This window comes from Vidua macroura, chromosome 4 (genome assembly GCF_024509145.1).
Source record: "Vidua macroura isolate BioBank_ID:100142 chromosome 4, ASM2450914v1, whole genome shotgun sequence".
Classification (NCBI taxonomy): domain Eukaryota; kingdom Metazoa; phylum Chordata; class Aves; order Passeriformes; family Viduidae; genus Vidua; species Vidua macroura.
The window spans coordinates 27,868,276-27,940,364 of NC_071574.1; positions in this window are offsets into that span (position 1 = coordinate 27,868,276).

Here is a 72,089-nt window from a genome sequence, read left to right on the forward strand (position 1 = left end):
AGTCACCAAGGGCAATACCTCATTATTGTTCGTGACTAAATCCCAGAGGTTGATCCAGCTTGTCCTAGTGGCCATGAGGTTACTTCCAGGTAAATGAATAAATGAACATCATTTCTTTTACATCCCTGGATTAACCTCCTTATATTTTGCTACTCTTATTATTTTGGTGCTAAGATCCAATGGATAGTTAGGAAAGTTGAAGGTGTTGGTAATTTTCCTACCTTGTGATCTTGAAGTATGGGCAGAGCTGTCTTGGTGATAAAATGGGTGACAAAAAGGGGTGTCTTCATATTTTCTATCTCCTTCATTTCAGCCTTCAGGAAAAGATTTTTGGCTCTGACTTATCCAGGGAATGACCTACAGTTTCATAAGTCCGCTTTATGTTGTCAGAGCTCGTGGCAAGCTAATGGCCTCAGGACTAAAAGCCCAAGAGAAATAAAACACCAATCGTTTTGAGTTAAGAGGTTCTCTTATAGGCTTGAATGCTTTCTTTATACTTATAAGAATATGTGTAAATTTTAAGAATTATGAGTGGACTGTGAGACTAAAGTAATTCATTTTTTTTAAAAAAACATAGCTAGGGTTCCTGTATGTTTCACTAGAGAAACTGAGCATCCAGCCAAGTAACCAAACTAATTGATGTATGTCTGGAGAAAGAAAGTCTGGCCTTGGACATGACTAGTATTTTGATACATACACTGCATCACTGTATTGGTTATTTATATTGCAGGAGTTTAGAAAACCCACCAAAAAAATCATTGCCTTAAAGCAAGCAAAACTGAAATAGTTACAGCCTCAAAAAAAAAAAAAAAAAAAAAAAAAAAAGTTATTTTTTGTACAACTTCTGATTCTCTGATAAATTTGGAATACTGAAAAATTGTTGGTACAATGAATATATTGTTCCGTTACATGCTGTGCACAGATTTTCTTTCATACTCAGGACATTAAGGATGTCACATTCAGTATATTTTTAAAATTCATGTAAAACGTCTGCTGAAAAAGTTGGAAGAAATTTTTCTTTGTGCATTAAGTGTCACAAAATCACCAGCACAAAAGCACAGATGTGCTGTGGCTGACACAGGCTTGGGAGCGCTTGTTGCTGCATCAAGATATTGTCTAACTAGATAAAACAGCTAAACTTTTTTTTCTGTCAGAGATCTAAAGAGATGAATGACAGGTCTTATAATAATGGTAAATATGCTTGGGGCAATGCAGAGGCCAAAGAACGTGACCCTGCATTTGTAGAACACTGTTTTCTGGGAGAATCTTAAGAATTTTTAGAAGACAAACATGCATGGGAACATTTGGGATGGTCTCAGTTTTTTCTTTTTTTATCTCTTTGGAATAACTTATAAATATTTAAGAATGCCCTTGTGACATGTCTGGTCCTGTGTGAAAAAACTTAAAGGAATATATTTTAGAATTGTATCCCAAGTGTTTTTAAGGACCAGGTTAAGGTTGTAAGGTTAGAAATTCCCCCAAAGCATTAATTTATAACTGTACTGGAATTCTTATATGTAACTAACAAGGAAAATCCTGCTTTACAGGTAAAAGTTAATTTGCATGTCTCAGAGGATGAAATAGGTGGGATAAAATAACCAAAAGAATCACAGAATTGTTTAAGTAGGAAAAGACTTAAAGATTGTTGAATCAATAACCCAGCACTGACAAGTCCACCATTAAACCATGCCCCTAGGTGCCACCTCTACATTTCTTTTAAACACCTGCAGGAATGGTGACTCTGCAACTTCCTCATGCAGACTGTTCTAATGCTTAATTACTCTGCTTAATGTGAAGACTTTTTTTCTAATATCCAACATAAACCTGCCCTAGTAAAGCTTGGGGCTGTTTCCTCTTGTCCTATTGCTTGTTGAAGAGACAAAACCTTGCTGAAAGGTCCTTTCAGGTAGCTGTAGAGAGTGATAAGCTCTTCCCTGAGCCTCATTTTGTCCAGGCTAAACAACCCTAGATTCCTCAGATGCTCCTCACAAGACTTGGGCTCCAGAGGCTATCTCCACTGCCCTTCTCTGGATGCGATCCTGCTCCTTTAATGTCCTTCTTGTAGTGAAGGGCGCAGAACTTGACGCAGCATTTGAAGTGTGGCCTCACCAGTTCCATGTACAGGGAGGCTAATCACTGCCTTGGTCCTGCTGGACACCCTGTTTCTGATACAGGCCAGGATGTTATCGGTGGTCTTGGCCACTTGGGAAAATGCTGCTCATGCTCAGCTGCTGTCAGCCAGCACTCCCAGATAATTTTTTGCAGGGCAGTTTTCCAGCCACTCTGCCTCAAGGCTGAAGTGTTTGTTGCATGGGACTGTTGTGATCCAGGGCAGGACCCTTGCTTAACCCTTCACCTTGTTGAACCTCATCCAAATGGCTTTGGATGATGGATACAACCTGCTCAGGTCCCTCTGCAGAGCTTTACTACCCTCCAGCAGATCAACACTCTCATCCAAATGAGTGTCATCTGCCAACTGACTGGTGGTGTATTTGATCCCCTTGTCCCAGTCATTGATAAAGATTTTAAGCAGGGCTGACTCCAATACTGAGGCCTGGGGAACCGCACTAGTCATTATCTGTCAGCTGGAGGTAAATCCATTCACCAACACCCCATGGACCCTGTCACCCGGCCAGTTTTTTCACCCAGTGAACAGTGCACCCAACCAAGCCATGAGCATCCAGTTTCTCCAGGAAAATGCTGTGGTAATCTGTGACAAAGGCTTTAGTAAATTTCAGGTAAACAACTTCTGCATCTTTCCTCTTTCTAGACAGGACTGCTGCTAAAGATGGGAAGCGATTTGGTGAGAATTTCCACCAGGTCCCTCAGCACCCTTGGGTGGATCCTATCAGCTCCATAGGCTTGAGTGTGTCTAAGATGTGTATCAGGTTTCTGACCTTTCCTCCTTTGGACTATGGGGTCTTCATTCTGCTCCATGTCTTCCAGCTCAGGGGGCTGGGTACCCACAGAACAAGTGTTAGTTTTTATTAAAGACTGAGGCAAATAAGATATGAAGTACCTCAGCCTTTTTCTCAGGCTTTGCCACTCCTAATCCAGTAAAGGATGGAGGTTCTTAAGCTCTCTTTTTTGTTGCTGATATATCTATAGAAACACCTTTTATTTTCTTTTATGGCAACAGATGCAGTAATGAAGAGCAATAGGAGCTGTCTTGTAGGGCAGATTGAAGTTTCAGTGCAGAACCAAGTGGCACAGCAGGAAAAGAACACTGAGGCAAACACATGTGTGATGAAGAAAATAAATATAAATGAAGTGACACGGACACTTCTCACTGAAGGTATGTTAGTGTTTAGATGGCTCCTGCAGTTTCCTTGAATGTTTGGAGCAGAACGGTGTCTGCACCAGCAGACTCAAAGCTGAGCTGCAGTTTAACACAAGCAAGCTGTCAGCTACTTTAGTCACATCATCAGTGCTCATATAAATACCTCAAAATGACCAAATTGTTCAGTGTCTGAAAAGTATAATGTAGGGGCATTTATCCCCCTACAAGGAGATGGGAGTGAGCTCGCAGTAATCAGATTGTTTGATGTGCTGCTTAATGATATTATAAATTTGGTTATTGGAAAGGGGACTTGTTGAAATCCTGGATGCTGAAAATTTTAAACTTTCTGTGCTTAAAGGCACAGACCCACAAGAGAACACTGCATTTGACCTGAGGTTGTGGAACAGGCTTTTAAAATTGATTAATAGCACTGGGATTATGGGTATGTAGTTGGTTAGAATTGTGTAATATCACAGGGTGGAAAACTTAGAGTTTGGGATTTTAGAATATAGAAATAAATATGAAGCAAGATGGAGGTTTTAGGGTGGAGACAGGTTCTTCTTTACCTTCTTCCTTCTTCATGGATTTGGGTGATGTTTTGTGATTGGACAGAAAAGTCCGCATTGCAGACGTCGAGGGATCAGTTATTGAGTTAAAAGGGAAACTAATCTAGGTGTCATTTCTTAATTGGGTAGTTTAGTTTTAAAAGACCTTGTAACAAGAGTTAGCCATTTTGTGCTTTACTAATGAAAAAACTGCCGAACTCACAGTAGTGAGACTGTAACATAGATAAGAAATAATAAACACCTGAGTCAGAACATGAAATACTGTCTCAAGTGCCTTCAATCCCAACCTCAAGAAACCAATGGAGACTCGCCAACAAAAAGATTGTGTTCATGCATGAACTGGAGTGAATTCGATTACATGCAGCATAGGAAAAAAACACTATGAAAGCATGAGATTGTTGGGTTTTTTATTAGATGCCTTTCTAGCTTAATTATGAAATTCTAAAGGACCTCTAGATCTTCATGAAAAATATTTTTTTTCACCAGTTGACCTTTATTTCCAGCTATTTACTTACAATAACTATAGAATGACACTGATAATTTCACTTCATAGCATTCTCTGACCCCCAAGTAAATCTTTCTAACAGTATGCAAGTCCTTAAGGGTTTATTTTACAACATACTCACACATATGGATATCTCCGTACTGTCTCAAGGGTCACAGAAATCAACTGAATTCCTTCTACTGATATCACTGAACATCAACTGAAAGCTTAGAATACTAAAGGGGACTAGATTGTCTCATTGTAGTTCCTACAAAGTATTACAGGAATGTAATAAAATACAGGCAAAGTGTGGAATTGTGTTGAGTATACCAATTTCCAAAATCTGTGACTGGAATAATAAGATGAGGTTTTGTGTTTGGGTGTAGGGTTTTGTTTCGTTTGGTTTTGTTTTGTTTTTCAGTTGGTTGGTTTTTTGTTTTAAATATGGCATACCTTTTCATTTTGCAGGAAATATATTTGGAACTTTTGGAATGAATTAAAAAAGCACTCATTCTTTTATACCTTCAGGTGTATCTTTTGTTTAGGTGTATACATCTTGACAAATGTTTTAGCTTCTGAGGTAATGCACTCATTTATCTACTGCTATTTATTAATATAGCACTAGAACACTTTAGTCATAATATCATGACACCTAGTGTCCCTTTTTGTATTTTGTTTGTGAGCAAGGCAGTGCTATAATCTCACATTTAGACAGTTTTAGGTCTGTCTTGTTTTGGTCATGTCCAAAAATGAGCCCTACAAGAGAGATGGTCATCCAACATATGTCAATTATCTTTTTCAAAGACTTCAGCACTTGTTTCCTTGTTTGTAAGGAATAACAGGCCATAGAAAGCAGAAGGAAGATCTTACTCAAGTTTCCTTTACTCAAAGCTTTCATAATCCCCCTTGAAAGCAAACAGTCCTGTTCATCCTGTGCTGAGGGAGCAATGGAACTGCAGAAGGCTGCTCTGTCTGCTGTGAATAGAGACGTGGTCTCTTGGTAAGGGATTGTAGATGTGTGTCTCAAGGGGCCAAGGGTCTGCAAGTGTCCTGTCAAGGCTGTCTACAATGATAGAGTGATGGCTTGCAACACCTGAGGACAAACCAGACGGGTTCCAGGCCTGGTGACAATTATCATGTTCACTCCCTTTCACAATTAAACTTGTAGGCTGAGGAGTAGGACAGCTTTTATAAAAGCCCAAATGCTGGCCATACTTCAGCTGAACAGATTACACACATCAGTTGCAATCTTGCATTTGAATATTTCTACTTAACTTTTTTTCAGGTAAGCTGCCTGTTTAATCAGCTCTCAAACTTTTTGGGTAAATAATGGACTGGAGTTGCTTGACACTAGTACTGCTATTGTATTTTCTTACTCCAAGAACTGTCAGATTGGACTGGACTCAGCCATGTTTGCTGTTGGAGTTCCCAATGTTTGTTTAAAAAAGGAATATTCTGAGAGCACAAGAGGTCTGTTATCATTTTCATCTGCATACATAACTTTCAATGACTGTAATGGGAAATAGGGAGAGGGAACAGATTGCCTAAGAATGTCTGTCTTTTAAGCAATTAGTTTGATAAATGATCTGACTTGCCTGGTCAGAAAGACAACAGAAGAGAGACTTATCTATGAAGAGGTACCAAACCACAGTGGCCATTCAGGACTCCTCTGCATTGAAAAACATAAAGCTTTTTGTCTCTACAGTGCTTTATTTTTTTCTGGTACTAAGCTATGCATTGACAGCTTTGAAGCAGTTGCTGTTATTCTCTGCTTTTAAAGCTAAGGGAAATGGAGGCAGGAAGCTTCAGGGGTTCTCCAGATAGAGAAGTCTTAGGGTCTTATCTGAGAAATTTCTGGGGGTTCTTCCATTCAGTCACTGCTGGATAATTGGTTACTGGGCTGAGTGGGGTGAGCAGCACCCCAAGTTACATGTAGATTATGCAGATGCAACAAGTTCTGAGAGCATTCAGCTTGGAAATCCTTCAGCTACTGTGGCTGAAGCCCACGCTGTGATGCAAATGTCACATCAGATGCCTCATGTCGCTATCAGCTGTTGCTTCCATAGAAAACAATTGAAAATTAGTGATTTTAATGAGATTTTACACAAATAGGTCTGTGTTATCTGCTGCACAAAACTTAAAGGAATGCTGGGAATGAAGTCCTGTTTTCTGGTTTTCCCCCACTGGTTTCTCAAGAGGTCTTCAGATGCTCGGGAAAGACAAGTACTGTAAACAGTTAAGCATATAAATGACAACATACACTTTAGTTTCTAACATCAATAAATAATTAAAAAGATATTTTAGTTTACATTTTCGTATTTTCAGGGTTCCTACCAACAAAGCTGGTGTGTTTTTTTTTTTTTTTTCTTTCCTGTCTGTGAAAGAACAGCTGGTTGTATGAGATTGGTGCAATTCTTTGGTGAAATATTTTTCCATTGATGTACGGTGTTTAATAAAGAGCTGTTTTTCAACAAAAAAAATGTGCTCATCCCCTTAGAATTTTTCAGGGAAAAAGTACCAAACACACAAATCTGTAACCATGGTTATTAAAATGGAAAGTACAGCTTAATTTCAGCATTTTGATATTATAACCTCAGATTTCAAAATTAAAAAAAAAAAATACTTTAAATTTTTTAACTTTAAAGTTGCTGGGAATGATTTTCAATGTGTTTTCCTTTCTATTTTGGACAAATTTCAGGATGTTCAGGTTTTCTCTGGAGGATAAATCCTGAACCTAAACTAACAGAGGACAGTTTTATCTCAAACATTCAAGTTTGTAATCAAGGAAATGCTTGCTTTATACAAAATTGTTCAAGAAATGTTACAGGTCTGTGTGCAGCTCTTAGTTTTGTGAACCTCTAAGAATATCTCGACTTCAATTTAAGTCAGTGATAAGAGTTTTGAAGTATGACATTTTTTCATTCAACAACACAGGGAAATGCAAGGGGAAGAGAGGTATAGGAAGACCCGTAATATTGGGTAGTAAGCTGAATACTACATTTTTTAAAAGCCAGATTCTCAAGTCTTATCCCTATTCTTCTTTTACCCCTTCCTCTTTGCTGTGGCACCACTTAGATGAGGCTTTCAAGCAATTCCAGCAACAAATGCAAATTTATTAATACATTGAAAGAGGATTTTTCAAGAGAGATTTTGGTTCCTGAGTTCCTCACTTTTCTCTTGAATATGTCGCATACTTTGGTTCTTCCTCCTTGGTTTTGCCTATTCTAAATTTAGCCCATGATAACCTCTCACAACTAGAGAAACCTGAGTGGTAAATTGTAAGGTCCCAGGAGGTTGCAAAAATCTGTTCACCAGGATCTCATGACATAACATGGCCTTTACAGTATAATGAGTTTAGATGCAAAATCTTTGTCAGCCAAACGAGATGGGGGACTTACACATTGCAGGTTTTGAGTATTTGGACAAAAAATGTGTAAATGAACACAATTCTCTTTCCAAAAGAGTTATGGCTCATTGCAGGGTCAATGCGCTCTCTGTGTTTCTTACTGAATCAACATACAGCCATGGCATTTCCTTACTAGATTTGCATTTGCAAGCTGAAACATGATTTAAAACTGAATACCACATCTATATGACAAGTTCTTTTGCTTCTGCCTGTGACACCATAGATCGTGACCTGTTGGTGGTTTTTTTGGTGTTTTTTTTGGTTTTTTTTTTTTGAAAGCAGAGAGAAATGCTCATCAGTAGAGATCCAGTACAACTTTATACCAAACAACCGAAGATTTTTTCTCTCTCGTATGATGCTTGTTATTCTGTGGACGGTCCAATTATTTTCTCTTCTTTAGTTTGGGCCTTACCTCCTTTTGGCTTGTTTGTTTTCTTCTTCTCAGCAAAACTGTTACATTAATTAAGTTGCAACTAACATCATGAAATGCATGTCTAGATCCCCAAACCTCCTTACATCTGGAGTGTATTCACTGTTTTTTTTTTTTTTTTTTTTTTTTTTTTACATAAGCTTATCTCTGGTCATCAACATGATGTCTATTTATGGGTACAGGCTGGCCCCTTTCTGAGTCAATATGAGTTTTGCTATTGTCTCCAGTGGAAGTTAGGGTTGTGCACTTGAACATAAAAAGTTTGATGGAGTCTTTAATTAAGTTTGTGAAAATCATTAAAGGATGATAACCTTTCATCCCTCCTGACCTCTGCTGGATTTTGAACTGGCTACCTAAAGGTTAAAAATTCTGTATTCCTTTCGCAATGCTTTGATCCAGGAAGCCCATTTTATTTTCAAATCCTTTAAATTTCCCGTTTTCTGGCTTCATTTTAAATGGTGGTGGGTAGTTCTTCTGCTTTAATTTCCTGCTCGTCATTCTTCCCTATTCATCCCCTCTAAACAAGGTTGCTTGTAAGATTCAGTCTGGTTATTAGGCAGCCTTGCTGTAACACTCCTTTTGAGGCTTTGTCTGCTCTAGAGTAGACAAGAGAAGATCTTTGTGTAGAAGAAGTCTTGGATAATGCAGTTTTGTGTGTTGAGAAACACTTGAATAAATCCCATACCTTGGGCTTTAGCACAGTTTGGAATCTGGTAAAAATGTCCATTCAGAAATTAGGAAAATGGGAGTTAAACTGACTTCAGATGAAGGCAAGGAAACATGAGCTAAGTCTTTCTGTCATTTAAAAAGTTTCTCCCAAATCTTGTGAAAACAGGTTTATTGATACTTCAACAATTCTCAATCCTGCTATGCAGTCTATTACCTGATATCAAGGTGTCTGTATATGTTTTATGCATCAGAGATTTGGTCTGAAGTTTGGTTGTTCTGAAATAAGGGCCAAATTTCTCATTTCTTTCCACAGAGTTAGGAAAAGAGACTTTCTGGTCCACACAGTTGAGCTGCCTGTTCTGGGATAAAAGCCTTCTTGTTAGATTGCAAGGGTTTTAAAAAAAATGAACTCTGCTTTGAATCTGAGCTGCAAACCTTTTTTGGGGTCAAACTTGCTGTATTTATTTTGAATTCCAGATTAAGATGGGAAACAGCAGTGAAAGGTACTCAGTCTTTCCAGGATTCCCACCTGCCTTTAGTGTGGATTAAAGTTTGGGTAAATTGTTAATTTTCCTGCATGGTTTTGCTTATCCTGTTGTAGAACCAGAACAATGTATATTGGATCAACAGATTTTGACTGATTTCTAGCCTTAAAGTGTCCTGAACTCAAACCCCAGATGCTAACAATAGCAAAGTCTCAAAAACTTGAATACACATTTGTATTCAAAGCCAAGAGTTGTGACTTGTATTAATTTTAAAATATACTAGCTAAGCCTATTCTTCCTTCTCCAACACTCCCTAATTTCATTAGGAAAAACACCTACTTAAACTTGTTGATGAAAAATTGAAGTTAATTAAATGTTATGACACTTTTTTTTCTTTCTTCTCTGTTGTCGATTCTTCTCTGGTGTGTCTGTTGTTGGAAATAAAGTGCTTTTTTTCTAGTATTCTGTCCTCACAACTGCAAAATCCTATCTGATATTTCTTAACAAATATCAGTTGATCACTCCATTAACAGTTTTAAGCTATGCATTTGACTCTTAAGTGTTCAAGTAAATCCTGGAAACAAAGGCTGACTCCATTTATCTATCATCGATCCTTTAATGCATTCGATCACCATTATACTGGGAAATACAAGGGGTTGGGGTTACTATCAGTAAGCCACCAGTTCTAATGCCTTTTCTAGCCATGAAAGATTCTTATATCTTTTAAACATCTTCTTGCTACTACAATACTGATCTTTTTAACCTTTCCACTAATTGTTTCTAAAATCTTGAAGGCAGATTCAGATAAATCCTCTTTCATCAAGGTAGCCTTCTTGTGGTGACTACAGCAGTCTACTGGAGCTATGAATGGTAGCAATGCAGTTTCTTGGCTATAGACTGAGACGCTAAAGGGTAATGATTCTGCAGCTGGCAAAAAATTGGAAATTCTGGTAAATTATTTTCATCTTAATTCTTTTATTAAAAAGAAAAAGGAAAATTGAAAAAATATTTATAAACATAAAGAAATGCTTGTTCTTTGTACTGTCATTTTTGCAAACCATTAACCTAAATCAACTATCTTCATGTTGACCTAAAGCTGAAGAGAAAACATAAATATTCCAGATATTATTTGCTCTTGAATAGGAAGCATTGAAGGGGTGTGATTTTTTTTTTCCCTTGTTTTGCTTTTCATTTAGTAGCCAACCAAATCTAATGAACTTTAGTATTGTCTGAACTTTCATTCGTGCAAGTAAACTGTCTCATTCAATGCAATAGGAAATCCTTTACAAAAGTGCAGCCAAGTTTCACTCCTTAATCAGACTTAAACAGGACACCAAAGGCAGTAATGTAATCTTACATCCCAGGAATACACTGAATGGGATGGGTGGGATTTCTTTGAAGTATCACAGTATCTACTTCTTCAGTTAGTCACATTCCCATTAATAACATTGCTTGAACAAAACCAAGGCCAGGTGATTTATATAGTGGAATGCTGCTTAGCCTGTCTCTGGTTCAGTAAATGTTTCACTGCACAGTAAAGTTACTGTGGCAGTACCCTGTAGCACTTTTTAAGTACAATTTTGCATGCTGCTGCTATGTGAAGGTAGGGTGCTTACTGTTAATAAGGGTGGGGGAACTGACGCAGGAAAATCCCTCTTAAATTATTTACCAAAATGTTTCCTTTGTTTTAACTGCCTTTCAAGAGTTGCTACTCAAACTAAAGTCTGTTTTAATGGTAACTCCTCCAAAAGCATTTTATATCAAAACATAGTTTTAGGAATTTAAAATGTTCTTTTATAATTTTTCTGTAGATCTAATCAGTAAGTAACAAATTGAAAAAAGAGGCAAAGGAGCCATCTTTGATTCTAGAAGGATTTTTAGAAATGAAGACAAGATATTAAAAATTCTAGGTGTAAACATGACAGTTTTAGAACTTGCATAAGGAAGAAGAAACAGGAGAAATAAGAAACATTTGCATCTTTTTACTTAGCACTTTAATTTCTGTATGGTTGTTTGCACCCCATCTAATTTCTGAAGGTTTTGCAGGCTGTCACTTGATACATTCATCAATCCTGTCCATAGCTGCTAATGTTTTTTTAACTGAAATTTTAAAGGTCTCTAGTCAGTCAACAGCTCTGCCTCAAACTGTCTCAAGTTTGGATTTCTTGGAATTTAAAGGTGCAATACAGGCAACTTCAAAAGCCTAGAGATTTCTTTTGTTTGACAGACTTCACAATATTGGAGGCAAGTCACAGAAAATCCCCTTTATATAATATCAGACATAATTCATGGAAGAATCAAGGCAATAAACCTGCCATAGAAAGAGAGGCAGCTTCTCTGCTGTGTTCCATCCCCTTCTGCATTGACCTGGGAGAACAGGAGTGATTAGTTTTGTGAACATAAACTTACACAATTGATATCATTTTGGGACATAAGTCATTGCTGGTACACAAGCCCTTTGTTTTGAGGCAAATAAAAATATGATATTGAAAAATATATATGTTAGAGGATTTACACAACTACAGCCCTTTTGAACCTAATGCTTTACAGGAAAGGATAAGGCTCAACCCAAATTGCGCTTCAGTCTCTTCTGTGTATATGTCAAGTATCTGCTAATGTCTGCTGAGGGCTGATTCATTCCTGTTTTCATATGTACCTCTTCTATCATAAAAATGCAGGACTTCTCAAACACATTGCTAGCTAGGGATTCAGCTGTGGCCTTTCCCCATGGACTTGAGATTTTATGGTTTTGTACTTTCAAGGAGGATGAAAGAAAATTTGCACCTTTTTTGTCATGTTGCACAAAATAGAACTATTTTAAGCCAATAAATTGAACATAGGTATTATAAAATTGTCCCTTGTAAAATAAGGGGATGGGTCAGGGTGTCCAGTCAAACTTCTTGAAGTTTCCCAATGTTTTGGTATATCTAACAAAATCCTACACATTGCATAAAGCAGGAAAGGTATCACAGGAACCAGTAATGTTAAGAAAATAAAACAATTATAAATGAAGTGCAAATTTAAACAGGTGATGAAGATAGTATAAAATACTTAACTACACAGTGTACTGCATTGCTTAAGATTACTTTAGGGGAAGAAGAATTACAGTCACCTCTGCCTTTAAAAATCAGGTAATTGGGATCTTTCACCATGATAACTGAGTGCCCAGAAAAGAAGACCATAATGGTAGTGCATGTGGAGTTCAAGTCCTGCTAAAAGGCACTGGGGTTAAACTTTGGGTATACTGCCCACTGTTTAAATATGAACTACTCAAAAGAAAGATACAGAAGTTTAAAATAACAGCATGCAGGTTTCTTTATAGAATTTAAAGAATGAAAAACACTTGAAAAAATATCAGCAGGCAGGGGCAGGAAGAACAAACGGTAACCAAATTGGTTCCTGTGACAAACCATAACATTTACTTTAAAGCATCAGCGTGCTAGTCAGTAAAAGTCAAGCTACTACTCTTTTAATAGATCCCAGGCCTTCTTAAACTCACTGGTCTGCAAGTATTACCCAGGTCAAGAGCAGGTCAAAAAGTGAAAACCCATGTGAAAGTAAACTTTAAATATCTGCTTTTGAAGAGCTATAGCAGAATGTCTCTGCTATGGTAAATATATTTCCTCTGTTTATATGGTATTATACAGTATACTGAGCTTACAAAATTGATCCTTTCCGCATTGTTTGTTCACTTAAGAATTAAGAATCTCCCTCATTAGAGTTTTGCATAAGCCAAATTTATTTTACTCATAAAGTTGTGGGGATTTAATTTTAATTGTCATGGCATTTGACTAGATTTCTTTTACAGACAATATCACCATTACTTACAGTAACTTCCATTCGATTTACTAGACCACGTCCCTCAGTTAAAGACTTCTTGTTTAACTACGTGTACAAGTGCACTTAGGCAAGCTGGATTTCTAGCCTTGCAGCCTGATGATAATACAACGTCAAGATCCAGGGAGCTGAAAATAAAATCCTGGGCTTAATTCCAAAATTTCAGACAATACTGCAGTGATACAAGGTATCTTTTAAAAATCCCTCTTCCCTATTTTACATTACTGGAATACCATGGGTTTTGTTTTGGTGTGTTTGATTTTTTGTTTTCCTTAAAGATTTAAAAATATCAGTGTTGTATGTTGGTGCTTTCAATTTGTGGTCTGATTCCTGTTCAGAATTGATGTCTTCTTTGAGCTCCACAGAGTGAGGAGAATGTGACTCCCTGTTTTGAATTTATTTGCCTAGTAGAATGTGTATTAATTTGGTCTGCAATACACTTGCTTCAGCTTTTGCTGGAGTGAAAGGTCATAGTCTGAAGCTGGTTTTCATTTTGTTTTATATGTGTTAATGTAATACCTTATGATTTACCCTGGATTTTTTTTCTGACAGCTAAAAAGCATAATCATTTTTCCTTCCAGGAGGACGGAAAGAAAAGCAATAATTCCTATTTGGGAGATGATTTAAATTGTTTTCCCTCATTTTTTACTCCTTCATATATAAGTAGTGAGTGAGATTCTGGTTCTGTTTAAGTTGGTGGCAAGGCTCCCATGGATTTCCATTGGGCTGGGATATCGCTAACTGTTACTGTAGTTCTCAGGACTGTTATGCTTGCACATGAGACTTTTGCCAGCTCAGTAAAATAGCACAGATCTGAAACAAGCTGAGCTGTTGCTTTGCTGTTCCACAAGGGCCCATTCTGCTGTTGTTATGGAAGTAGAAGTCCCAGTAAAGGGACTTTCTAGTTTTTCAAGGATGATGAGGCTTAAGAGGAGAAAAAATAATGTAAACTCTGTCTTTCATGCAGTTGTCTTCAAGTTTGATGCAAATTTGTGCTAAACATGTGCCTGATATGGGACAACAAAATGTGGAATTGTAAGTGATGGGGCAGATACAACCTGCATTTGAGATTTTTGTTTTGCCTCTAGCTCTCTTAGTATTCAGCAAATGATATGTGTTTTGTTTATTGGTTGGGCAGAAGAGGATTGGATGGATACTTAGGGAAGTAGAGATTATGCCAGAAAATGTATTATTTTGTCTTGCTTGTTGCTGTTTTTGAAAGCTGTGATGTTTCAGAAGTTTAAAATAAGAACCTGTGCACTTGCAAATTAAATTTCCAGAAACTAGAGTGGAAACTGAAGTTTAGACAGAAATTTGGGTCAGGGTAAATGAACTGTTCTCTGTGTTCAGAAGAATAGAGTAAAGATCCAGAACCAGACACAAGTGGATGAATCCAGACTGCTGCACAAGGTGCTTCTATTACAAGTTACACTTGCCTGCCTTCAGTGCGTTTTGGGGAAAAACTCCACCATTAATTTTGCTTCTCCAAATGCAGAATGAAGTGCAGAATGGAAGTTCCCATGTAAATGATGGGAACTTGATGAAGAAGAATGTCTTTCTTGGGGATAAGTATAATTTGTATAATAAGGTCAATTAGTTTTGTACCTTTTCACTACTAACCTTCATCCCCATTGAGATGGTTGGCATTTCATTATTTTTTCCAGTGAAGCTAGATCTTCTCTTTAATGTCTGTATTGCATTCAGTTTTTACCATTTCGTTAATAGAGAACAAATTTCAAAAATATATGTAAGATTCATATCAATATGTAGGTGCTGCATGTGGGCTTTTCTGAAGGAAAGGACTAATAAAATGCTATCTGGGACTCAGGAAATTGTTTCATCTCCTTGCTCCATCACAGATATTAAAGTGAATTTAGATACTGCTCAGGTCAGCATTGCAGAACCTAAGTGATATAGGAACTGAAATATCTCAGGAGAAAAGCGCAGCAGTATCTAAAGTGAGAGCTGGAATCTGAGCTCTTGAATCAAGCACCATGTCTGCAATCCCTACAGAATGGCTGCTGCACCATGAGTGCTTACAGACCCCCTGGCAACTGGGTGACCTTAAACTGCCCAAGTGTTTGCACCTATCCAAGAATGCACTTTCACAACAAAGGCAGTAGTGCAGGCTATGCTTGGGTGAGACAAATCCAGTCTTCAGTTGTGCAGGGATGCTCAGTGGGCTCTGACACAAGCAGGCTCTATCTAAACTGCAAGGGGAACACCACCTTTCCCTCAAATTTCAGTCAAGAGGGGACAGAGCTGCTGACAGCAGTGTGCAGAGTGACTCCTTGCACCATGGATAGCTGGTCAGAGCCCCTTCCTCCCTCTGTGGAAATTTAGCAGTGATTCTTCTTGAATTTGGAGAAAAGTCATGAAGATAAATAAAGGAAAGTTTATGAGGATTGAGAGTCATCTTAGTCATACAGCATTCCAGCAGTGTCCAACATCTAGGTGCCTTTGGACAGCTGACCAGAGTAACCTTTAGAAATCATCTGATTTCAGAGAACACATCAACCAGGTGTGGATAGCAGCACAGAAATGAAAACAGATGGAATCGTTAATTGTCTGTGAAAGCTGGTAATTTTTAAGTCCCTGTGTACATGTGTGCATGCATGTGCTGACCAGCTGCACTACCTGTGTTACACTGCAGAGTCCCAAAGCAGGTAGCCAAGTACAGCACCTGTCCTCATAAAAGACCTCACTCTCTGGTAATATAGTTGTCTCCTAAAGTTTTTTCTTGGGGGGAGTGGGGGTTGTGTTTTTTCCCCCTATTCTTTTTTTTTTATTTTTCCTAAATCTGGCCTTGCTTACACTTCACTGGGCTAGCAACATGGGTTATATCCCACTAATTAAATAATAGGGGTGTATGGCTTTTCTGGCTAAATGGTGCTCTCTGTTGCTTTATGTCCCAACCACCAATTAAGCCAGAGATATCTGTTATGTTGCACTTGGTCAGTAGTGCTGTTTCTACCATAAGGATTCCTGCTGGTGTGGATCAGCTAGCCACAGGCTGGGCTTCAAAATGCTTTATACCACTCTGCCCCTCTATCTGTCTATACACATACATGATTTACATATCAGTGCTGAACTGGAGACAGTGTGCTCACATGAATCCATCCAGGTACTTGTTTTTCTTTTCTGCAAAAAACTCTGCTTAAAGTGAACTTTATATGCTATCTTTTCAAAATTTTGTCAGTGATTACAGCTTTAAAAATAGAAACATTTAAGTAAAGTTACATATTTTAAGACTTTTTTTGTCCAGATTTCCCAGAGTGGCTGTTGGAAGTGAAGGTTTGTTTCTCTGAAATATCCCTTTTGCCCATGAAGTTCAAAATCCAAGTGTCCTCTTTAGTTTTCTTTCTTTTTTCTCTTCTTTTCCTACCTGTTTTTCATTCTTACAACACTAACATTAGTGTAAAATCAGGCAACGAGGAGTGAATTGTATATCCTTTTGCCTATCACCCCGCCTCTGTGATCATCTAGTTCATACGTGTTTTCAATTACCTTGCTGTTTGTTTTGCCTTGTGATCTTGCCCAGTCAGTATTTAGAAAGTGATGCAATGTATGTACAATCCCTGCAGGTATTTAACAATACCTCTTTGCACTTTGTCAAGCTTCTTCCCCCAAATGTGCCTTGAATACTGTTGCAGCAGAGAAGGCAGATTAATTTCAAGAAACTACAATAATAAATTTTAGACATCTGTACTTTCAGGTTCACAGTTAAAAAAAAAAAAAAAAAAAAAAGGCACAAACCTCCCCTTACAAACAAACAGCTCAAACATAAAAAAAGCTCCAAGCTAACAGATGTACTTTATAGCTTATAGGTATGTTTTACCTCAGCTGGCTAATAGTTTCTGTGTGGGAAATTGGAGTGTGGGCTGTTTGTTTACAGGGATCTAAACGTGTATATTTTTATAACTCCTCTGCTGTCATAATGAATTACCAGCCATAAGCTGTCCTTTGTTGGTTTTCAAGAAAATCAAATGAAACCCAGCAGGAGCTCCCAGAGTGCATTGTCCAAGAGTGTAAAAATGCTGGGTTGATGACAGATCATACTGTTTTTATTAAAGCTAAGAACACTGACTTTACTTTGCTTCTTGACCCTAGTGCTTTACTGTCAAGGTGATTTTATTTCTACAAATTTTCCTTCTGCAGGCCTCATCAACGATTCACCATAAAACATTAGACAAATTCCCATCATCTGTATATGATTAGAGCAGGTTCTGTTGTGCTGCTTGCCACAACTTAAGGCGATGTTTTTCAGCTTTTTCTGAAAAGGAGCCAATTTACCAGCCTTCATTCATAACACAATGTCTCCTTGTTTTCATATCAGTTTTCTTTGGTTCTTTTTAAGCTGATAAGAACATAATTGAAGGAATTTAAATGCACTGTTTGCTAAAGACTGCAACCAATTTTTCAAGTCTACTGTCTAAAAAATTTTACCTTAAAAAATGGTTTTGTACAAATGCCCTGACAGATGAGCAGGATGCACATATGACAGTCTGCTCTGAGAATAGTATGAGATAATTGAAATTCTGTTGAGAAAAATATTCCCAGATTAAACACACGATGACATTGCAAGATTTTGCATAGACAATTTCAGGTTCTTTTCTATAAGAATTTCAAATAAATAATAATCTAATCTTACATTAAACCCAGCCTCATGCCAGTGTCAGAGTAATTAATTCTACTGCTATAAATTTTCCACATCTCTATTTACCCAAACAATTAATTTAATACAATATATGTGTATTAAAACGATATTTTTATTATTTTAAAGTAGAAATACTTTAAGAATGGAAAATAGTTTTTTACAGAACCCTATATATTGAGTATTTTTTCAGCAATAAGTTTAGAAAAACTTCCATGGATTGTAGTTATGAGATAGAAGAAGAAGAGCAGGAAGTCTTGTTTTTATTTTTTTATATCAATGCACACAATCTAGTCTTGCATGTTACAGAAATGTACTTGACACAGGCTTATATACAATTCCTAGCAATGTCTGTCTGTGGTTTAGGATTAACCTTCCTTTTCTTGGAAGAGAGAGAAAGAAAGACTGGCACAGTGAATCTGTCCTGGTGACCTGGACGTTCATCTAGTATTGGCTTCTTGGATTGGAGATTTCTTTTCTGGTCTTCAAGGAACCCAGAAAATTCAGACTCACAATGCTGGACCAGGTATTTATTTTATCACTCTTGATGCCTTTTGATTTAAGCATTTCATGGCCAAAGAAGTACTCAAGTGCTCTTATGCATCTCCTCACATACACACATGCAACTCTATTTGGCATCTGATATAAAATTTGAATTATTTAATTTTATTTGTTTCATTAGCTTACTGAGTACTAGTACCGTCATCATCTGTGTCAAAGTGTCAAAATATATCTGCTTATTGACTGCTTTACAAAATCACTTCTTCTCTTGAATTAATACTTTCTACAATACTGTAGACTTCAGATTTTTAGTAAAATTTTTTCTCTCCATATTGCCAGTTGTGGTACAAGACAAGATACTAGTGATCTGCTTTAGAAGACTTCCAGCACCCCTGATTTATGTGCAGCTTTACTCCAGCGTAACATTACTGATGATGACTTTTCTCTGTCAGCCTTGTCTGATACATTTTTCCTCATTGCACCTCTTATTTTCACCATGATGAGTGAGGCCAAATCTTAAAAACCAGGGACAAACTAGCCGTAGGAAGAATTTCTTCTTAAAGTTATTAGCAAAATTTAGCAAATACATGAGAAAGCACACATTATACACATCAATATAATTTTATAGAGATGATTTGGCACTGAAATCCCCAAAAATGCTTCATGGCAAACTTTGCAGAGCAGCCGTATGCAGTAAATTAATGTGTGGTATGATCTCATTTCTACAGTCCTAATTCAAGATTGTTGGCTTCTCTCACTTGGAAGACTCTCACTGGTAAACACAGTTAAATGGTCACTAATACGGTGAAGATCTTCAGAAAATTTGCATTTTGGCAACTAAAACAAAAATGCTGATGTACTGAGGTAAATGTTTAATAAGAGATCGATTGTACAACATCAGGCTGAATCTCTGCTTGTATTAGGAAAACTGCTCGTGTCAAAAATCAATGCAAGTTTCAGATGCCAAACAACTTGAATTGAGGCTGTTTTCCTCTGCATTACTCAGTCTGTGAGTTATGTCAACAGGAAAGCCAAGCGTTTTGCACATTTTAAATTGCTGGTGAAATCACAGGATTTCAGCAGGAATCACAGAAATTCAGCAGGAAACACAGTGAGACCAACCATGTTCTCAAAAAAATATGTAGAAGTAATTTTTAGACTGGAAAAATCAATTGTTTTGAGAAGTGCTAGGTCTTTGGTTTGGCTTGTTCTCAAGGCCAGGCTGGTGCCTTGAACCCCTTGGATTCAACCAGTAGCACTTATGCTGCAAAGGGCATTTAGAGGTATGATTTTTTTTTGCAGTGGGGAAAGACTGATTTTTACTGGTCATTGGTGACAAATATCTTTTGGATCAGCATAGACAGGAGCTGTTTTTCCAAATATGGTGTCTGTTGCTCAGTCTCATGAAGTTCGCCTGCGGTTTTGAGGATCCACAGAGGCAAAAGACAGTGACCAAAACTGGAACTGGAAATAAGCTACCCCAGGAAATCTGGGGGTAGTAGGATTTTTTAAGAACTTCCATTTAGATATTCATTATGCTGTGCAGTCAGCTGGGGAGGTGCTATGAGGTCTGGAGGTAAGGATGAACATGGGAGAGAAAGGCTGGAATTTATGTAGCTGGATGGGCAGCCCATGCCTGTCATCCCCTTTATCTTTTAGCACTGGGGGCCCTTCATCTGGATGTAGGATTTCTTTGTCTGAGGTCCCCCTTATAGAAGAGCATCCAGTGCCCACTTCCTCCTGCTCTCAGTCAGCTGGCTGCGGCTTCCAACTCAGCAGCTGAGCCAAAAGCTCAAAGCCTCCCCTCTGTTCTAAAACCTACCCACTGGAGAAGCATAGTAATTCTGTTATTAACCTTTTAATTTGGCCTTCTCCCTGGGAGGAAAGAATCTGCCTTGGAACAGATGTACTGTTCAGTTTTCCTCTGTTTTCATTTAGTTTGCTTTTTTTTTACTAACTAGAAAATCTGTGATATAGTAATTCATTGCACAAATGAGGGTGCTGCTGTGCTGTATTCCTTTTTTCCCTGAGTTGGAAGCTGAAGTTCATCCATCAAAACCCAGTGATGGCCAGGAGTCACTGCTTCCTGAGAGTACTGACTGTGTCTTGCCCCTTGAATCCACTTTTACTCAAGTAGTTCTCAGCTCTGACTACATCTGTGTCTTGGGGAGCCATTGGGGATGTTTCCCAACAGTGATTCCCACAAGGTTCTCCACTGCAGTGGTATAACTGTGTTTAATCTGTCTGCTAATAAGAAGTTAGTCAGAAAAATTCAAACTGCTCGTTTTATATTTCAGTGCAAAAATTTCAAGGATCTTTGAAGACTGACTTCCTAATCTTATTACAGTGTGTTTGTAAATATGTATACTTGGAAACACAGGACCTCATGTGCAAATTTACACTTGCTGAATATTAAATATGAAACAATCATGTAAATGTGAGGTAAACCTGTTAAGTAGCAGCTGTGGGCCCACAATGCTGTGTTTAGGCAACCCAGCAGTCATTCCAGCAGTACATGAGGTTTGTGCTGCAGAGTTCAGGAGAATGTCTTCATATCTCTTATTTCTGCTCTGATTCTCTCTGACAGACTGATAAAATTAGCAAGTGATGCAGAGGCTTTTGACTGTAAATGCGTATTTTCTAGAATATTTTTCACTGCTGATCGCAGTAGGACCCACAGTCATGGAACAGCTTGTATGAGTGTGCCCATGATAGTGTGACTCACTCAAAATACTTTGATTTAGGATCCCTAGTCCTGCAATTAGGGCTGTGGAATTGGTCTTCTGCAAAAGCACCTTATCTCAGTAATCTTCTAATCCCATACATCTGTGTGTTAACACAGCTGCATTCCAGGAGAACTAGGCTGGATATGCATATGTATCACAGCGGCAGTTACTTCTTTGAGTATGGTATAGTACAGCTTGGTCATAGCTGTGCCTCTTTGTGAAACGAGCAGCTTCTAAAATGAACCTAAAAATAATCTTTTGGGGGAAGGCATCTGAAGTTAATGCACAACTAGTAGTTTTGGTTTTTTTTTTTAATTCCATGTGCTTTCAGTTCCCAATTTTGTCTTTCTTGTTCTTTGATAATCTCTATTTTGTAAATAAAGGAAATATTATTTTCTTTCATAAAAAATCATCATATGGTCCTGGGGTATTTAACAATGAATAGAATTGAAATAATTTTATTATGCTCTTTGACATTAATGCAGTATGTTCATTATATAGGTTATGTCTCTGTATATTTAGGTATGTATGAATCACTCCTTTCATCTCACTTGCAGAAAAAAAAAGATGATTCAGACCAAAGTGGACAAGCGTGACATTTTGGGATCTCTGGCTCAGTGGTGGGTTGCCCTTGGCTGGCTGCCAGATGCCCACCCAGCTGCTCTATGTCTCTTTCTCAGTGGCACTGTGTTGGAAAAAAGATAGAAAATCTCATGGGTCAGGTAAGACAAGAAGGTCACTCAATTACCATCATGAGCAAAACAGGCTTGAAGTGGGAAAATTTAATTTATTGCCAGTTAAAATAGAGCTAGATACAGAGTTGAACAATGAGATTCAAAGATGCCTTCCCCCTGTACTGGAATCACCGATGTCCAGCTCAGGGTAGCCTCTGGCCTCCTCTCACATTTCCTAGTCCCTGGTGGGCTCTCAAGGTGAGGGCAGGGGTCAAGCAGTGGCAGGGGTAAGAAAGGGGAGCTGTGGACAAGCTCCAGCTTCCACAGGTCACTCTCCATGGCCTAAATTAGAGGAGCATCAGGCAAGTTATCAGCTGACGCTGAGAACCCTCAGTGAGTTTCTCAGTGCTGCTTCCTTGTGCATGCACTAGCCTCAGCTAAGGCTGGCTGCAGAAATACCTGTTTGACCTTGGCAAATCTGCTGGCTTTCTGTAGCCTCCTGTATGGCATCTGTCTGTATGTGACTTTGTTGCAGTAGAAAAAGCAGAAGTTATAAACTCCTATCCACCCCTAATGGCTCAGATCCTCTGGTGTTTCTTGGCTTGTTCTAGGAATGGCACAGAGCATGTCCAGGGTCCTGTAAGCAATCTGTCTGAGAGGTTTTACCACTCACACAATCATAGTGTCCCCTGGACAGGTTCAGTGAAGCACATGAGTACATGTTTAATTTTAAGCACATGTTTAAATCCTGTTAGTATTTATGGGAATACAGTGTGGGCTTATATTTAGGTACTTGCTTAAAAATGATTTATTGAGGAGAGATAAAATTAAGCCTACACTTAAGAGCTTTGCTCATTGAGAGTGGAATATTTACATTTGCTCTAAACACATGTTCGAGTCATTAGGACTTGTGATATATAAGTGTGATTTGCTACGTTTTTGTTGTCTTGCAGTTGGTTAAGGAGACACCAAGGTGCACAAGTGTGATGCTTTTTTGGTGGATTCTCCTTAAAAACAGTTAATTAAAAAATATAAGGAAAGTGGTTTCTTATACAACAGCCTGGATAAAAGCAGATGGGTTTTACTTTCATTCCTCTGTCTCTTTAAATGTGGATATTGGGTCCAGGTTCACAGCTGGTCCAGAGAGAGCAGGGTGCTGGGCTCTCTGCCTCAGGGAAGCCTCCACTGTGATTGCTGTCTTGGAGCTTGCAGGTACTGTAACTTTTTAAGGTTTCGTGGCTTTTGACTTGCCTTTTTTTTTTCCACCCTTCTATTTTTTCTGAATTTATGTGCACAGAAATGCTAGCGATGAGTTATGGCTCTGAGTGTGTGTGCAGAAAAGCTGTGGCACACAGTTGCCTAATGGGAAACAGTTGGGTTTGCTCTGCTGTGTTGCAGAGCACTTCCTGGAAGAAGTAAATACTTTGGCAATTAGAGTTTGTGTGCTTTCTTATTGGGAGAAGTGGAGTTTCTTAGCACATTTTGAGTAGCTGGAAAAGTTTTATTGCAGGCTTCAGGAGAGTTCTATGTTCTTCAGTGCCTCTCTGCTGCTAGTTCACAGTTTTATTGAAAATTTAAGCTGTTTCATAGGTTTTTGGGATTTTTTTCAGGAAAAGCCCAGCTCTTGGAGGCAAGTAGCAAGGGTTGAGTCACAGCTTTCATTGTGTAAAATAGGCATGTGCCAGAGCTTAGTATTTCAGAAAAAAACCCAGTTAAAATGTGAGTTAATGAATTTTTTCAAAACTAGGCCTTCAAAAGTTACTCTAAAAGAGACCAAGTTATGCTCCTACCTTGTGATTTCTTTAAAGGTCTCTTTCATGATCTGAGGTTCCCACTCATGATTTATCCTGAATACTTGGGGTTTGGCACTACCCTTGCTGCATAGGACCAGAGGCATTTGATATACTATTTGCTTCTGTTGATTCTGAGAAGTTTAAAATATATGTTCAGTTTTATGGTGCAAGAAGCTATTGGCTTTCTGGAAGGCTTCCACAGCAAACTGGGTCTCTGAATGTGCACATGTGCCCCCAAAGCCTCCTCACACAGCCCTGATCTGTGAGAGTAATGCATGCGGGAACTCTGGGCTGCCAGAAGAGCAGATATTCACAAGCATTACCATAAACCATATTTGCATATCAATGATTCATACTTGAAAGCAGGGGTTAGTAACCCTTTCTTTCTGAGCTGGCATGTTCCACTGTGTGTTCTGCCACTATGGCTTTGATCTGTAGAAAAGCATGTTTACTTTTTAACAACAAAACAGTACTTTTCTTTTGATTGGGATGTGTAGCTCTGCTACAGGGCAACAAAACAAGTGAAAAACATTTGAAATGAAGACTTAATATTTTCAGATTAGGGTTGTCTTTTATTATGAAGAAAAAAATGTGCTCTTCAAAGATGCAGGCTAGTTAATATCTAGATGGGTCCACTTAATCTCAGGTGTGGTTTTTTTTTCTTAATCTGCAAAATCAAAAAATCTGAACTCATTGCTTGGAAGCATTAGGACCATACAGAGCAGAGTTGATAAACATGTGCAGATCTGCCTCATTTTGTCTGCCAATTTTGTTTCCCATCTGGGAAAGATGGCACTGCTTCCTGAAAAAAACTTGTACATTTTATTTTGCTTGTGGCCTCTCTAAGAGCTTTACAAGGCTTTGCAGGCCAGTTATGTAATCGACTTTTGCTCAGGAAACCTGTAGCTACTGAAACTGAGGACACCATAAGCAGGCAGTGTTGTTCATGGCATAAGGGCTTGTGATCCAGGGATATGCCAGGTACTCCAAACTCCTATCTCTGTGAGCATAGGCACATGTCCTGACCTCTGCTTGTCTCATTTGCCTAGCTGTAAAATTGGGTAAAGCAGGAGCTCTTAGAAAACTAGGTGATGTACCCCAGCTGAATTTTCCTGGTTAAAAGAGGGAATTCTTAAGTTTTTTTCTTAACTTGTGTTTGGTGTGCAAGTGTATTTGGGCAGCTTCTCCTGTTCATTTGAGACGAAAGGTAACGCAGAAGAATGAAGTCATCATATGAAAATCACGTACCACAGCCTCTCCACAAGTTTGCAAGGGAAAATCTGAGGAAGGCCTGATTTAGTGTGGTAGATGATGGGTGTTTTAGTAAAGAAAATCAAAGAGAAGAATCCAGCACAAGCCCATAGTGAGCTGATCTGTATTTTTAGTGAATTTGTCTGGGTTATGTTTACACCCCACACTTTTTTTTCTTACTTTTTGCTTGTGGGCATGAACAGTCCCATAAACAGGAAGCCCTGTGTGTCTCTTGGAGACAGACCTCAGAAAGGGAATTTTCAAATTTCTTGCATGAGGCCACATTGCATCAGCTTAGAGTTTCCTTTCAGACTTGCATATGAAATTGTTTGTGTGTGTGTTTCTAAAATAAAGAATGGGATTAAATAAAAGTTTAATCAAGTCTCACAAATGTCATCACCATCACAGCTTGAATGCGGTTAGCTAGATATAGGCACAGATGTTACCATCTCTCAGTACTCTCTCAGTTTTCTTCCAGTGGAAGCAATGAATTGTCTTGTAAGTTTAGTACTCAGTAATTGAAAAAATTGCTTAGCAAATAGCCCTCACTGCTGGGCACACCCCAGCAAGAATGTTTGTTGCAGCTGTGAAATGCATAGGGAAACTCGATTGAAATTTCTCAACTCATTTGGTTTGGTTTCAGCATCTTCTGTGCTGTTGGGAAGTGTATGGTATGTCTTTCCTGACATAACACTGCATTGTTCCTTTGGTTTCAATGTATTTCAGTGTTATGAAAGTGATGCTCAGAATGTATGTTTCTGTTTTTTCATTAGTACAGAAATAAAAGATTTAAAGATCATTAATTAGTAACCAAGTTCAGCCATGAGTTTTGGAATTAGTATTGATTGTACTAAAGTAATACAACACTGTAAGCAAAAAACATGTATTTCTGGATGAGAGCGAAAAGGCTCTGCCCCAAAAGAAATAAAGAAGCCACAAAAAGACCCCAGATTCCCACAGTGGATCCTCCTGCAAAGGACTCAAGGTGCTTATAGTCTGACTCATAGGGTGAGGCTTCTGTTCTACACAATGGTCTTGTTTTTACTTTCACCTGTTTAATTTCACATGTTGCAGGTCAGACAAATCCCTTAGTTTGGCACCTGCTTTCTGGTTTAAGGGCAATTATATCCCTGCTGCTGGACATATGGGCTCCATAGCAGTAGGACCACCCTGCCCAATGATGGTTGCCTCCAGAGCAGACTCCTTATGCATACCACTTTTAAGCCCCCAATAGCACATACTGCTCTCTTCTGAGTGATCTCAGAGGTGTGGTAGCCTGGATGCTGGAGCTATGGGATGCCTTCCAGACTCCCTTGCTGGCCTTCCCAGCCCTCCTTTCCTGAGGCTGAGGAGAGCAGATCTGTAAGGGCACGGGGCTGGGCTGGGCTGGGCCAGCCATGCTGGGCTCAAGCTGGGATGCACCAGCAGTCTGAGCTGGGCTGCAGGTTGCAACATGGCTCCTGTTTTGAAGACCATAGAGTTGTTGTCAGTTTTGGAGAGAGCAAGATATCATCCTTTAAACTGACTTTGAAGTAGAGAGGACCCCACACCCTCACCTCTCTCTCTTAAACTATGTTGTTACATGTCGCTTAAGATCATCTTCCAGCTATGTCTTTAGATATATTACTATCCACTTTCTATGGTTACAGAACTGAGAGATATATTTTTCAAAACTATATACTATATATACTCCTGTGCCTATATCTGGACATCATGTGTACTTCTATCTATTTTGTTATACAAAATGAGCATTTTCTGCCAGAAAAATCCTGTTATTTTTATTAATCTCTAATGACGAATGAAAGCACATATTTTAAAAACCTCTTATTTATAAGGCAGGAAATTGTATTTGCTTTTGTTCATTGCTAGCACCAATCTATTCTGACAGATCTGTGACACAGATAGAAGGCAGAAGCATCTCAAGTACTGACTTGTACATTTATTTTCTCAAAGCAAGGGCAAAGAAGCTAAACATTTAAAATGCATGGATTCCTCTGAAAGCTTTAAACCTATTAGGGCACATGCACGGCAACTTTGCACACAGATTGCCCCCAAAGTAAGTCTTGATTTTAGGACTAAGCCAAGCTGGCATGCAAGAGCGGTTGCTGTTGATCTTTTATACTAATTTTGGATTAATTGTGATCTACAGCACTGCGTAAACATGCTAACCTAGTACTTCAGCTTCACCACAGCTAAACATTAATCCTTCTTAATGCTCTAAGTCAACTTTTAGTCCTTAGCAGAATTTACCTTAATCTCTAGCTAGGAAGCTAACCGATTTACAAAACATAATCCAAGAGCTCCAGAATCTTAAGGAAAATATGTAGACAAGCAATTAATCTATGCAGAATAATATGCTTCCCTGGTATCCTTCCTAAGGCAGAACTGGGAGTAATTCTTCAAAGATATGAAGGCCCATAGTATAAGGCTGTCTTTCCTTTTTAAAGAAAACACATATTTGTAAAGGAAACATATGTTTCCTTTTTAAAGATAAAACACATATATAAACTCAATTCACCACATTGATTTTCTTACCTTTCTGACATCCCTTTATGTATGTTACTGATTGTTATGAAATGTTAATTTGGATGCACTTTTATATGCAATATACATTGCTCAATATGGACAAACAAGTCTGTGGTGCTGAAATATTTGAATTTTATAATCTTTACCTCAATTTTGTGTAGCTTTTTAGTGACGCTCTAAAAATCAGCTCACTCCAGAAAGCTTTGGTAGTAATTTGGAGAGTGGTGGTTTTCTTGTGTTACTTTGGTTTTGGAGAGGGGGTGTTGGATAGCTGGGGAGTATCTGAGGAAACCATGTGTTGAGAGAATGTTTTGCAACAGAGCTGGGAGAACTCCTGGATGAGGACCAGTTAATACTCCAGACTGCCATCACCCAAAATGTCAAGAGTAAAAAAGGGAAGGGTGCAGAGTTGCATACAAAGAATATGGAAGAACTCAACTTGGTGTTTGTAAGACTCTTGCATATATATTGTGCATTTCAAAGGTTGGTCTGTTCTGGAGCCTGTCTACTTACTAAAAACCAGAGTTGTCTTCAGTCCTTGCTGAGAGCCTCTGCTTATGGCACATCAGTGTCTGGAACTGCTTGATTGCTTTACACTGCGCTCTCACACTTTAATTTCTTCCATTATCTTTATTTGCTTGTGTATTTATTTTCCTCAGTCATGAAGTTTTTTTCTTTCCAAGTTAATTTCCTAGTTTGACTACTTTATCTGAGTCACAGAGCTTTTGCTAAAAAGCCAAGGAACTGGATCTGTGCTGAGGAGGTCAGGGAAGAAGATGCAGCAACAGGCAACACCTCACCCTCACTTAGTAAAGCATTACCAAAATAAATGAGGCATGTTCATGCTTTGTGAATATCTCCTTAGAACACGAAGGAGAAATTTTTGCTGTGTGCTATTTTGTTCTTGACAGCTTTAATTCTTCTCCAGACTTCTGACCTCCACCTAACAGTGAGAATCCAGTTTTCACTGAGATTTGTGTAAAATTTGGATTTTCCATAGCAAGTTTCAGGGCAATTTTTGAGGTGTGGAGTAGGGACTGCTGTGTCCACGGTGATTTGGATTTGTGATTCTGTCTTGTTGAGGTCCAAGCAGCCTGAAGACTGTTCTGCAGTATTCCTGCTGAGCGAGATGTGTCCCAGAGAGAACAAGCTGCTGTGCAAGGCAACCTCTCCTCCGGCTCAGCGGCTGCAGGAAGGTGCTGTGAGAGCGTCACCAGCCGTCAGGAGGGTGCTGAACTGGGAGCCCCAGCAGCAGGGCCTGTATGAGTAGCTGTTCAACACATGCCAGCGAGCAGCAGGAAGGGTGCTGGCCACAGGAGCTGCCCCTCGGGGTTCAAGTTACTGAACTAAGCTGGCAATGGCCAGGACCTATATTTAGGTCTGGAATCTGTACCAGTGCAGTAGAAAGCTCATGTACACACTATCCTCAGGTAACCTCTCTGCCCTTTGCCCTGAGAAAGCCTCCTGATTGCTTTTCAGGGTCCGGCAGCGAGCAGCTCTCCTCCCATGCGGCGCAAAGCATATGGATAACTTTCACCTCTTTACATGCTACGTGCCCCAGAGGGAGGCTCTTAAAAAGCCCCTCAAGAGCTGCCTGTCCATGGGCCCAGCACACCTTGTCCCTTATGGCTCTGAGTGAAGAGATGCTGCCATGGATCCTCCACGCCCCACCATCACCTCAGCACAGCCTCAGGCAGGGCAGCCACCGGCTGACACTTTCCCATGGGTGCAAGGGGATAAAAAGAAACAGAAAACAGCTGTAATTCTCTGCCTTTAAATCCAAAGGGGAAATCAAGGTGTCTCAGGGATTTTGAATTTAACTGGATGCAAAACTTCAGACCACTTTCTTTGGGTCAATTTGTGACAGATTTTAGTGTTTTGACACTTTATAAATATTCTGCTCTCTAGCCTCCTTATTGATTGAATTTCCAGGGAGCAGGATTTTCTGTCAAATTCTGTAAAAGACTCTGTAAAATCTGGGCTGATTGAAGTATTAAAATACATGTTTGTTGTGTCACAGCAGCATCTTTCTTGTGTCAGGTATTTACACTTTGCTTTAGCCTGTTCTCTGGTTGACTAGCACACCTGACAGAAAAGGAAAAATATGTCATTTTAGGGAAATTCTGGTAAGGCTGAACACAAATGGACTTGGATTCTTTTAACTATACCAGCTTTTCTTAAAGTGGTGCAAAATCTATGCTGACAATCCACAATTCAGTTTTTACCAAAGCTCTAAGTTTTCAAACAAAAGAAGCCAGATTGTTAAAGTTCAAGATTTGATAATTTGCTCTCCTAATGTTTTGGACTCTTACCCAAAATGTTATAACTTTGACATAAAATTGACAGGAGAGTAATCCATTTCCAAAATAGTGTCTTGAATTCATTCATTTTTCAAAAAGGGGTTTCTGACCTACATTTGCTTGTCCACACTTTTAAAATAGCTGTAATCTGATTTTGTTGCTTTTGTAATTTTTTTTCACCCTTTACAAGCTGGGCCAAGCACTCAACTGCTAAACAGAGCAAATATTTATCTGCAGGGCAGATATGCGTATTGGAAAGAACTGGTCTTAAAATGCATTGCTTTAGAAAATAAACCTGTAGATAGAAGTTATCAAAATTATATGATTTACGGATTATTTATGGGCATTTTTTTCTTTATATATTATAGTATTTGGAACTTTTTGCACTCTTGATGGAATTGCCTGGCATGGTTTTTATGGCACAGATGACTTCATTCACTCATCGCAAATTACTGAAATAGATTTTGGAAGAGACCTCATTCAGCCTTTGGAAGGGAGATATGATGCCTGAAAATGCAGACACTCAGGATCAGGTGTTTAGATAGACAAATTCTTTCCTTCTTGAACAGAAGCTAGAGTTGGGAGACATTGCATGAAGCCAGACAGGGAGAAAATTACTCTCTCTGGTCCTAGAAATAGGAGCCATTCGGGGGGGCAAGGTAGGTCTGGGAAACAGGTGCATTGAATGAAAGGAGTCTGAGAGGAAATTTCATCCCTATATGTTTACAGGGTGTTTTTTTGTCTGGAAAGTGATTTTGTTTCATGAGTGGGTCCAAGGAGTGTCTAGGAATTCAAGATAGCCCAAAGCAACAGGGCCTTGTTGTTTAACAACTGCCTGATTTATTCCTGGATATGTTACTCGTGCTTATATCTGACTGCTGAAATTCATTAATTGTATCACTTATTGCACTAATTTATGTTCTCCAAGACCCGAGGAACCTGCAGCATGTTAAATGCCCACATGGCTCCAATGATTGGGATGACTGAAGGGTTGTTTATTTTCCCCTCCTGGGTTTGTGTTGCAGTTGTCACGCTGTTTGCCAACACGAACCAATTTCTGTGTACTGCTGCACACACAAATTCAGAGCTCTTTAAAGAAAGGAGGCAGAGATGACATTTAGGAGGTTATGGTCTTGTTTGAGATTTGGAGGCATTTTATGACTGCACAAACACTTTATCCTGGGGGAAGTGAAAGGCTCACAGCTAAGAAAGGCTCGTTTAGACTTCCTAGTAGGGATGCTACTTATTAGTTAACTTGGTTTTGTTTTAATTCAGTTGGAGCTTCTTAGTCTGAGAAGTGCCAAGTGCAGTCCCACAAGTTTTCCTTCCTCTACATTAAGTGACCCTTGAGAAGAGGTGCAGAAATGGATCTGACTCCTGCCACCTCATAATCTTGGTAGCTGTAAATCCTTTCGTCATGTACTGAAGGTTTATCAGAAACAGCATGGAAGTTCAGGTTCTTTTAATAGATACTTGTTATTGAGACAACATAATCAGCCATAATGATTTTTTTCTCTTCTTTCTTTCTTTAAATTTTTTTAGGACCACTGATGACTCTATAATAAACCATGTCATCTTTGGGATTTTTTAGGAACTAAGCTAGGCCTCTTTGGGACATTTGATTTTTTGCTATGTGAGTGCAACAACTTGCATACAGTAGGATGCAAAAATAATTATTTATTTCTAGAACTTTATTAAAGTTTCTAGGCCATGTTTCTTCAGACCATTTAAAGGGTTAAAAAAAAAGAGAGTGAATGCAGCATGCTGTGCCCCTAGGTTTAGGTTAGGACTCTGAATGGTTACCAATTACGTGATATTTTATTAGTTTTCACAGATGACAAATCTTGTCCCTAAAACTAAATACAGTTAATAATCATACCTAAAATTATGCCTGCAACATATAAATCTTGATCATGGTATCACTTCAGAACTCGAGGTTGCTAGGAAATAAACCTTTTGCTTGTACCTAAATGCTGTGGGATACGTAACCCACAGGGAATGGTTGCTTAAGGAGGAGAAAGAATAGCATTGGTACCTTTTTGACAGGCAAATGCATTTTATGATGTATAACCCAGCTTGGTGTAATCATGTTGATGTGCAAATCATATGGTAGATGGAAAAGGGTGACATGTGAGCCGCAGAAGCAGATGTAAGTGCTTGATCTGTTGTGCATCTACAAGCCTTTATGTCATCTTCCCAAAGTCCTTCCATGTCAATAGGTACTGCTAAATGTCACTTCTTAAAGGGATCTTGTCATATTTGTATTTTTGACAGGTATACATGATTTAAAACATGGGTTTAAAATCTTATTTTTTGCCATTTAAGAATACATTTAATGTGGATTGTGAATATGAGAATATTACATCTGCAAATAATGATCTTCCCATTCTTTAAAGGATGTCTTAAAATGCAAAAAGAGCGTTTTCTTCCTTAAGGAAATGAAGACGTATATGAAAAGAATATGTACTGTTTAAAGTTGTTTTGGTAATGTCTGTGTTTTAGGACTATATGGTGTTAGCAATAGTAGTTTTAAAGTTTTTTCTTTTTTTTTCGTGGTAACAGTAGTCCCAGAGTGATAGGGGGAAGACACATCAAGATATAATGTAAAATATTCAACATTTTCTAACTTTAGCAGAAACACTGAGGTCATCCCACCCCTGTCTTATTTGATTTGAAGGTAATTTTATTATGAAACTCTTCTTACTGCAGGTGTTTGTGAAAATACCTTGCCCCTCTATTTTTGGTGTTCCTAGAAAGGCTTATTTGCTGTGATAGTCATGCCAAAAAACTTCCAGGAAGGCCAAATAGAAAAAGCATTAAAGAATGGCAAATACATGTGACAAATAGGCTCCAGTTGTAGTGCTACATCACACCACTGCTTGAGAGGTTGTGAGGATAGTAATCAGTTTTGTTTGAAAAGGTCTTTTATTTGTACAGAATCCAAAGCTACATCCAGTTACATGTCAGATACATGGCAGTTGTGTAACTGGCAAACTTCTATTTTAGGATAGTTCAAGTGAAAATAACTTGAATAAATTATGTATAAATAGTCTATAACATTTAGTTTTACGTATACATGCAGATGGAGAAAAATGTGTGTATACACAAACAATTTGCTATGATTAGCTGACAAGCTGAGGCATGATACAACACTTAATAATGCCTAGTAAACCTCTAAATGATGTCAGTGTATCACAGAGCTCTTTTCATGATATTATCAGCAGTCATTAAAGTTATTTATTGCTGTCATCATGCATTTCTGTAACCCGTGGCAACTTGGCAGAAAATACATTGCTAGCACAGCTGATGATAGATTCAGTTTCAGATTTTGGATATGACAATCTGAACATATTAATGGTATTTTTATGCTTATTGGCAAACTGTGCTTCCCAAGGCATGCTGTATTTAAAAGCCAAAATATAAAAATAAATAAAGCATTTCACACTGCCTGTTAGCAGTATCTGCCCTCTAAAAAAGAATTATTAATCTGCAGATTTTGGGGTGGCCTATTGAGAGGGAAAACTTCACAATCTCTGTTTTACAGATACAGGAAAGTGAGAGACAGAGACATTTGCACGTCAAGTTGGCTGAGGGGAGACAGCATTCTCAAAGAGGAGTGCTCCTCTCTTTTTGAGTACAGCTGCTGGTGCTGCTGCTCCTTCCTACACCTGCACAGGCTGCTTTAGGGTAACACCCGTAGCCTCAAGTCTTTAACTCTCCCATTTGCTAAAATTACGGTGTTAGGAAGTTGAATTGCTACAAACCTATTCCAGCATTAAACTATGATTATGTTGTTTTTCAGAAAACACATGGTATTTATTCAGAAAATCTTTCATGAAGGGAGAAAATGGAGATGAATAAATCTGTTTTGTTCACGAGTGTTTAATTCAGACTAGTTGGCTAAACAGGATGAATTCAGCTTGGTGTGTGGTATGCAGGCTGTAGCTCTTCTTCCACAGCAGCATTTATTCTTGAGGGCTTTTAAAATATTTTTGTATTTAGCAATAAGTTAACAGCTATACAAGTTTAAAAGAAAAAAAAAAAAAAAGAAGGAAATACAGATATCATTTAAATCATTATCAGATACTTGTTTTTTTATTTTTGGGGGGGCTTATTTTATTTGCACGTTTGGGAGTTTTTTTGGTTTTTGTTGTTGTTGTTGTTTTTGTTGGGTTTTTGTTTGTTTTAATTTTAGTCCTCTCTGGTGAGATTAATGTACATCTTTTAGAGTTTGTTAATTTTGGACATACAGCTTTGCGGGGAATCTGGTATCTAAATATATTCCCCTTGACAAACTTATTTCTCTTTCACCCTGACTGTAGGGCAGGGGCAAGTGCCTTGTTAACACTGCAGTAGTCATCCTGTACAGAAATAATATGGCAAAGATGTGGCCATGATGCATTTGCAGAGTTTGGTTCCTTCATGAGACAGGAGCTATGAAATGCCTGAGGAGAGCCCAAGTTCAAATGGAGTTTGGTATTTTCCCCTGTCATGTCCTGCAGGGCTTTCAACTTCAAATTTCTTCCTCTCTTAGGCTTTGGATCTGGTTGGTGCTGTAGGAGCAGGCACAGGCAGGGGCAGGTCAGGGAGATGGGCATGTGCTGTGAGTTGGAAATGGGAAGGGTCTCCAAACAGTTAGTAAAGCAAAGGGCAGGTCATATCTGAAGTGCAGTTCCACAACCCTACCAAATAATTTGGCTTGATTTATGCTAAATGAAAGTGTAATTTATGCTTGAGCGACATGCTCATCTACTTAGAATAAATACAAATTATTCTGGCTTCTGAGTTTTGACATAGTTTTTGAAGTTTCCTAAAAGTTATTATGATCAGATGAACTTAATTACAGGGTACTTTACATATACTCATCTGGTAAATGTCATACAACAGACAGTCAAGGGGAAGGTATGCAGGATTTTCAGTCTCCCTCTTGTTATGCTCCTTTATGTTGCCACTTGAGCTTCAAGAGTGCCTGTCTGAGCTGTTCCTCCTGTAAGAAAAAGAACAATCCATCTGCCTCTCCCTTGCCCCCTCCCCTCCCCCTGCAAAATTCCCCAAAAAGCCAGTGCAAAACTCAGACTGTTGCCTGTTCAGAAAGGGAACGCCTGCCAGTTCACAAAAATAACTGTCTGAAGAAATCCCTGGAGTGGGCAGAGCATCACCTCTCTATTGCTCCAGCAGTAGCCTCTCCCTTGGGTGGCAAGGATGCAGCGTGCACCTCCCCTCTGGCAGTGGCAGTTTAGCTGCCTCTCAGGACCTGGGGAAGACAAAGGGGCTGGGATGGGATATGTCTGAGAAATCAAAGGCTCTTGCAGAAGCTTGGCTGGACTCCCATCCTGAGAGTACCGCCATGGTCTCTGCCTGGGACATGCTGGCCATGGAATGTGAAGCAACCTCTCTTGAGGTGTGCCTGGCTCCTCCCAGGAATGCCTCCTTTAAAATGTTGTTCCAACATCTACCTTACTCTTTTCATTGTGGCTCAGTAAACTTTGTGTCGGAGCTTCTAAGAACTTAGAATTTAAGCAGATTTTCTTTTCCTTTGCACAGAGTGCCGTTCAGTGGAGGCGTATTTTGCTGTTTCAGACTGGTGGAAAAGTGGTCAAGTGGTTTCTTTAGAACTGAGTCAGTGCAATTTCCAGTGGTACTGTATACATTAGCAGTGATAAGGACATCCTTTAATCTATAGGGTCATCTCTTCCTACTGTAGTAAGATACTTTTAGTGTGCATAAAGTTAATTTGAGTTCCTTCATACAAAGAGAGTCTGTCATGTAGGGGGCACACACCACCAAACACTAACATGTTCATATTTCTTTTCCAAGTGATGCTACATGAGGTATAGCAGTACATATTTTTTCCTCTTGCAGCATCTAATAACCAATTGTTATTAAAGTTTTAGTATGTATTTATGCACTACACTATGCTACATACGAAAATTGAAACTGTATTTTTAGGTTAAAAAAAGTGTCATCTGGAACACACTGAAAAAATCTATTCCAAAAGAATGTTCCAGAAAAAAACTGCTAAATTACCACTGTTTGTAGAAGTGTCATCACTCACAGGAAGAGTAATTGTTTTCTTGGAAAATTTCTGCAACTGAGACAACTGTTGAGAGAACACTGATAATAATTTCTTTTGCCGGCTTTCACAGAAAGGTAGCAATGTGCAATACTTTTTCTCTTGGCATGTTTTATCAGACTTCATGGAAAGTCTTGCTTTTTCTTTTCTTTTGTTTTTTCCTTTAATTTTAAATTAAAAAGCATCCTGACTACATTGTGCCATCTAGTTAATTAGTAACAAGTGGCTCTAATAAGTCTGCTGTCGTGTTTTTTGTTTACAGTGTATGCAGAAATTAAGAGGAAGGGGGGAACAAATCTGGACTGAATTTTCATCACCCATAATGGTTTTTGCTAAGAAAACAGTCTTTCAATGTAAACAACATCTGTATTTTTCATGTTATCTTTCTAAATAATAGTTCTGTAAATAACTTGCCCCCACAGTAGGGCAGCAGTTAGATTCCTTAATCTCTCAGTCATCCAGGGCTCTGTGCAGAATGCAGACTTCTAGCATATTTAAACATACATCTCTCAAACTTTTGATATCTTTCCCTCACGGCAGGATTTCAAAAGGTGGATGACTGCAAAATGCACTCTCATTCTCTGTGTTAGTGCTTTAACATTAGCCTGACTTTAATAGGCTGGGATGATTTCAGCTTATAAATCTTCAACTGGAGGATAAAGTTCAAGTAGATAAAATCAAACAGATGTTGGTGGGAGGATTTCTTCATGACCCATAAAAGTGCTATCATCAAAGCCTAGAATCATTTGTTTTGAATTATTACATTGTTATCAAAAGGACTGTAGCAGTCTGTTTGTTGAGAAATTGGATCTGTTTATCTGAAAACAGAACAAAGATGCCATGCTAAGACGTCCCTGGGAAAGTGTGGGTTAGCTGATGGCTGACATGGAGGGGTAGCTGTGAGACATTTTGATTGACAGCTGTCTAAATAACTGCCAGGCCTGGAAGCTCCTGTGTATGATTATATTATTGAAAATGGCATCTGATTAAAATTTTAAGTGACATTTTTTAAAATGAAATATATTTTTCCTTGGTTTTGAGTAAATGAAGGCTTTTAAAAATCTTTATTCCTTTTTTTTTTTGTAACACAGTGGTAAAATGAGGTTTACATTTCAGTAGTGATTTGAAGTCATGACTGAAAAGTGTTGAAGACTTTGTTGAAGTGACATTTCATGCTTTTACTTAGATTTAAGCACTATGCTGTTAAACAAGTTGCACCTGCATAAATGAAAAAAACCATGTTCTTTTCATTACTCACTGAACAGACTTTAGTCATAATTTATTCTTTAAAAAATTGGCACATAAGGGACATATGTACCAGTGTTTGGAGTGAATCTAAGACCAGTGCTCAGATTTAAGTGGACAGCATGTAAAAGCATGAGAAAATCACATTTAAGATCCTGCAGCTACTACATATGCTCCTCTGTGTGTGTGCATATGCATACACAGCACAGCTCAAGCTTCATAGACAACAAGGGCTTTATAAGCGCCTTCCCTTTCCTTCAGAAAACGGCTGACTAAAAACTGAAATTTGTCAGGAAAATATTTTGCCTCATATATGAACACTCTATATAGGAGGACTTGAACTTTGCTCTGGAGCCCTCAGTGGGGAATGGAGTGCAGCATCTCATGGTCCTGCAAAGATGTTCTTCTTCACTGTGACTCTTTCAGGGACACAGCTTCAGTGTGCAAACACTGGATTTTGAGTTTTCTTTGGTAGGTATTAAACCTGAGTGTGAGAGTAAATGCTGTGAACTGGACAAAGAAACGGTCTCCACTTGAAGCCACAGTGAGAGGTTCACCCCCATCTCCCCTGGAGGCCAGAGAATTGTGCAGAGAAGAAGGTGAATAGTTTTCCTTAAGTTTTTTTCTAGTCAGAATATTTGCAAGGTTTTTCTGTTTTCCAAGTAAAAGTGATAATAATGCCTGAAAGAAAGGCATAGATGTGAGCCATTGCTCAACATTGCATTTTTCCCAAATGCTTTTGCTGGTTGGATACCTACACCTAGGCTATTTGCTGGCACTTTAGGGTCCTCTCCATGTTGGGCACAGAGGTTGCAGTGCACCTGGCCATCTGTGACATGAGGTGTACCCGGGGCAAGCGTTAGGTCATGAACAGGCATAGGGAAAATGCATGCAAAAATCAGGCTTTTCCTAGGGGACTGCCTTCTGTTTCCATGGAGGGTCAGTGTCATGCACAAAACTTTTTTGACTCTAAAGTTTTTGAAGTCAGTTCTCAACTGGAAGAAGGCAAGCCTTTGGGAAATGCATGTTATGACACTGCTTTTTCTTATTGCAGTAAAATGCCTTGGCTTAGTGTGCTTTTAAATGGCTTTCATCTTCCTACATGTTTCACTTGTGACAGTGACTGTGGCTCTGTTAATGCTGCATCTGATAAAAAACAGGGACAATGAGTTTGCTGAGATACTTGTGACCATGTAAGGTTAAGCAAAATTCTTTCTTGAATTCAAACCCTATGTTTAAATCGCCAGATAATGTTGAACTCTCATTTGTAAAGATAACAAGATACTTACCTAGTGTATTGGAGATTATTTTAGTGTTAATAAGTAATAGCATTTATATACTGATATTTTGTTTTTATTTAAAAAAAAAAAAAGCTTTATTTTGGCATATCTTTTCAGCTTCTATCCAGAAGGCTTAGTTTTAGAGTTGCAGCCTTGTTTTGAAGGAAACTTGCAGGCAGACTTTGGCCCAGTCCTGCAGTGGTTTTGCAGTCTACTATGTCTGTATAAAGTTTGCCAGGTTTCAGAAACAGCTGAAAGCAGTCCAATGGGGAAGTCATGTATGACACATTGTTGATTTTACTCTAAGTGTAGAGAGAAATAGTTCTCCCTTTGGTTTAATATTTTAAAATTCCACTTTTTTCTTTGCTTTGCTAAGACTGAAAAGCTTACTATGTATAAAATACTGAGTCCTCATGGCCCATTTCATTATCACTATGAAGGCAAGTTCTTTCTAACAGCCACTAAGTCCAAAGAAAGCACAATGTGTGCCTAGAGGTGGCCCCTTCAAAAATGAGTAGTTGAAGGAGACAAGGTTGGGAACAGTTTCTGATGAGTGGGGTGGGGAGATGATACAGATGGGTGGAGAAGCTTGTTGAGATCCAGGATGCACACAAGGACCCTGTAGCAGCTCTTGAGACTTGGTTTGCTGGAGTCAGGAAGGGGTATGGAAAGAGCCTCTCTTGAGAGAAATTTGGAGAATGTTTTGGAGCATGACAAGGAGGTCTTTCTGGTGTTGAGGAACTACCTAGCTGGCCAAGAGCTGGACATAAGCACTTTTTGGATGGTGAGTGAGGCAAACCTTTGAGGTGCTCCATTTTAAGTTTTGACAAATTTGTAAGTGTTACTCTGACAGTGAGGGAAAGTGGTGTTACATCTTCTCTCCACATGGTTACTAGAAAACCGAGAGGCAAAGCAAGACTGCTGTGCCCTCCCTTATGGCAAGGGCTCCTTCACAGAAAAGAGTCGGGCAATAATTGATTATTGAAGTTTATGTGGAAGCTAATGTGACCAAAAGCAAACTCATTTTACTTTATGATCTTTCACATTTGGAAAATGTATAACGGGGGAGTATAAAATCAGTTATTGCAAATTGTATTTGAATGCTTTGTTTTCTCTGAGATACTGAATGTGCTGATGGTGCACATGCTTTTGTGTTGAGCTTTAAGCAAAAAGCTAACATATGAAGCAGAGATGATCAGCAAATATTTAAAACGCCCAACCTCCTTGTGGTTGAAGATGCTTTCTTATTTGCACTGCCAAGTCTAGTAAATTACTACAGTTTAGAGAGCCACTTCTTTATAGTTTATGAAAAAACATAAATTTACAGATTTTGTTGAAAAGGAATCTTGAAAAATCATTTTCAACCAAGGCAAAAACACCGCACATTGTGCAAAGGGTCGAGGACTGTTTACTGTGCCCTGAGAATGCAGAGCTTAGTCTCCAAGACTTTCCTCAGGTGAAATTCAGACTTAGTCCTCATCAATTGGGAGTAATCAAAGTCACATGAGACAAATCAATCCAGAAAACAGGTAAAATTTCCTGAATTTTTGGTTAATTGGGAATGTGGAGACTGAATTTTGCCTTTGTTTGCTTAGGAAATCACTTCCTTTAGAGACTGGTGGTTACGGAAGAATGGGTTGGTTTTTTTCACTTGCAATGTGTTAGTTGTGTAAGAGAGCTGGAAGGCAGTCACACCACTTGACTTGTCTCTCTTTGTTCCTAAGTTGTGTGTTCTAGTTGTCTTCTGATGCCGATGTAAGATGAGAAGTTATTCTGTGGAAAATTCTCCCTGAGAAAGCAGACATACTCCTGATACTTCTAGCAGAGTCTGGGTTTTGGGGAAGACACACATAGGATCTGACTGTTTTAAGGCCCAAGACAAAAAATTAGTTGTCTGGGGACAAGGTGAAGGTGAGGGAAGGAATGCTGCTAAGGAATGTTGTGGCCTGAAGGAGAAAATGCCAGAGGAATAAGTGATTGTAAACTGATGAGTTTCCTTTATCTAAACACCCTCTCCTAAGGATCTCCTTCCTCAAACTGATATTATGTCTGAAAAGCAAGTAAAAAACCTAGAAGAAACCAGGTGGCACTGTATTCCTAAGCCCAGAAGTAATAATATATTTTATAGGTATTCACCTTGTGTTGCTATCAATACTGTGTAGTAAAGCTCTAGGACTTGAAAGAACTCTTTCTTTTATGAGTTTAACACATTCTGTTATATATGTGCTATGTGTACCACCTACTGCACAGTCTCTGTCTGTGGTATTTTGCCACTTTCACTATTTTAGTTGTGAACGATGAAGGGACATCTTGAGAAACCATGAAAATTATTCATAGTGTGTCTGTTTTGGCCTTTCAGGTTTTCCCCACATTGAGTTTGTTCAAAAGATCAGAGAGCAACATCATGGGAGCATATGCAGAAATGAAACTCCCTCCCTCCCTTTCAGGCAACACACTGATCTTGCTCTCTATTGAAAAGGGACTAACAGTAGGTGTTTTCTGTCTGACACATATGCAGTGTCAGTTGGTAATAGATAGTGGTGAATAGCTCTTATCTGAATAATAAAATCAGGATAGAATATTTCAGCTGGAAGCGACATAAAATAATAGTCTAGTCCAACTGCCTGAGAGACAAAAGACCCCCACCTTCAGTGAACATTATAATTAAACAACTTGCCTGTAATGAGCTGCCCCTCATCCTTCTGTACATTAAGATACAGATTATTTTTGAATGCTGCATTAGTACTGTATCTTTCAGTGGTCTTCAAAGCTCTGTGAATTGTCAAGGCAATAAGTAGATTAAAAGTAAAGACAAGTTGTTGGTGCTGGAGGTGGCCAGGGATCAGGTGTCAACTGGGACAAGAAGGATGAAATCTGAGCAAACTTGCAGTTAATTTCAAAACAAAAAAGTAATCTCTAAATAATCTTAGAACCAGTAGAGTGTTCTGAGAATTTATTTCCTCTGTGCATCAGTCTCCCCTCTGCCCACATGCTTCCTGTGCTGATCTTGAGAGGAGACTGATGGCTCTTTGCCTGAGTTTTCTGTAAGTCTTGGGGGTGTGGTGGGAAGAAGGGCTAGGGGTGGTACTGTGTGGAATTCTCTTCATGAAGAGTGCTTGCTTAAGTGAGGGTGTATTGAAGGTGTTTTCTACTCTGTTTGGTTGATTTCTTCTTCCCCTGAATATGAGGTGAAAAGGAGTCAACTTTTGAGGATATGCAATATCAGTGATTAAGGAGGTTGACCATGGAAAGATATACCTTATTCAAGTGTAATCAAGAAACAGTTCAGAAGACTGTTCTGTTATGCTCTATGGCAAACCTGTGTGATGATCCTTAAATAAGGAATTAATCTGTGGCATTTTAGAGAAAAAGGGTGAAATATGCAAGATCTCAAAGGAGAAGAATAAAGTGTATGTTAACTTTTTTTCAGGAGTTGTTAAGATGTGCAAAGTTAATGAGCTTACTCAAGTAATTGAAGAATGGAACCAGAGCAGCCTCTGTGGGAAATTTTTCAAATGACTCCTGAGAAGCTTGGAGAGAAAATCATTGTAATGAAACTAGTGGAGGACAAATGAAATGGGATATGAGGAATTGAGTTCCTCAGTGAGACTGGAGAATGGGTAGACAATGGGTAACAATAAAATTTCGTTGTTATCTTTCACTTGGACTCTAATAGCAAAGCAATAATTCACAATCAAAAAGTAAATTTAGCAGCCAAGAATCCCCCAACAAGATTTTGTAAGCTTTATGCAAGACAAAAAAAACGAATCAAAGAGCAGGAAAGCAACTTGGCGTGATACAGTGTCACAAACAAAAAAATGCCTTGGAGATGGAAAATTGCATTCAGAATGCCAAAGAAAATTTTACACAGCTGAAGATTTCAGGTAATAGCACTGAGAAGTCACTAAATCTGCAGCAACTAATTTTTAAAGTAGCCTCATAAATTAAATGACACCATATTCAAAGTACACAATGCACTATAGCTTTGCTTCTGAAACTTTTGAAAAAAAACAAAGATTTTTTTCTAAAAGCCTAGGATGCTTCCAGATACCCTAGGCTTCAAAACAGAGAAAAATTATTCAGTCTCTCAAGCATCTGTCTTGGAGAGTAAGTGAAAAATTGGTGTGTCTATGCAAGATAAAAAGAGACAGTGGCATTGCTAAAGGGACGATGCTGTGAAACTTTGATATTTGTACTAATAGTCATGGAGAAGACATTTGAAGACATTTTACATTTGGATAGATCTGAGCAATCGACTTGTTAGAGATCTCCTATCAAACACCTACGCTTGATTAAATATTATTATTTTATATATATATATATATATATATATATATATATATATAAATTTAAAAAAATTCTCTCTATTCAGTTCCAAATGCTACTGGTAGAGGAGCAGTTACCAAAGTGCACTGAACACTGGCAGAGAAATGAATATTCTATGTGGGATGAAACCTTCAGCAGAAAGATCTTATTGCCACCCATGAGGCTTACAAATAGGCATGTGTAGCAGCACCAAGGGTGATGACATTCTGATGTATAGGTGCTGAGACAGCAGGATAGAAGCTGTGGCACATCACGCTCACAGCCTCATATGTCTGCTAGTAAAAGCCAGGGGAGTAAATCTAGAACTGAAATAAAACAATGAAATTGTGAGTGACTGTAGGTTCATGTGTGGAACAGTTCTGACCTCCTAAGAGCTAAAACCTGACCTCCAAAAGGTAAAAGCAATACAGGAAAGCCTACTACTAAAGATATTAAATCAGTTCAGAGATTATTAGGGTTTATAAACTCAGACTGAATTTTTTTTCTAATAGGTCTCAGATGTGTGTGAGTTCCTGTGGCAACTGCTAGGAAGAGACTCATACTGGAAGCAAGTCCCTTCATATGACATGCTGTACCCCACATGCTAATGGCTGATGACCGCACACACCAGAGTTTCAGGTTTATCTTATAGTTGATTTTCCTTACAAATAGGAGGATAACAGACATTTCTGAGTTTGTTTGTTTGTTTATTTAATTAAGCCCATGTTATTCAAGTTGGGTTAGAAGAAATTCCATCAGCAATGGCAATGATTGTTCTGCAATATGCCTGCCCTTTGCACTGTGCAAAGGAGCCTATCATGTGGTGTGGCAGTGGCATATTTCACCTGCCAAAAGTGCAGCAGCAGCCCATGTGAAGGAGCCCAGTAACCAGCAGGTGATCAGAGGCTCAGGCTAAGCCCAGGGTATAGGTATGCTGCTTGCCCCGGTGTTTCTTTGCAGGCTCCACTGTTGTTCCCATTACAAGATCCCTGCTGCTAAAGAGGGGACATGTGCTGTCAGGGCTTTTGAAGTAAGGGTGAGGTGAAGAGAGGATGGCTTTTCTGACAAAAATAATTGTGCTTCTATTTTGAGTGAGAAAAAAATGGAAATTCCTGCAGTTAATGGAAAAGTTTTCTATAATGTCATGTCTTAGATTCTTTCCTGTCCTCATTCCCTCTTGCTGTTAGGGGAAATAGAGGAGAGTAATGAGGTAGAGTGAGGGTTAGAATTTTTCTCTGCTGGTTTTGCAAGTGTACATGTTCCAGCGAGGTATCAGTGGTAAGGTAGGTACAAGTAAAACTGCTCATAGGGATTACAGCATCATGGCTGTTTCCTTCAGGGTTGCCTGGTCTATGGCAGGTCAGTGACGGTGAAAAACTGATGACATGGAGCAAATGCTCAGAGCAGATCAAAACAGTTAAAAAAAAAAAAAACAAACCCAAAAAAGCTGTAAGTGGTGGCCTGTAGATTGCTTAAAACTGAGTGACTGTAGCTTTGTGTATGAAAGAGTTCTGACCTCCTAAGAATGCTTTTTTTTTTTTTTTTTTTTTAATAGTCCTGGTGGGCTACTGTGGCTTTAATAGGTGCTGAGTATTGAAGTATTTTCCCTGCTTCCCTCTCTACTGTCATCTTGGCAAGTATGGCTGTTCAGGGAGAGCAAGGGAAGTGACTTGAGGGTGTCTTGATTTTTGTCAGGGACTAGAAGATGCCAAGCCCTTGTTCCCCTGTGCCTCAGCCTGGTGGCTGCTCATGGAGGGAGCCATGGGCTGAATATGCTCCTCCCTGGGGTTTGATGCCTGGAGCCAAACAGGTGGTGGCCCAATCAAGCCACCAAGGCCAGCTCCTCTTCTCTACCACAGCCACAGTTGCTACAGATCTCCCTGCCATACTTAAACAGGTAATGGGGATTTGCTTCCATGGAAAAAGAATTGCCACTGTAGAGTGGTCCTCACACAGAGGGTGTTGGGTAGCCAGCCACAGGAGTAACAGGTTTGAGCTTTTTTCCAAGATTAGCCTAATTTACCAAATGCACATATATATAAAGTTTTTAAGGTTTTTTGGGTTCTACTGAAAGGCTGGATTTTGGACAGTGTTTTTATGAAATGAAGGCAGGAGGCTTTCTGAGGACTTGCCAGTGCCTGAGTCTCCAGTTTCCCCTTGCTAGAGGCCCAGCCTTTTTCCCCTGCAAGTCCCAGATCTGTTGTAACTGCTTCATTAAGCTGCTGTGTGTCACAGTGGTGACTGCACAAATTTAAATTGGCTGGTTTTGTCCACAAGGGTGTGAAACTGGAGGACCAGGAGAACCAGCTCCACAGCTGTATTTTCCACGTGCTGAGTGGGGGCTGATATAAACAAAAGGTTTTTCCTTCAGGGTTTTGGCAGCTCTCGCCCAATCTGTTGGAGAAATGGTTATGACTACTTCTCTGCTCTCAGATGAGGCTGTTGAAAACTTACAGCCTCTCTGGGAATTTCGGCTTCTTTCCACAGACTAGTAATAAAATCCAGTTTTATGTAATGTTTAATTGCAGACAATTTAAAGTGTCAAGAAGTCTGTCTTGGCAGATGTAAAAAGGTGGGGAAAAAACCCAAACCAAACAAAATGCACCCCACCTCCCCCCTTTTTTTTGTCAAATCTAAATACTTACTCATTTTGACAATATCCACAGTTTTTACAGTCCTTGACTGTCTATTTTAAGAAACTGCTCACAGCAGATATTGGCTACAACTTACATCATAATTTTTTCTGCTGCTTTCTTTACTTACTTTGTAAACAAATATTTTTCTAAAATGACAATAATTTAGCCTAAATTATTCATTTAAGTGTTTTATTTGTGCTATTAACTTTTTTTTTGGCTTATAGCCTATGTTTTTGTAATGTCTTTTAGTTAAATGGCAATTGCAACAAAAGTGACAGATATATGTTAGAAAAAGCCCTTAGGTGGGGAGGAATAAAATACAAAGTCATACCAACGGAAGAATTAATGTAGCATCAGCATCATATTAGAAGTGATTAAATGAACCAAAAGTAATAGATTTTTTTTTCAACACCCCTGCCCTGTTTATTTTTTAAAAAAAGTATACCAGTTTAAAAATGTTTCTGAATGAGATTTTGTTTTAGAAGGTATTTATAGAAAGCAAGTATCATAAAAATCACAGATGATCAAGAGGATAGTCATGCATAGTAATGGTTGTGTTTTTTTGTAAAATGTTTGCTTTTCTCATTACAAGTTGTAGCTCTGGATATTCATACTTTCAAGGTTTTTATGTCTAGAAGCAGCTTTCACAACCACAGACTTGATCATCCAGATAGGAAACAGAAACACCAAGTAAACAGCAAATGTTTTTAACAAGTGGCTAAAATGAAGTGAAAATGGAGAATAAGTATGTGATAATTACAGCTGGTTACAGATAGCTTTTTGTCTGGTATCACATTAAGGAAAATAATGTTAAAGTGACATTTTTTATTGAATAAACTGGTCACTGGAAATGTTTCTCCTGCCTGTTCAATGAAACATAATTTAATAAGTGCTTTAGAAGAAAATTTGCTTCATGCTACTGTCAAACATTACATTCAATGAACTTGATTAGAGTTTTGATGACAAGGTATCAGTGGAAGTGGTGGCTTGGACTTTGAACAATAGAACTTTCCAGGAAAGGTGGATCTATCCTGAAACTGATATAATTTGGCAACTGACTGAGTAATATGGCTCTGAGACTTATATCTCATGACAGATAATATTTATTATATTCAGGGTGAGACTACAATGTCAGGATGTCTATTTTGGGAAGTGCTCAAGATAAAAGAGGAGCTGGATAGTGTAATGGTAAATTTGAATAAGGAACCATGCTTTATTTTAGAATTTGCTGCTAGTTTTTACTCCTGGACATAACTCTCTGTCCTGGTTTTCATGTGTTTTTCATTGTTTTGACAAACAATTATATTGCAATTGTAAATCTCAACCAATCTGTCCATGAGGTACAAAAAAGGGCTTGTAAGGTTAAAACAATTACATTGCAATTACATAGTGATTGATTTTTTAGAGAAGCATTTTCAGCTAAGGAAGCATGAGACAGTGGTATGGTAGGAGTACCATCAATGCAGTTGTGGTCAGTGCATATGCCTAGGAATCTCTTCCTGCTGCAAAATTTGCAAATATGCCATCCCACTTCCAGTGCAGCATTGCCCAGTTGGTGACTGGGGATATGCACATGACAAGGATGCAAGTTCTGGGTGGTTGTTATTGAAAGATGTGGCCTGTATTTTGATCTTAATGGTCATAATTGCTCATTACTTAGAACTTAGTTCTTATCTTGAAGCCTCACTGAGCCTTTGCATTTCTTTCAGTTAAGTACATGACAGAGAATTGAAGAGATTTGAAGTAAAATATCGTAAATTTCAAACTTCGTAGTAAATATTTTGACAAAGTATACCTGATAAATGGAGATGACCTTGAACAAAATATTTTTTATCTTTATTATTTCATTACTTTAATTTGAATTTAGAAAAGGAAATTCAGCACCATGGTAATTGCTGTAGCTATCACTTTTCACTGTCAGTGCCTGTGATCATAGTGGCTCACATTCTTTTCCTAGGCAATGTGATGTTCTAGCTAATAAAAAATATTTTAAGTAATGTTACTTTTTTTTTTTTAATGGGAATATTTAAATGGCTGTTTACACAGGTCATTGACGTAATTGGATATTTTCTGAAATGTATTTAAATACTGAACAATTCTGCCTTTTAAGATGGATAATAGCTGCTACCCTTAACACTACAATAGCATGTAAATTCTTAACAGTTTCTTGAAGACTGTTTTCCTTGCCCTCAGGTGTGCAAGGCATGCTTGCTTGGAATTCTGCCTGATTTCCAGGAGCTCCCATTTCTCCCAGAGATACTTCAGTTTCTCAGGTTATCACATGCCTTCTGGGGGTAGGAGGAGGCTGTGGACTTGGTTCCTATTCCATCCATTGCTGCCTCACCTTCCCATTCTTTCCCTCCTCTACAAGGGAAGGAGAGTGCTTGTTCTCTTTTTGCTATCACAATTTAGGCATTCACTTTGGAATTGCCTAATGTAAAGCAGGCTTTCCATAAGCAGCCTAGTGTAAATCAGGTAATCTGTTTAGATAGAGGTTATAGTTGCTGTTGTCAGTTGCTCAGAGCTCGCAAAAACCTCAGCAGCTGCTGTTGGGTCTTGAGGTAAAGCACTGAAGTGTGCATCTCTTCCCTGCTCTATTCTGATCCAGTACTTTCATGAGTCAAGCAATTTTGTTTGTAGGTTTTATTGATGCTCCGTAGTATTTAGGGGGGTAGTGTTGGGAAGAGGTATTGTCTTGTAAACCTTGTTTCCACCTGCTGTGGATTTGCAAGGCTTAGGGGATCTGGACTGTAGGTCTGCAGATGTTAGGTACAATACACCTGGGTAGGAGTTTAAAGGAGAGAAGCAATGTGGAAACAGGTCTTTGAATTGCTATTGTGACTCTTGTATTGAAAGTTATTTTTAATAAGAACAGCAGACTCTATTGTGGCAAGTCCTGCCCCAAGAAGTATTCAGGAGGTGACATGACCCGAGTCCTGCAGGGCTGGGCGCTCTGCCCTCGCTGGGCAAAAATAGATGGCAGAATGCACACAGTAAGCAATTCCCTTCTTCTTGCCAAAGTGCATGTTTTCATCCCTTGTGCAGTTTAAAAAGCATGGCATGGGCTGATGTATCACTGTAACAGTTTCTTAGGAGGTGTTTCCTTCTGTCTTGTTTCCTTTATAAACTTTTCAGTGTTTCATAAGAGTAGTTAGAGTTCATAATTGATTAGTTGTGTTTAATTATCTTTCATTTATATTGATGGGAGAATGAGACACTCAATAACTTTCAGAAATGAGTTTGCTGTAATTTAGTCCTGTTTGCCCTTGTGCAGCATAAACAAGTACGGTAGCAATAGTAAGTCTTATTATTAAATATAATTGTAAAGATGCATGAAAATCTAGTGGTTTCCATGAAAAACTCTGGAATAATTTATATGACATAATTTAGTAAAAAAAGTATTAATTAGTTTTATATCTAATTATGCTTGCCCCTAAAGAAGATCTTTCTACTTCAATCTCAGAAATTCTCTGGTGGAATTACACATTTAGGAAGATGGTAAGTAATTTACATAGTATTTATATGATAGGAAAACAGATGTAGAAGCTGGGTTTTCCTCCTGTTTGTAATGAGAGAGGTAATTATAACAAGGAAAAAAACCTACTCATTTTATTAGTGTAAATGTATGCAAGCTCTTTATTTGTTAGCGATATTTTGGAAAGATTTTTAAACTGTACTGTATCTTTTTGCCCTGAGCTGTAGCAACTGTCTAGTGCTGAAGACAGCCTGAACAGGGACTTTATCATGGTAATGAGCCAAAAAGTCACGACTCTCATGTAACAGAATATCTTCCGACAGAGGGCTCAATTCTGAGAAGCATCCAGCCTTATGATATGGTTGCTTAGTAAGGGAGGGTGATCCGTGGCAATAGGGATAACTCAAATGAGGCACTGTGATCTACTGGGATGTTTTAGTCCATTCTTTGCTCTCCTGAGGGCATCTGCATGTTCTTGGAAGCATGGGTACTTGAGCTGGCACTTTGTATCTGCTTTCTCTCACAGTCTTTAGGTCCTCCAGCACTCATGTTGTTCATGTTGCCACAACAGATCTAGGGGTGTCTCTGTGCACTTGTTTGGTTGTGGTGATAGCCTTGCCAACCCCCAGGGTCTCTGTCACCATAGGAAAGACTTTGTGTTTGGCCACTATTGAAGAGGAACCTCTATTTTTCCAAACCTTGTAATCGTCACAAATGATGTTTGACCTCATACTTCAACACAAATATATATAGACATTTTGGGAGATGTTTGTAATCTAGAATCTCCAGTCATAGCCTGCTGTGATTTCTCTTTCCTATGGACCTTCTTTTGGCTTGGTATCAGGCAGCCCAAGATGCAGATTCATATCAAATGATGAGCATGCTGAAGTGCTGCTTTGCTTTGAAAGTCCTGGTTCTTTGTTTCTTCTGATCTCTCTGTGTTTTTTGTCACACACTCTTTTTTTTCCCCTTTATTTTTTGTTTGTGGTTTTTGTTTGTTTATTTTCTGCCTCAAATTTGATACTCATTCAAGCCACTTGAAATCACCAACCTGGTAGAAAAAAAAATAATCTGACAAAATCAATTATAAAGTAGGGCAGTTGAGCCAAATTCATTCATGGAGTCAGTGCCACATTTATTGCAAAAGGATGAAATGAGAGGATTGGGAGCAAAGACAGAAAGACAAGGAAAACAAGGGACAACAATCCTTTCTGTGACCACAGCTGTTTGCAAAGCTGCATTTCTTTCTTATTCCTTCCATTACTTCCTCCTACCTGGTCCAGCTAATAATGTATGCCTGTATATGTCCATGTCTCTGTCTAAAGGAGAAAGCAGGAAGTTAGATATCTCCTTACTTGAAGGCTAGTATTCCTCTGTATTGTGATAATAAAATATGTTTTTCAACACCTTTGGACATTCTCTCATGGTAAACAGATGTGCCACCAGATTTCATGGATAAGTAAAATGGGTTGGACTTAAATTATGGAACTGTTTGCATGACATTTCACAAACGGCTTTGGACTTTCATTTGGACAAAAAGAAATGGATTTTACAGAAATAAAGAATAATTGAAATAATATCTTCTATAATTTATTAGAATTGTTATTTTAACAATTATAACACAAAAAATGCCTTTATCCAGGGCACAAATTGTTAGGTGTCTTGTTAAAAAGGAAAAAAAAGGAAAAAGGAAAAAAAGCTGGTACTGCTAATCTCCAAATAGTGACTTCTATATCTAACTCTCCTGTGATTTAGCAAAAATGTAAAAAATGATCACTCCTATCTCATATCATGCAGAGCCACATTCTGGAGCCAGGATGTGAAGTCTCTGAAAGGTGACCACTCAGTGTTTTGAGTCTGCTGAACGGGAACACTGGCAGCTCTGGATTTAATAATTTCGTTCTTAAATGTGAGTATATGTGACTTTATAGCCCATGAGTATAATTGACTGCAGGTTGGTGGGACCTTTCAATATTACAGTTTGAAACAGTTTGTGTATGTTGGAATATAGCACCACATAGACAACTGCTCTACATTGTTTCACTGTCTTTCCAGTATAGATCCAAAAGGAATTCGAATTGCTTATGTGTGGGCTTCTATTTATATATGTCACTGTGCCATGACTCAGTAGCATATTTCCTGTATATAGCAAACAAAGCAAGGAAAACTGTGGAGGCTTTGGGAATTCTGTCGAACTGAATGCAAAATACTCCTTGAAATGACTGCCTATTTTAACTGGATACTTCAAAATTGTGATGGATGACTTTTGACCTGAAGTGAATGAAGCCAAGTCTTTGTGTATCCTGGTATCCTGTTCTTAAAGTGAGAAGTGCAGTTCACAAGTTCACATCAGACAAAACAGCAAAGTAAATGAGAAAAATTTTCTGAAAATCAAAATGTGTCCAAAGATGTCCAAATAGTCAGGGAGGGGTGGAATAATATGGGGTATGTTAGTTGGTTTGTTTGATTATGTGTTTTTTGGTTTGTTGGTTTTTGGGGTTGGTTTGTTTGTTTTCCATTTTCATGGGTTCCCCAAATCTCAAGGGAGTTATACCAAGATCATGTCTCTGGCAGACCAGATACATAAGCTTTCCCCAAAATAATGTACCTTGTTGAATATTGACTGCTCCATTTATATGTAGGAAGAAACATTTTGGGGTACCACCTACAGGTAGAAAAGAAGAGGGAAAAATTTTCCATGCCCAGAAGGTGAATAAAAAACAATAAGGAAAAAGCTAGGCAGGTGAGGAATAACATAAAGTATTAATGGTCATGTTGGAGGTCAAGGAGAGGAAGAAGACAAAAAAACTTGTGAAGTTAAGAGAGTGGCAAAATCTGTAGTAAGATTTTCAGAATCAGACTCTATTACATATAATTTCAGAGGTATGAAAGCCTTTAAGGTCCAGCAATGGAACCTTGTTTTTCTTTCTTGCTCACTTTTGATGATATTTGTATTAAACAAAGCAAATAAAATAGAACCTTTCAAAATCCTTAATGAGAATTTTGAATAGAAATTTGAAGCACTTTCAAAATGTTTATTCAGTAGAAATGAAGTTCTGAAAAATATTTTGGAGTCCTACACTAGTTGTGAAAAATGTGCACTTGATTTACGGTTCTATTTGTTTGTCAAACAAAGAAATGTTTGTCAAACTTTTTTTTTTATATTGCAGCATAAAATGTAGTCATTTAGTAATTAAAATCCTGTACATATTTGGGGTTCCAGTAGTCAGAATAGTGATAAAGTTTCTAAGGCTCTAGCTGTAAAGAACATGAAAAATGGGAAATCTAGTGAATTTAATGGAAGAAATGCAACAGCACAAAACTAGTGACCTTATAAACATAACGTTCTTTTAGCAGAATGTTCAACTATAATTACATGGGAAAATATACATTTTTGAGTTTCAAAAAAACCAATTTTGTTATGAAAGCTAGTTTCAATCTATGCTTTCACATTGTGCAGAATAAGGTAATTCATATCAATGAAATGCTTCTGTTCTCAAAATCAACAGTTAATTTTAATGTACTGATGCAGAGATATAGAGAGTATACATCAAAGTTTATATGTAAACACTCTTTCTAAGCACATAATAAATGTTTATTAAAGATACACTTTGAGATATGTTTCTTATTTAAATCATATGATATTTACTTTGTTCCGTTCTTAAGACACTTTAGCGTCTGTCTCCTAGAAATTCTTACTAAGTAAGAAACTTGGTGAGTTTGATTGTGAGTGCAAGCTGTTATCTTCTGATATTGCTTCTCCAAGGTTGTATTTTGATTTTGAAGGTAGCCTTCATATTGTCTGCAACTACTAGTTGCTTGGCACCTCTTTGGAACTTCTTAATATTGTTTAGCTTATTTTAAAATTAGAAGTGGCCCTTTCTTCCTGTGTTTTATTTGTTGGACTATTCTTTTCCTGCTGGTTCTTCTTTGGTGTTTATAGTAAATAAACAGGTAAGTGAGACAGATTTTGGTGATAGAGGAGGTTGCAATTAACATGTTCGCCTTTTGTTGATTTATAAATGCTATGTACTTGTACATATCCAGCATTCTTTGATTCTTTGTGGATGTGACTTTAGAAAGTGGTATTATTAAAGGCATTTGTTATTACCTTTTTTTTTTTTTGTGGGACATGAAATTATTAATTTATACCAGAAAAAAAGTTCTTCACAAATGAACTCTGTGTGTATGTGCAGGATTATACATGACTTGGTAAAAAAATTTCTTCTTATCCAGAAAAAAGTTGATTGAACTATTAATAAAAAAGAAGTAGTTTTAATTCTTTATTTAAAATCAAATTCACTTTTGCCTATTGTATAAATGAAAGCTTCTACTAAGAAAAATGTGACAAACGTGAAAGAGTTTTTATTAAGATCAGACTTTTGTGAAATGAGCTGCTTTTACAGTACATATGTTGGGAGGGAGGGGGGAAGAAGAGAACAAAGGAAAAAAAAGCTGCACTTTTAAGGGATGATAAGTCTCTTGTTTCAGAACCCAAAAACTAATTCTGTCAGTGAAGACAATTTTCTAATTTTCCTTAGAAGCTAGAAATGTATTTTTTCATACATCTGTTTAGGAAAGGAAGAGTTCATAAAATTTTTGTAAATTAAGTAGTACATACATGAAATGTAGTACTAAGAATATTTGACTAGAGACAGTCTTTCCCTATACTTTGGTAGGGTGAATATGAGGAAGATAGAGAACAAAGGAAAAACGAGACGTGGGAGGAGAGATTAAGGAAAAAAAAAAAGAAAACAGCGTATTTTATCAGTTTTGTGTTCATGAGGAATAACCTGAAAATGAATAAAATTATAGCTCAAAAAAAGAATTTTTTTTTTACATTGCTGCCTTTGAGAAGAATACCCAACATTATTAGAAATTAATTCTGATGCTATCTTTTGAAGATCAAGTGAAATTGTTCTTCTAGATATAGACTACAAACCAGGCATGTTATCTGTGCAGTTAGAAGAAACATGCTCCACTAAAAGAGTGAAAACTATTCAAATTTACTTGGAGGGAAGACTATATGTCTTCATTTTATTACAACATTTCCAAGTGTAACAATATTAATCTCTAGTTTTATACCTCACTTAGTTCTGCAAAGGCACATTATAAGACTTAAGAAAACAAAGATTAGAAAATGGGAACATGATTTTCAGGTTTTTTTGCAAGTAGATTCAGCTGTTCATAGTTTTTTCTTTTCACATATTTATAAAATGCAGTGTAATAACCTCAGATGAATATTCAGTACAGGGACAGGAAATTGGTAAATGAAATAATTTATCTCTAACAAAAAGATTACAAATCGTGTGTTGTAATATCTAATGCATTTAATTTCTGTAAATTGTTCAGCTGGGACTTGGGGCATTTTTTCCTCTCCTTTCCATTGTCGTCCTCTCTGCACCACTCCTTCCCATCTCTCCCTCCCGCATTTCTAGGTGTATTGTATGGAAATTACATGTTTTCATAATTTTAAATCTTAGGGTTTTAAATTCACCTCTCAGACCTAATTAAGATCATCATGTTTCTTTAAAGGTGCTGAACTGTGTCTCTCAGAGAAGGGGCTCAGCAGTGTTCAGCCCTTCTGCAAATAACATACTGGAAATGTAGGCGCTTTTATTTTAGATAGTTAAATATTGATTCAGAAGGCTCATCTTAAGCCTTTTCATTTGGAAATATACCTTTTGATGAGCTTCTTAATTTCTAAATTCTGCACTTTTATAGTTTGAGTGGGCCACTGGTGGGACTAAACTGGTGGGACAAATGGTCAAGTGGATGTGATTAAGGAACTGCTGGCTGATATGCTTAAGATGCTGATTCTTTTCATATTTGAGTAGTAAAAATTGAAGTTGTGCTACCAAAACATCAGCCTTTCCTTTGGTATATGCCAATGTTGTAGCATTTAAATTACTATATTAATATAGGAACATTTGATATTACACAGCAAAAATTCTTGAATTATTGCATCAAGTATAAAGAAAGTGTTTCAGTTTGTGGAAAGGATATTTTAAAAAATGGAATATACTATTTGTATTGGGGGTTTCTCATGATTAAAGATAACTTTGGATCAGGATCTGTGTGAATAAAGAACACTCAAACTAGCTAGTACTTGTTGACATAGCTTGGCTTTGTACAGTGCCATTAAATGATTTGGAGTATACAAGGGTATAGAATAATATAACTGGTGGGTCCATGTACACACATTCCTGCCTTGCCTTTCCTGCTTCCCCCTCCGCAGCGATGCTGCACCCAGACCCCTGCCTGTGCTGGTGGTGAGCTGCCCTGCCTGGCCTGCACCCTTCAGCTCCAGCTGCCATCACGCAGGTTTTAAATGGCCCAGGTAATCGTGTGCCAGCCCAGCAGATCTGCAGGGTGCTTGTGCGACTCGCAGAGGTCTAGGAAAGGGGCTGTGCATCTTGTACATCTGTGGGGTTTACATTGCTGCATAAACTTCGAGCAGAGGCTGATTTTTAATGTTAGTGCAAGAAATCAGACTGTCATATGGAGACAAATATTTCTGTAACTCTTGGCTCTTTCTTAGCTCAGTCTACGAGTCTTCTGAAATGAGAATTGCAAAACTGTAATATGTTACTTTAATATTTGATATATGATAGTCTGTAGTGGAGAATAATTTCCTTTTCTCATTCATTCATCATTCAAAAAAAACAAAACAAAGAAAAACCCCAAACAAAGCAAAAACCCACCAAAATTAATCTGAAGTTTATAATAAATGGAACAGATAAATGGAATAATAAAACCAGGACATAAGTTTATTTTTATTAATATTCTAAAAAATCTGGTATTAAAGTTGCATGAGAAGAAACTGTTACAGTAGTCAGCTGTATTGTAAATATTTTTGTTCTCATTGATATATTTAATATAAATTAAGCCATAACTTACGTTAATTTACATTGCAATTTAGTTGTCCATTACAATAGTCAATGAATTTATATTACAATAGAGAATAAATTATATTACAATTTTTCTGATTGCTGATGTATTGAATTGATTTTTATTGCTTGTTTTCCTGAAAAAAGTCCAATAATCTTATGTAACAATATAAGAATATGGAAAGTATTGGTTTTTAACTCTGTTGTTGTTTGTAGCTTTGGTGTTCATTTATCTGAGTTGATGCACCCATGCATAGCTAATTATATTTTATGTTAGTGCATGTAGCATTTTTATTTTCACTGTTTCTTTCTTGTAAATCCTTCTGTGACTTAGCTGTCAATTCAGATTTCAAAGACCAACTTTAGATTAAAGCCACAATTTAGCATTTGAAAATTATTTTGGAAACTTTGTGGCAAATTGAGTAAAAATGACTTTTAGAATTCCTCTTTGCAAAGGAGAGGACAGTTGTGTTTGCCATAATTGTGCAAATAAATGATCCTTTCAGCTGCCCAACATGTAGAATAATCTGGTTGTGTCTTTAGGAAAAAAACAACAAACAATCAAAAACACACACAAAAGCTTGCCAAAAAACAAAAAACCTCCCCAAATACACCCCCAAGAAAACTGATAAGCAATATAAAGCCTAACTGGCAGTTATTTTGGGACTCACCAAGGATGTGCTACTGATTTCAAGCTTTTTAATGCATGTGTCTCTTTATGGTTTTGGTTGGTTTTTTTTTTTTTTTTTTTTTTGTTTGTTTGTTTGTTTGGTTTTGGGTTTTTTTTCTTTTTTTTCTTCTTCTTCATGCTTTATGTGAAATATTTCATCCTTTATTTGAAAGGTGAATTAACTTATATATGGTATGAACTGAAGCTCTGAAAATCACATGGGAAGCCTTAAATGGAAAGGCTTAGTCTGTACTATGAAGATTCTCATGTCCTTATGTTGTCTCTGGTTTAAAATAATTTCATTTATAATTGAATCTGCACATCCCATTTCCAGTTTCATTCTCGGCTTGGTGCTAACAAAGGGTTAAGAGTTTAGAAATGGACCTAAAATGTTGAACAGGGATGCTGATGCTAGAAGAGGGAAATTTGTTCTGGCATGAAAAGTATCTTCAAGATTCATTTTATCTTGCAGAAATTTCTCCCTCTGTCATTCCTAATAGTTGGGAGGTTTGCTAAGAGGGAAGGGGGAACACATATGAGAAAGGGCCCCCTCTCCAAACTCCTGAGCAGCAGATGGGATTTTCTGGAAATACTTAGATCATACCAATAAATAAAGACTAGCACATGGTCCTAAGAAACAATGTTTTTGCATATACAGTAAAAAAATAATAATCTAGTCTCAGAGTCACAGCTGCAGTGGCACAATGACTCATAGTCTCTGAAGTGTGGGATACTCCCTTTATAAAATGGAGTGGAATGAACTGCTCTTCAGATGCAAAATCTTCTCTAAGACCCACAACTGAGCTTTGAACAGAAATGTTTTGACTTGTCAGCAAAAGTGGCTTACTTCAGAAGTAGAAAGAAGCAGGGGGCAGGATGAAAAAGTATACGAGTAAGATATGAATATAAAGCGAGTTCTCCCCCTCCCTCCAAATTTTTAAGCAAGAAATTGAGATTCCGGTTTTGGTGGTTTGATCCCCTTCTTATTCACCCCTCTGTATTAAAAAAAATAATAATATTTAAGAAGTTGCTATTTAGATGTATTTAATGAAGGTCTTCCTTGGGGCATTGTTCATGTTCAGTCTCTTCAAGTGCAAACACTATAGAAAAAAAAGCTATTTTCTCTTCTCAATAAAGATTTTTTAAACAGACAATAAAATTACTACAGTTTAACCTGGTTTTTATACATAGATATTTTACTGTAGGACTACAGCATTTGAGAAAAAAAGAAAAGTAGTTTTAATTAGAATTGCTACTGTTTATCAGCAGTAGCATTGTTACATGATGGCCCTGCACTATAACCAAGGTTTATAGAGAAGGAACGTGCAGTTTTTGGACTGGTATAATTGTAGAAAAGGGTCTGCCGCTGAATGTGAAAATCCTTCTTTAAGTCACTTTTTACTAGTGCTTTAAATCCTTGTTACTTTATGCCTGCTTATTCTTTAAAGTATAACAGTTAACTAATAATACCAATATATCATACTCGGCTGTTCGCCAAGCTGTTGTGTATGAAGTCCAAGCAACTTAACAGGACATCTGCTTCCAGGGGCGCAGGCGTGGCAGCCAAGGGGAACCCATGCACAACCCACTCTGCTCTAGCAGTGGTCCCTAGGATGTTGCACAGAACCAAGTGGTTTTTTCCACAGTTTAGACTGGATGGAAGTAAATAGAGTCCTTCATCTCTCTCTTTATTTTTTTTTTATTGGTTTGGGAGAGGGAAAAAAAAAACAGAAAGGCAAAAAACCAAAAAAAAAGCAGCTACTTTTGTTTGCAATGGTGCAAATAATATGGCACAATTTATGTTATGAAAATCTAAGTAAGGGAGAGATTTAAAAGTCCAAAGAGGATCTCTGTATGGCTCTAGATATCCCTGGTGGGAGGAACTAGAAAGAAAGGCTTCCTGGAGAGGCCTGTAGAAGGGATTGTCTCTGTACCTGAAATGCTTTTGCTTTTGTCAGTCAAGGGGAGGGCCTGTGGAAGCCAGAGCCATGGGACTTGTTGCGATGGACATGTTTGGTGGGCTGTACATTGTGATGTTGGCTGTGTTATGCCAAGTATAATCCTTAAACATTGCTGCATTAATGTACTAATGTGCCTCAAGTACAGAAGACTGCAAAGCTGTGTTAATCTGGACACTCTCTCACTCCTGCTTTCTGATCACCTCTGTGAAGTGGAGCAGCCAGTATTTCTGATGTTCTATTTGTTGTAGGCCCATGCACTTGGAAACAAAAACTGGGAGAAACCTTACATTATCTGGTGCCACATGCATTCATATGGAAATATAAAGCTCAGCTCTCAACTGGAGCCCTTTTTCCATTGCATTTAAGTGCTGAACAAACCAAATCAGAACAAAACCCATCCTACCCCTATTTATAAAAGGAACTGTGTTCACATATGATATGTTCAAATATCTCCCTCAGCAGTGATACCTGTAGGCTTCCATTGCTGTGGTCCTCAACTTGGGTTCTGTAGAAAGCTTCAGAGCTCCCATATTGAAGTTATCGTTGCTGTCTCTGAAACAATAGTAGCATAGTCATTTTCAGAGGAAAATGAATAGTGGTACTTGGTGCTTCAAAAGAAAAATCCTGGTCATCTGTGCCTGTGTATTAGGAAGCTCAAGTCTGTGTTAAATGTGTGAGACTATAAAAAGGGTGTGTTTTGAAATTTTACCATTCAAGTAACAATAGACTATATTAATTAATGCCTTTAATTTTAGCTGAAATGTGCCAGGGACAGTCTTTTAATATTTGGGGTTATCTCCATTTCAGAAACCACCTTTTTTTTAAAGAATTTGTTCTTCAATGATATCCCACAGTTGTGGACATATTTCTGTTCGACTCCGTGCCAAATGAAGGAAAGGAAAAAATTTTGACGTAGTACAAAGTAACATCCCAAAATGCAAAGAGAAGCAATACAGCTCAAGATGAGTTTTACGGGAAAAATGTATCTGTATGCAAATAAATTATAGCCAATAGTGGCACAGTCATGAAATTGCATACACATACAGAGCCTCCCTTACATAGTGCATGTTTCTGTGCCTTTGCTGAAAATTCAAGGCTTTTTGTAGGCACTGCTTTAGTAGTGTGATTTTCATTCAGATGCTAGCAAAATTTAAGGAATCTCTAAACTATTTGAAAATGAAAAGCAATGCTGTATTTTTTAGCAATCCAAAACACAGACATAAAAAATCCCCCAAACACCAACTCTATGGAGAATGTGAAATAAATCTAATGGAGTCACAAAGATGTCATAAGGATTCAGATTTACACTTTTGGTGAACTTGACATTTTGTTACTTCTTATAAAGAAAAATGTTCCTAAAAGTGGAGCAGTGTTACTTTTCTTAATAATGATACATTAAGATCATTATTACTGTATCTTTCTTACAAGACAGAATATTGTTTTGTCAATTCCAAAATATTCAGATCATGTCAGAAATGTGTGTGTATATAAAAATGTATTTAAAAAATCTATAGATCTAATTTAAAAAAAAAAAATCTGTTTTCAAAACTGAAAGACAGCATAATTCTGAATTTAAATACTTTGGTCAAATAGCAATGTTGTTTCTACACAGAATTTCTCTCTTGTATCAAGAGTAAAAATGCAGTGTCTCCCTGTCTGGTCCTGTGCAATATGAAGCCTGCTACTGGCCAGCACATAATTTTAGAATTTTAGTATTTTAGGTGCCTATACTTGTAGCCCTGGTGCAGCTGCTATGGATGTGTTTAAGCTTTTCATAAGCTCATGCACATAGAAAAATAAGAAGTCAGAAAACTGGATGCTATAAAACAACACTAAAAGAAGCACTCATGTTTTCAGTTTCTTAAACCATATCTTGATAAAATATTTAGTAAGGTGAACTGTGTCACGGGCAAATGCTGTGCGGGCATCTTGTTTTAATTCTGGTCTGCACTCACTAGCTCTGCAGGCTTGCATTTGATCTCTGAGCCAAGATAAAGCTCACAATGAGAACCAAACAGGGCAAATAAACAGAAATGTCTGCTTTGGTAAAGGGTGTCAAACAGAAGCATTCCACTAGGTCCACAGGGTGTGCCACCAGGCACTGTTATTCTCATGGCCATGGTTCTGAGACAGCGTCCTCAGGCAGGAGTGACAAATTGTGGTAGCGGAGGAGACGTGGCTGCTGAACTCCAGGGAAAGTTGAGAGAGGCGGCTGCGGGTGCTCGGGAGAGGCACGGCTGCCCAGGGCACCACAGCCACTGCTGTGCTGCAAGTGTAGCTTCGCTTGTAGTCTGGTTTAGGTTACCATGGCAGGCAAGGACGAACATAAAACGAATGGATTTTCATTACCTTTTCCCAAGTGCACCTTTTATGTGCCTTACGCATCTGAGTCTTGGGGTTTTATGAGACGCTTCTGTAAAAATGTTTTTCTTAATTAATAATCCCTAAGAAACTGGTCGTCATCAGCAGTTTATGAGTACTTTGAAACTTAGGTACATCAGAGAATTATTTCCTCAAAAAGATGAGAGTTTGGGAGATGTTGCTTTTTTAATAGTTTCCAACTCTTTGTTTGTTAGAGCTAGACTTGGACACTACTAGAACATTTGTTCAGGATAATCTGTGGCTTCAGACTGCTTTCCATCACTGAGGAAACATGAGAGACTAAGTTCTTCGAACTCTAACCTTCCCCTTGTCTCCCTGTCTGAAAGGATGAGGGAACACATTTCAGAGTACAGTCGTTTAAATATTTAGTAGTGACTTTACTGCTTACTGCTCTTCATTTCAAAGGGGTTAGCCCCAGAAATAAGCACAGCTGCTGCATACTTCAGGAGTAAGTGTTTTCAGGATGGCGCCTTAACACAGCATTTGTACAGGACTTGTATGGTATTAACAATTTTAGGTCCTGAACCTGCAAACACTTACGTGTTTCAATGACTTTACTCTTGAGAACAGTCTAGCAGTACTCACATGAGTGTGATTATGGACACCAGTAAGTGCTCACAAGATCCTGGCATTAGTTTTCAAAGGGATTGTAAACTCTGTGGACCATTGCAGAAATATATATGCTGCAGTGACCTGTGAAATTATCACATATATATTTAGCTATATGAAGTAAATGATGCATTCCTTGTACTCAGTTCTGTAAATGCTTAAATGAGTAAATTTACTCATGCAAGTAAACCAAAGCAAATAGAAGAAATGATACAGGATTGCTTACAACAGTAAAGCTGGACATACATTTATGTGTTTGTCGGTCTGTCCTACTTTACTGTTAAAAGATGTAGTTTTATTCCATGTGTGGACTCACAAATGCAGTGCTCTGGATTCAAATACCATAAGAAAAATAAACCGATGAGTTTGCAGGGTGAAACAGGAGCAACCAAAAATCTCCACTGAAAAGGTATCTGGTAACTGCAGTGAAGGTGATTACTAGACAAATTATGAATTTTCATCTTGTTTTTGATTTTTAAAAAATGAATGTGTATAAAATGTTTAAACATTAAATTATGTCACTGGACCAAAAATGGCCCAATGACATTATTAGTTCCTGCTTCTTTTTCTTCCCTGTCTTCTGTTGCATTTGGGTGAAAGCCCTCAAAACGTTACTTAAAAATGGTAATATCTTGTGTAGTTATGCTTTCATTAGGAAATAATCAACATTTCATGTTTCTGAGCTCTTAAAGATAAGAAAAATCAAGAAAAGGCAGTATCTCTGTGTTCTTTAGTATATAAGGCAGATAATATAGAAGGCAACAAAACAAAGAGGTCTTTAAGGTTGTTCTCTAATAGAAGTAAGAGACACCATTCCATTGAAGCAGCTTAAATATTTTCAATGTGTTTTAAAAAGCATTCTTGTGAGTTTGTCCCATTTGTTAGAGGACACAGAATGGATATACTGTGTCTGTGTTCAGCTGCAAACTAGGCTTTTGCTTCGCAGAGCCACCTGAACTTAAAATATCAATGTCTGAGAACTGAGTAATTCTTTCTACTGTTTAAGAAAGTTCTGCTAACATATTAAGCATTTAAATATCAGGAATGGTTTTTTGAGCTATTATTGGAGAGTTACATGGGGACTGCTATTATGCTTTGTAGTTGCTATGGAAACTTTTTAATACCAGCAGTTTGGGAACAAGAAATTGGAAGTAATTTTTGCATTCCTAAATCCAGTTTCCTAATAACAAAAGGGACAATTGTGGATTATCAGATTGTTACAAAAGCTTTCCACAAGATCTTAAGTTTATTAATCTACAGAAACAGGAGAGAAAAAATTATACTAATAAACTTTTACAAAGAAATAGGAAGAAATAATGATAAGTATTTTTTCATCTTTTGGAAACTAATAAATTCAAACACCAGGATTTTAATATATTCTCACAAAAATGCATAGCTGATCAAAAAGTGGGTTTTGTAGAAACACCAAACAACTTCTAAATAATTTTAATAAAAAGGTGAGATAATTATGACTAAAACCCACTAATTATTACATGAAGCATATATGCTTTTAAAGTATTTAATTTATCTTCTTTGTTCACTTCATGTAATCTTGTTACAATAAAAAACATTTATTAATATGATGAAGATTTTATACTCATTTGGGAGCCTGATGACAGGGGTCTTTTATTTGTGGATTTCATGCAGTAACATACCTAGAAAGATTGAAAAATGCTAAAACAGTTTTGAGAACAAAAATACTTGAGCTGGCTAATATTTTTTAGTATTAGAAGGTAAACTAAACTCACTACAAAGTAATAATGATTTTAATTTGTCTGAAAAATTGTTTTAAAAGTAGTGTTTTCCTGTAGAGTATTTAATTGATTCTTATGCATTAATGTTTTTGTTGTTAATTCCTAGTGATAAGATATTAGGAAACAAGATTTGAAGGAAAGCTTTTTTTAATTTAAATTTGAAAAATTGTCTCCCAATGTAAATTTATTACTAAAATTGTTGGTTTTGTGTTTATCCAATTTGGTAAAAGTTTGATTTATTCCTGGTAAAGTAACTTAATTTTGGCACACAAAGTCTAACTACTCTAAAAAATTTTATGGCATTGCTACTCCTCTCTTTGAAATTAATAGCTTTCTTAAGAATCATAATTGGAATTTTTAAAAAGTGACATCAGAAATAAAACATTGATAAATGTAACCTGCATAGGTACTGAAAATTTTCTTATTTAATTTTAATAATATAATTTTGTTTCAAGCTAGTTTAAATTTCACCTGGAGGCTTTGTGTTTGAGGAGGCACCTAATATTTTATAAAATTAATGTTCAAAGTTACCATAGCATAAAAAGTTGAATTTAAATATTGATTAGATCTCTTAATTTTGCTTTCTTGCTTGTGAACTTGTCAATTGATTTCCACAGGGATATGAAAAATAGGTTTTAGACAGAGATAATCCACTATAATCCCAAAACAGAAATCAGAGGACAAAATGGTCACAGCAATAAATTATTCTTTTAAACATTCTTGTTACCTTGATTCCTCCAAAATTTTCCAAATCCCCTGCTTAAGGTCACAGGAAATATGAACCTCAACAAAAACTTAAAATAAGGAGGTTGATAATACATTTTTTTAAATTATCAATTATTTAAAATAACATTATTTAATTATATTAATTACCATTTATTCTTTTAAATTGCTAGTCATATTTATAGTAATGGCATTTTTTACTCTATCTCTCCATTGCATGGAAATTCTGTTTTCATTGATTAGATAAAGCTTTACAACATTGCATAAAGTTCAAAGTTGGCTCCAGTTATTTCACATCAATCTATACAAAAACATGTGTTCTCATAGACAGATGGGCACAGACCAACTTCTGTGAATGGAGTCCTGCACTTGGAATTATAAGGTGGGGGAGACTGAACTTCGTGAATGTGTTTTTGTGATTTTCCCCTCCCTCCTTACTTCTGTTAGCCTAGAGTTAGAAAAATTAATCTTTATGCAACATGCATATTCTGTCTTCCATGGATATATGATGACCGACATTTGTTTGTAAAATAAACTGTTTTGCACCAACTACCATCTGTTTAAGGAAGTCAATATTGTACACACATCATGCTCTAATATGACCACAGAGATGCAAATGACATTTTAGGAAAGAAGAGTAAAGATTTAGGAACAGGAAGTTGGTATAGTAAATACAGACATTTTTGCAGTTGCCCTAAATATGCACATTAGTGATGATGGTAGGACTCATGTTTAAAAGGTTTGCAATATATTTTCTTGCTAGTAATCAATATATTTGGTAGAGGGAATTTGTAATTTTTGACATTGTATAGATACTTTATGGACTAATAACAATTTGCAGTGCATATAAACTATCATCCAGGAAAATTCCTGTTTGATTAGAGGCATAAGTTACAAGTAGAAATTTCTGTTCAATAATATTACTTCAAGAAATTAGGATATATTACAGTTAGAACATTTCACTGTGCACTAATTTAAGACACATAGTGAATCATGCAGCACACAAAATTTGGAATTTGGATTTTGCAAGTGCTTTAACTTCAGCTTTATTTCAGTGTAATTATTCAAATACTGCTAAAGCATGCACCAAGCTGGCTATGACAGAGAATATTTTGTTAGAGGATGTATGAATTGTAAGGATTCTGGCTGAAAGGAGGATTCAAAATCATTATGTTCTTGGAAGGGAGGTAAATTTGAGCCAAGCTGACCTCTCTTTGCAGCTAATACACAAGCTAGGAATTATTAGTGTTCACTCAGAGAAAAGTTTTAATGCAAGCTGAAAATACTTATTTTAGAGCAAACATGGAAAATTGAAGGACTAGCCTTACCTATTTGATTAAATGCAAAAACGAGACTGCACGTAGGATTTTGTTGTGCTGTGATAGAACTTATTTTACCAGTCACTTTCATAACCTTTAAACAGCCTTAAATAGTACATATGAAAAACACATTCATAACAGATTCCCCATAGGGAATTTTCTTTGGTTTAAGAAAATTTTATTAAAGATTGGCATTGCAAATAACATTTTTCATAACTATATGTAGACCTGTTAAAATTTTTATTAAAACTGGAGTTTGGCCTGTTCTTTTTCATCATTCTATCAGATATTAAACTCCAGCAGCAGCTGTAGGAAATGGAGAAAGGGATTTTCAAAGGGATTTGAGTCTCCCTGTCTCTGTGCCTTTAGTGATCATATTATCATAACTATCACACATAACAAAGCTCTAAATCTGTAATTCAGATAAAGTAGTCAGGACTTTGAAATACAAAAATCCAAACATATGCTGTAACATTTTTTTTTGCAATGCGGGTTCCTTTAACACAGATTTTGTAAACTTGGGGAGGTATCCAACAGATTTTGTATACTAACACATGCTAAACAGCATTATTACTTAAATGTTTGATGCAGATTTAATTAAAGGTGTGTTCCATTATACCTACAGTAGTTCCACTAAGAATGTACCAGATACTGTTCTGCCAGATGTTGAGCAAACCACTAAAGGTTAATAAGAAATGCTGTTAGGAGCTTTTTTTTGGTCTGAATTATGTAAGCTAAACTGCTGAGGAGGCAATGCCCATCTTTTCAACAGTGTGAGTCCTGTTTCATGAGGGGACAGCTCAGCATAATGCTGTATTGAAATGGTAAGTGTGAACACAATTCTCTGATGAACTTATAAAGCTAAAGATGCAATGTAATAAAAGCTAAGGAGGCTAATTTGTAAAGAGAAAAACAATGCAGTGTGAAAGAAATTGTTTCCAAAGTATTTTAAATATGTTTCTAAAGTTATTTACATTGAGAAGATGGTTTTGGTATGAAGTGCCTAGGGAAAACTGGAGATGTATTGTGAAAAGTTAGGAAAAATCTAAACCTCAATATCAAAGCAGCTTGTAAATGAGCAGTTGCATATATATTTATTGTAACACTGCCTTCTGCTGGTCACACCTCATTTATGATGTAAGTGAAAATGCTGGATAATAATGAGATGTGTTTATCTCAAATTAGTCTCAATATGAAATATTTGGTGCTTAGGAAACAATTATTTGGAGATAATGTACATCTATCAACAATGTCTGCATCAATGATAAACCCATGCTTAAAATTTTTAATTTTATATTTTCTTGACCTCATTTGAGTGAAAACTTTTCATGTGTAGCATATCCGGGAGTTATCAAATCCTTACACTTTGTTGCTAAATTGATTCCTAGTTTTGCTTATTTCCATAGAGTTAGAATTTCTGCTTGTTTCTGGTTTTTCATCTGGTGGGCTTCGGATGTCAGAGAGCCTACACCAAACAAGACATCTGCTGAAAAATTTCTGTTTCATAACAGAATGTCTATATGTAACAGAAGTTAGGAGACTGTTAGATCTGTGTGTTTATGTACACATTTTACTGAGTGTTTGCATAAGCTGCACTTTTTGTTACTAAGTACTTTATTATTCCTCATCTGGTCATTCAAAATACACACATATATTATGATAATTACTCCTTAGAGGAAAAATACAAGATTATGTTTTACTTTCTAGCATGTTAAACATATGTTCTTCTATAGAATCCAACAAGCTGCTGTAAGAAGCCTTTTCTGTTTCCTTAAGCATGCATAAATGGTGAGAAGTTTAATGTGAATTTATATATATTTGACTGCATTTCTGTCAAAATTAAGGAAAATATTTATTACTGTATTGTATCTTCATCATAATAGGTTTAAAAGGTATGAAATGGTACTTTATTTCAGTCTGACATAAAACCTCAAAATTAAAAATCAAATATTTGGTAGGAGTTAACTCCAGTTGCACAGAATCTAATGGCTAAACCACACATTTACTTAGTGAAAACATTGGCATGCATGTCTGGCTGCCTCCAGTAAAATTAATGACTAGATTGTGCAGTGTGGGAAAATTTTTATTTTACTTTGGTTTTCCTCAAGAACTGAAATCCTGCTTCAGTTGCCTGAGGCTACATTTTTAAGCACCTTTATTACAGCACAGATAAAAACCCAGCTATCTGACAAAATGCATTCTGTTTTATTACAAAGGATTACTTCAAAAAGCACAATTCTGTTCATTCGGGGAATAATTTAAACACCAAGAATCCCTATTGTATGGCAAATAAAAAGTAATTATCCATAATGCATACTAAAATTGCATTTTAATGGACAAGACCTATCAGAAGATATGCAGATTGAGAAATTTCCATTTTTAAGTTCCTTCCAAGAATCTGTGGGCCTTGCCCGACTGCCCGAGGAGGATTGTACCCTGACTCGATGGGATCTCTGTCTGAGCAGCAACTGCAGATTCCAGCCCTGCAATCCTCAGAGGATTCCTGTGGTCCCATCTGACCCTTGTAGTCTATGAACCTTAAGGTTTTAATAATCAAAGACCAGCCTAACCCCATGTGTGCATGTTTTTAAATTCTAAATCTCATCTTAGATGTAACAGTAATTAAAAAGTCACTTGCAAAGTGATAATAGAGTCGGACTTGTAAGAAAAGATATAATGCATAAGAAAGTATCCATGGCTGTGCTAGGAAAGACTAGGTGCTGTTAAGATGTAAAAGGGGGAAGAAAAAATATCTGTAAGGTTTTAATCTTGGTGGCAGAAAATAAAATTTTAATGGTCACACAGCCCATCAGGAGCAATTTTGCATTAAAGGAGTTGCTCTTATCTTGTTATAGATGACATTTAAATAGAATTGTTTTTCCAGATTTACAGATTTTCAAAGAGATTCCTCATTCCTTTATATTTTTGTGTATTTCTTATTTCAAGCATTTGTCTTTGTGATTTGTTCACTTGCATGTGTGGGCTCATTTGTGTGTGTACACAGCATACATGAGAATGAAAATCCCAGAGCGAGTTTGTGTTTGGGTGGTCACAGCAGCACATCAACATGTTTAAACCTGAGTGTTAAAGAGTGTGTATCCAGAGAGATAATATGTGATAGTGGGCAGCATAATTCACTCTCATTTCCCTGTGTTAGAATGACTGCATAATTCATGAATGTCAGAACAAAGTCAAGCCAGGCTCAAGTCGCACGTGGACATCCCTAATGAATGTGCATACTACCTACTGCCCATCAGATAATACCTAAATAATAGATATTTCATGTGGGCGTTCCCTTCTCCTCCTCCATTTTTAGTTGTCAAATTAGTTTTTCGATATTAGGCTTATAAAAGTTTTTTTTGAGACTCCTTAGTCTCGCTCAGGTCCTTTTGTATGTTAAGGCAGCAGAGTGTATTTGGCACTCTGCTCTTAGGTTTTCAGCAGTATCTTATGCACATCTGTATCTTTCCTTCAGACTTGTGTCTGTTGGCTCAAACTTTTATGCTTTACCTACACATACTATTGTGCATGGTCCCTTTGTTTGAGTCTTTTTTTTTTTTTTTTTTTTTTATGTATTGTTGTGCAACCTGTAATGAGCTATTTAGAAGTTCACTTACTGTATACAAACAAGTAGGAAAACAACAATTATTGATTCCTAAAATAGCAGCCTTATAAAGCTTTATAAGCCTCTTGTAAATAGCAGCCTTAATAATTAGGGTCCAAACAAGTAGATAATTTAGTGTGATCATCTATGTTATGAAATATATTTCAAAAGTTTAGAAAGAGGAGTTGAATTTTATTAAATACATATATAGTACTTCAAAGACCAAAGTACTATAAGCAAACCAGCAATGGCATTTTGCTTTCCTCAACACATAAACATAAAATAAATTTTCACTCCAATTTTTTTGTTCATTCTGTCTGGAATTCAGAAAGAATAAAGTAAATGCAAAATTATTAAGTATTTTTATTTCTCCTTAATTTTATTGACCTTATTTACTAAATGAAATATTTTGTTGTTTATAGCACAGAAGTGTTATAATGTTGATAAAATTCTCCCAATTGTAATATGGATTGCAGATTATACATAAAAACATGTGGATTACGATGATTAAATATGTATAAAATCAGCATAATCCATTCATATGTTTGTAAGGGCCCAGAGTCCTCCAGAGAGAGTCACAAATCCACTTGATGTTCTTGAGTGCTGGATCTTTTTTCCTCCCTGATTTTATCTAAAATATGTGTAAAAATTCAAAAGTCAAAGGGATCCCTGTTGGTTACAGCTAAGTAGTCTCAAACGTGTATATTTATCCTTCCTAGACTTGGTAAAAGTCCTGTAAGTCCTGTGCTTACATGTGTGGAGTAGTTTTGGTTTTGGGGGTTTTTTTTGTTTGTTTGTTTGTTTTGGGGGTTTTTTTGGTAGGTTTTTTTTTTTTTTTTTGTGGTTTCTCGGGGGGAGGTTTTCTTTTTGAGAAATCTCGTTTCAGTAAGCAGCACCTGTCTTTAACTTTTGAAGTAGATAATTTCTACGTAAAATCTCACTCACTTAGGGACATCCTTCCTCATGTGTCTGTACACAATGAGAAGCGGTTCTGCATATTTTGGGACAAATCCGTGAACTGTTTCATTGTATTTTAAATAAAACAGCTTATTTCAAGTCTTCCAACTACCTATTTTGTCCAGATTTTCAGAAAGCTGTAATATGAAGCGATAGGTAAAATAATTATACCAATCACATGAAATACCAATCTAATTTGTTTGCATGCTTTTATTATTTTTTTTTTCTACTATAATTTCAAATTAGTAATCCAGAAATATAAATTGTGCATTCTCAGGAGAAAAACAAAAAGGTGCCTAAAAATGTGTGTCACATATGTGCTTATGTGCAATAATGCATGTAATGTAGGGAGAACCATCCCCCATTATGGCCAGGTGTGACTCTTACCCTTTTTGCACCAGTTTTACACCTATAAGATCCCTTTGATTGTCTCATACATTCCACTCACCTCTAGCTTTCACAGGAGCTGAGTGAGCTACAGAATAAACATCCTGTTGTGTGATTACTGTATTCCATAAGATTTTTTTAAAATCTCTTTAAAAGCATAAAATGTTTCCAGCATATTTCCTCTGCATTGATAAGAATCAAAAAATCAGATTCCTTTCTTAACTAAAAGGAGCAGAATAAGTGTAATTTTTCGAGATAGCCACTGCTGTAAATCCTGTAAGCAATATTATTGTGACCATTTTGGGGGCACCAGACAGGTATTTAACAATTTGTTTCAGGTTGCCTCGGACAACAAAAATGCTACTATGCTGCATCTTAAAGCTTCTGAGAGGATGAAATAAGTTGTGACATACCAGTGAAGATTAAATTTGTAACAGATAGAACACCTTTGAAGTACCAACTTATGATTTCACAGTGGCATTAGGAGACTTACTGCCGTATTTAAGCAGTTAGAAAGAATGCTGGTTATTAGTGTTTGAATTTTGTAAAATAGGATTTTATTGTCTTTTAAATAGCCATGACATCAGTTTGTATTATCCAAGTGCAACATTTTTATTGCTTGTATTACTTTGGAGAAGAGTTTTTCACACTCCCATGTATAAAATCAAGGCACTTAAGCAGGTGAATACTTTTTGTCTGTTGTTCACTTTCAGCATTAAATAATACAGCCTTTTTCTTGTTTTTGTTGTTGTCCTTCTACCCTCTTTTCCTAGTTAGTGGCTTAGACAGGGGAAAGAAAAGAAACATTCAGTGTTTGTCTCAGATAACACTGGAAGATCGGGTGTCCAAAAATATTCTAGGCCTGCACATTTTTACATATGGTAAATTACTTTTAAAAAATAATAGCACAATTTCGGATGTCAGATATGCCTTTATCATATAATAATATGGGCTTTATGACATGACATTACCAGGACATAAAGTTACTATGCTTTATGTCTGAATTGGATCACATCAAAATTTCCTGGCATATCAAGTAACAGAAATAGAAACTTGTTCCTAAAAATAATGTCTAGAAATCTTCAAGTATTCATCAAACCATTTGAGGGGAAGCAGGCATGAACCTCTTTCTCTGCAGTAATCTCTTAAGGATCACTAGGCTCCATATTACAATTTCCAGTGTTACTGATTTGTGAAAGTTACTTTAAAATATTAATCTCTGCATTGGCGGGATTTTTAAATGAGCCTCCAGACTTCAATGGGTTAATTTTCAATGAGGGTCGGGTTTTATATGTTTATGTTTTCTTAGCCTTGGTCAGGAGAAGTGGCTTTGCTTGCCCTTGTGCTGTGCCAAAGTGATAGGGTTTCATTCGTTTGAAAACCTAGCACATCCCAAGAGGTTACCTTGGTGTAGATTTCTTTCTTTCTGTATTAAATCGCTCATTGTCGCAAAGTGACTGGTGCTGCTGGGCTTTGAAAAGAACTTCTAAGAGGTTAAAAAAAAAGCTTCTGTATAGAAGGATTTTGCAGTTCTGCAGACAGAATACAGTTTGCAGCTGTTTGACTTGAGACAGCGATATGGATCTGATTGTATACAGTATACTAGGAGCCATGGATGCAGCTGGAATAGAGGTTATAAATTTTAAAAGCAATGCAGATTTTGGCCATTAATTGGCTGCTAATAAAAGCAAACTCAATGGGTTCTAACTGTGGGAGCCTGTAGCTCTGTATCTGATATCAGGAATTCATACACATTACACAGTTTTAGTGATTCAGACCACGACTAATTGAAATATGAGGCATACTGATCAAATTTAGCATTACCAGCATGCACTCTGGTTTGGGACTGTATGGCGACAAGGTAGCATTTATTACTTATTCTCCATAACACTGCCTGATTGAAATATCTAGCTATGTTGTCAGCAGAGGCCCAGCTGGGCTTTAGTACAGCTAATTAAGTCATTAAAAGAGAGGTCAAGCAATCTAACTCTTGCATACTAAACTACATAAAAGTCTTTATTATTTTTTTTAGTAAGTCAAGATTTGAATTTTTAAAGAAGTTTGTTTTAATAATAAATGCATTTGCTGACTGCTTTGTCTAGAGCTTGATTAAAATATGCATTTGTTAGCAACAAAGTGCAAACTTCTTGAGGCTTAGTTTAATAAAAAAAACTAGCAGAACTAAATCTTGTGCAATTCTTTTAAGTGTCTGAAAACTAAGCCTAATTCAGGATGGT